The 72089-nt window shown below is 39.5% G+C and overlaps 1 protein-coding gene across 1 annotated transcript; it reads left to right on the top strand.

The window, feature by feature from the left end:
* Positions 1-2315: 2315 nt before the first annotated feature.
* Positions 2316-52810, top strand: ADGRF1 (adhesion G protein-coupled receptor F1). Its single transcript, XM_010356510.2, has 17 exons — positions 2316-2375; positions 6090-6153; positions 7640-7716; positions 23526-23631; positions 24867-24924; positions 26677-26823; positions 28554-28727; positions 30745-30845; positions 32023-32081; positions 36177-36328; positions 38090-38253; positions 40667-40855; positions 42544-43917; positions 45555-45596; positions 46974-47033; positions 50624-50690; positions 51902-52810. Exons 4-17 carry the CDS (start codon positions 23563-23565, stop codon positions 51955-51957), a joined length of 2712 nt encoding a protein of 903 aa, XP_010354812.1. The 5' UTR covers positions 2316-2375; positions 6090-6153; positions 7640-7716; positions 23526-23562; the 3' UTR covers positions 51958-52810.
* The last annotated feature ends 19279 nt before the right edge of the window (positions 52811-72089 follow it).

A 72089-nucleotide genomic window follows, 5' to 3' on the forward strand; every position in this document is an offset into this window, starting at 1 on the left:
CTTAAATGTTAGACCTAATACCATAAAAACCCTAGAAGAAAATCTAGGTAGTACCATTCAGGACATAGGCATGGGCAAGGACTTCATGTCTAAAACACCAAAAGCAACGGCAGCAAAAGCCAAAATTGACAAATGGGATCTAATTAAACTAAAGAGCTTCTGCACAGCAAAAGAAACTACCATCAGAGTGAACAGGCAACCTACGCAATGGGAGAAAATTTTTGCAATCTACTCATCTGACAAAGGGCTAATATCCAGAATCTACAAAGAACTCAAACAAATATACAAGAAAAAAACAAACAACCCCATCAAAAAGTGGGCAAAGGATATGAACAGACATTTCTCAAAAGAAGACATTCATAGAGCCAACAGACACATGAAAAAATGCTCATCATCACTCGCCATCAGAGAAATGCAAATCAAAACCACAATGAGATACCATCTCACACCAGTTAGAACAGCAATCATTAAAAAATCAGGAAACAACAGGTGTTGGAGAGGATGTGGAGAAATAGGAACACTTTTACACTGTTGGTGGGATTGTAAACTAGTTCAACCATTATGGAAAACAGTATGGTGATTCCTCAAGGATCTAGAACTAGATGTACCATATGACCCAGCCATCCCACTACTGGGTATATACCCAAAGGATTATAAATTATTCTACTACAAAGACACATGCACACGTATGTTTATTGCGGCACTATTCACAATAGCAAAGACTTGGAATCAACCCAAATGTCCATCTGTGACAGACTGGATTAAGAAAATGTGGCACATATACACCATGGAATACTATGCAGCCATAAAAAAGGATGAGCTTGCATCCTTTGTAGGGACATGGATGCAACTGGAAACCATCATTCTTAGCAAACTATCACAAGAAGAGAAAACCAAACACCGCATGTTCTCACTCATAGGTGGGAACTGAACAATGAGATCACTTGGACTCGGGACGGGGAACATCACACACTGGGGCCTATCATGGGGAGGGGGCAGGGGGGAGGGATTGCATTGGGGAGTTATACATGATATAAATGATGAATTGATGGGTGCTGACGAGTTGATGGGTGCAGCACACCAACATGGCACAAGTATACATATGTAACAAACCTGCACGTTATGCACATGTACCCTAGAACTTGAAGTATAATAAAAATAAATTAATTAATTAAAAAAAAGAATGTATCAACAACAACTGTTTTCTTCTACTATCTTTATAGTTTCATATTTTGTGTTTATATTTTTAATCCAGATAAAATTAACTTTGGTGTAAACTGTGAGAGAAGGATATGCATTTATACAATTTATAACTGGTAAAAGTGGGTGCTTTTGTAGGTGAAGATCGATTAGTTGTGGAACAAGGGTAGTTTACTGAATACGCTTTTGTAATTTTGAGTTTTCTACCCTGTTCATGTAAAATTTACCAACATCTTATTAAAAGAAGCTGTTATGCGGAAACATTATTGACTTTTATGCAAAAACATTAAGAAAGCAGCTCCAATTGAATGTGACCCTGCAGGAATACAAACCAATGTTGTCAGATCTTCTCATTTTCCAAAAGAAGCTGAAATTTGGGTTTTCATGTGAAATCCCCTGATGTTTAAATGTCAGCAACTAATTCAGAGTTACAAAAACAATGCATGGTCCAAACAAAACACATCTGCAGGCCAGATGAGGCCCTCAGGGTGCCAGTTTGAGACCTGTGTTTTAAACACTTTTTCTTATCCTCAAAGATTCATGTAAGTGCCTCTTCTATAGCCTTCCGTGGCACAATGTGTTCAGTCCCTATCGTAACATATTTTAACTGATTGTTGCTGGCCTACCTTCTCCATTATAGATGCTTGAAGAGTGTATTTACAGATTTTGGTCCTGGGGCTTAACACAGTGTCTTGCACCTAGTAGACATTTAATATAAATGCTTGTTTAATGAATAAATAGATGAATGAATGAATGAATGAATTCTGCTCCAAGAAGAATCTATGTCCTGAAAAACTGGACAAGGCAGCCCAGGTCACAGAGGTTATCTGGTTTGGACCGCTCCTTCTCCCGCCTCCTCCGTTAAGTCTCTCAGTCACCTTCACGGTAAATTAAGTGATTATACCCCATAGTGATTTTGTAAACAGGTGGCCTCTACAACATTGTGAATCTTGGCCACTAGATGTCTCTCTTTGCCTAAAGGACATTTGGAAGTATGGGAGTCAACCTGGGGTTTGTTGAAACAATACGTAAGTGAAAAAGAATGTTCTAATCTCAGGTCACATCTTCAGATGTTTGTTCTCATGAGGAAGTTGAGCACGGCCACAACACCAGAGAAAAAGTGCCCAGGGATGGAATCAGCTTAATTTTATTCTAGAAGAACTTCTCATCCACAGGTATGGACCCTTTGCACTCTGAGTCTGTTGGGTGTTAGCCTCTAATCCAGCAGACTCATGAGTGTTCTCCGGAAGCCTTGCTTGTGTTATTTCTCTCTGATGCTGTAGGCTAATGGAAAAATGCATCTTACTGTAAAGGGTCTGGAACTCTAGAATCTGCATGGTAAAAAGCAGGATTCTTGTTAGATGTAGCAGGTTCTTCACTGAGGCTGTCCTGACCCTGTAGAATTCCTGAGCATCCTGTGATTGCAGGGGATGTGTTCTGGTGCCTGCACCTGTACCTTCCAGTGGCCTCACGAGAATCTTTTGAGCTTGGAGTGGTAGACTTCTTGGTGCTGTATAACTCTTATTTTAAACACAGAGTGAGGGGGGAAAAGGATTATCATTTATTTTATAGGTTATAGCTTTCTCTTCTCAGTGTTATCTCTGTACATTCTGTACAGAGAATAATAATTGTGTACCAATACTGTACAATCTGAACTGATTAAAGGCCTCAGATGGCGTCTTGACCGACTGCCAGATTTACCCAGGACCTTGAATTTAGTGACACTTGAAGCTTGCTTCTTGAATAAAATGAAGTGTGGACTCTACAGGACTTTGATGGCTCTCCAATTTATTATGGAAGGTTCAGATGATAAGAATGCTCTGTCTCATTAATACCTGTGTTTGCCTTTGCTTTTTCTTTGGTTATTTAGCAAGAGTCAGGCACTTATATTTGTATTTCCCATCTATCTTTAGGAATCAGTAGAGAATAGGGTAACAGAACAGACTTTGAAGTCAGGTCGTGTTGACTTTCTGGCTCACCATTCACCTAACTGCTCGATGCCTTGACTCCATTATCTATAAAATAAGGTTGCAGAGAGTATAAAAACACATGAGAAATGATCACAACAGTACTTGGCACATAGGAAGTACTCAGTAAATGTTGGCTGATCCACCAAAAAAAAAAAAAAAAAAAAAAAAAAGGAATGAGATCCTGCCATTTGCAACAACGTGGATGGAACTGGAGGACATTTAGTGAAATATGCCAGGTAAAGAAAGACAAACTTCACATGTTCTTACTGATTTGTGGGAGCTAAAAATTAAAACAAACTGATGGAAGTAGAGAAAAGAATGATGGTTTCCAGAGGCTGGGAAGAGTAGTGGGCAGTGCAGGAGTGGGGATGGTTAGTGGGTACAAAAATATTAGGTAGAATAAATAAGATCTAGTATTTGATAGCACAACAGGGTGACTATAGTCAACAACAATTTATTATTTAAAAATACCTAAAAGTGTATAATTGGAATGTTTGTAACACAAGGAAATGATACTGCATAACCTCAAATGTTTGAGGTGATGATTACACATTGTATGCCTGTATCAAAATATCTCATGTACCCCATAAAAATATATACCTACTATGTGTCCATACAAATTAAAAACAAAAAATTTGAAAAAATGTTTGCTGAGCCAGGAACTATGACTCACACCTGTAATTACAACACTTCGGGAGGCTGAGGTAGGCGGATCGCTTTGAGCTCAGGAGTTCAAGACCAGCCTGGGCAACATGGCGAAACCCTGCCTCTACAAAAAATACAAAAATTAGCTGGGCATTGGTGGCTCACGCCTGTGGTCCCAGCTGCTTGGGGGGCTGAGGCTGGAGAATCATTTGAGCCCGGGAAGTGGAGGTTGCAGTGAGCTGAGATAATGCCACTGCACTCCAGCCCAGGTAACAGAATGAGACCCCATCTCAGCAACAACAACAAAATGTTGGCTGATACTAAGCACTTGATAGTTCTTCTCTTCCTCGAATTAGCTGTCCAGGTCTCAATTATAACACAATGCCACCCTACCCCACTGATAAAAGCAATTTCTCATAAGTCACCTTGTCCAACGCTTGTCCTTAGGTAGCTTTATAATTTCAAACCCACCTCTCCTTATCTTAAGCCCTAGTTCCGAGTAGTATGAAGAGCCTGTATCAGCTTTGATAAGACTTTTATCATAGTAGTCAGAAAAATCGTCTCGCTGAAATTTACAGTTTATACTCAACTCTTCTCTTTTTAACTCCTCCTTTCAGTTAAAAAAATTATACTTGCAATATATATATATACATATACATATATTTAATGCTTTCAAACATTTTGCAACTATGGAATAGAACCACCTGAAACAGTCCAGGGCCTTTTACACTCTTGCATCATCACATCACTCAAGTCTGCCATTTGTGTTTGCAGTCCCTGGGGTAAAACTTCTCTATGACCAGACTCAAAGAATGTCCAGCACTTTCGATGGATGGACATGGGCATCAGGGTCCTTCTCTAATTGGGTTCCTGTCCTTTTCTGGTTCACCTGTTGATCTGTCTCATTTAGATATTGTCTCACACCCAGTAGTCACTCAGGGACAGTTTGTTGACATATGAATTTAGATAACTAGTTCCAGAAACATGATTCTGTTTGCCGTTTTCTTTCTCCCAGGACTCAGGCTTCTTGCTGTTTATTTGTGGGACCCTGCTCCTTTGCTGGGAAACCAAGCCATCAGACTCTTCACTAAACCAACACCAACAAGTGAAGTTAGAAGGCTTGAAACTCTTCCTCAGCCCCAGGCCTTTCTTCTTCTCTCTCTCTCTCTTTTTTTTTTTTCTAGCATTTGTGGAATGTAAAGTTGACCAGATGGACCAAAATAATTTGTTTACCTGGCTTCTTATGCTCAAGTGAACACCTTGTTTATGCCTGTGAAACATTATAATCAAACTAGAGAGGCAACAAACTCCACAGCTCAGCACTCAGAAGGTTAGCTTTGTCCTGAGCTCTTAAGGTAACAAGATGTCCGAATGCTGCCACAGTGCATAAACCCATGCTGCTTCTTTTTGCACTGTGTCCTTTGCAAAGACCAGAGAGCTCTTCAAACTCACCAGGAAGTATTGAGGAATTTAGTGTTGCGTGCACTAACAGATTCTTAGCAGGAAATTAGAAGGGGTGAGTAAATTGCTTTTTGGTGAGTCATCAGTTTGAAAAACACACCTTATTTCTGAAACAATCTGAATGTTGTGCATACTTGACTTCCTTCTATTAAACACATAATTAAAAGGCTATTAAATGCATTCATCTGTTTGGATTCAGATTTTCTCCAAAACCAATTCACTCATGGAATCGTTGATATCTACTTGTTGCCTCACCTACTAGTATCTGCTAAAGTGTTTTTAGTCTAATGAGACAATGTAGTGTTTCCTTTGGTTCTGAGGGCCATACGTTGGCCCCTAGGACGTTATTGGGCTGCAATGGCACAATGAGCCAAAGGTGGGTAACAGAGCTTCCATCTCAGCTTCAACCCCTCAACACCTTGAACTCCACACTAGTTGGTCATTTTAACTGTTTGCACCAAATTCCATGGCCACTTTCTTGCCCTAGTGATTAGTAGATTATCAATTCCTTTTTATAAACACATTCCTACTAGGACTGTCAGTGAATTACTATAAACACTTGCAATTTAATATAGACAATAGGAAAGGTGTGGCCCTGAACTGAGAAGATGGCATCTCTCATCTTAAAACTTCAGACATTGAACCTACTGAGTAAGAGTATGTATTTCTGGAAGTCTTTAACCTTTTGGAATGGAAATTTGGTCTCCAGTTATAATTGATGGACTGTGAAACAGGCAAAACCCTGCAGAAAACAAGCAGAAGGAGAATGGAATTAACTCGACTAAATTATGAAATTAACTTTTTTCCACCCAGGCTGATGGGGGACAAAGGAACAATGGTTGAAGCTTGAGTCTACCTGACAATTGGAGTTTGTCAGGTAAGCCCCATTCTCTTGATAATTTTTTCAGTGGGCTAGACCTAGACCCAATCATAATGAGTATGATATGGATCAGTGGCCCAGCTGGTCTGGAAGACAAGTGGGTCATACGGGATTTAGGCCCACATGGCACTAAAGGTCTTCAGTGTGCAATTAGAAGCTCAACTGTTGATGGGAATATTGTTCACTCTAAAAAAGATGTTTCTATTAGAATTTACTTACTCTTTCATGAAAACATAGATGCTTCCTCTTTTCCAATTGTGAGAACAATGTACCTGACTAGCTTTCCCTTTTCTTTAACTGTTAGGAAGTTCTGTCCCTAGAGTTAAGTTTCAAATTTATGAAACAATAATTTCAGGGATTATTATTTGCATTACTTTTCTTAATTGACTCTTTAGTTTTATAGTTTCCTTTTTTATAGTTTATATAGAGCTTTTATAATGATTTTAAAATTGTTATACTCACACTATTTTATTTTGTGCATTAACATTGCAAGCCAGCTCAAGTCATTTGTAAAATGTGGAATGCTTAAAGGAAACAAAAGAAAATTAATAAATTAACTGAATTCAGAGATATCCTTTGCTTTCTTTTCAGTGGCATTTTTGAGAATTAACATATTATTATCCCCTTCATTATTTCATAACAGAATGACAAATTGCTAATTTAGATGTGGTTGTTAGTTGCTCATTACCTTGACCAAAAGTAATTTATGAGCCAATGTGGCTAAAGATACAGCACATAACAATCTTGACCTTTCAGTTTTCAAACTGGATGACTCCTTGGAAAGAAAACAAATCTTTACTAAAGAAATTAATCAGGTTTCACTCTACGTTTTCTAAGGACAAAGAACACACCGAAAGCATTCACCTCAGCATCCACCCTGTTGCTGTCTTTTGCCACAGCTCCTTTGGTACTATCTCACCCAGAAGTCTGAGGTTGTTTTATCTGGGAAACTAGCTAGTTGATTCTTTAGGCTTAAATGAAAAAGTTGGAAAAGGAAAAACAATATCTACTCTTATTTCTGCTCCACAGGAATTACCCACCTGTTCTCATTGGAATTATGCATGAAGGGCTGCATTCCTTCAGCTTTATAGAGTATGACCCAGTGTGTTCAGAGGCTGGACGGGAAGTTTTGATGGAGTAGCATTTTGTAGCAAACCGATCTAGGGCAAAAGTGTTTCACATTCCCCTAGAGCTTTTCTCTCCCATTTCCCTTCTGTGATTTCAGACACCCATCTATGTTTGCTGGGAGAGTCATTAAGTCTTGAGCTCTGCGCTCCTTCCTCTTACCAGACCTAATAGTGACTTTAAGGTGGAGGGGAGTTAGCAGAAAAGTATATTGTTTCCGTCTTGAAGGGGGTGTGTCCCAGGCTTGTCTACCTGCACAGACCATAATGTGTGCCAGGAACTGCTGATGGATCAGTGAGCCTGTGTTCACACCAGTGAGCTGCTGTTGCTCAGATACTAATACTTTCTTTCCAAACAGCATAAGAAGTAATTGAGTCACAAGTACACTGAAGGAAGGGCTCCCTCGAGCTGTGGCGTGAAGAGAGAAATCACCAGGTAAGCCCAATAACTGTACTTTGATTACTAAGAACGTGTATTACTATGACCAATACTACCTGTTAGTCTGAGATTATTTTTTCTCTCCTTGAAAAAAAAATTCTGATTTCAATATCTCATTTCCCAAAGATGGTTAATTAAGGGAACAGAGCTGAAAAAACAATGAGCAGAAACAACAGATTTCAATCTGCTTACTAACTATAATGAGGTGATTAGCTGAGGCTCAAGCTCCAGATTATCTGACTCGAAGCACACTCTTCCCTCTGTGATAACGCAGGACCCCCATTCTTCTGATGTGCCAGGGAGGTAGATTGACTAGAATAAAACGGCTCCACCAAAGATCAGTCATATGGTTTTCACTAATTCATAATACATTAACCATAGCAATCTCTTAAAATAAAATTGCGCTTGAGAGAATTAAGCTTATTTTTCCTTTAGGGTGAATTAGTTTAAGCTTTGCCTGAATCCATATGTACCCAGGAAGTACTTATCAATTTAACTCCTTTCCAGGACTCCAAAAAACCCTAGAATTGACTAATCATTTCTCCTGCTACTTCCCCAAGTAAATATAAAATGACACACTGTATTTTCTTAGTAGCTGCCTTGAAAATATATAATTTTTCTTTTCTCTTTTCTTTGTTTTCATGAAAAATCCATTTATGTAAATCTGATAGCCTATGTAATACGCCATGCCAGAGGCTACATAAAGGAAAGACACTGAAGGAGGAATAGAAACCAGGTCAAAGTGGGAGAGGCCTAGAGAAGTGATGAACTTGACTTTTTCGTGCTGAGATCCATTAAGCTCAACTTGATAATAACATTCATGGGCTGGAGATTACAAACAGAGGCGAGAATAACAAAAAATAAACAAAAGTACATTCTTTAATATGTTAGAATATTAACACAAGCCTTCTATTATGTTCTGTTTTCATTAAGAAAACACCACTCATTATCTAACCATAACCCAAATTGACAAGTGTTCTAATAATGGTCCCATAATACTTTATTCAACCATTGACAAGTAGTAAAACATTGAGCAAATTATTTAGTTGTCTTGTCCTGGTTATTTCACTTGTAAAATGGTGCCAATAAGCATTAAGATTGGAAACAGGAGTGTATGCCTGTGGAGTCTGACAAGCTCAACTTGCAAACTCACCTTTTGTGCATAACCGTAAGCTGACGTGAATTATTGATGGATGCCTCGTATGTCTTGCTTCTCCAAAAGGAGAGTAAATTTCTTAAAAAACAGGGACAATGTCCCCATAACAGGGTCTGTCTGTTGCTGGGCTGAGGGCAAGGAAAGCACCATACTTTCACAACAATGCGCTTTCTGATGTCTTTCATTACACAACTAAAGGAATGCAAACATCTTCTTTAAAAAAGTAAATGAACGCATTCATTCAAATTAGGATATAAGTAAATGATTTTAGTGCTTTGGCTGAGAGTAAGTAAAGTAAAAACTGGAAGAAGCAAGAGCATACTGGATATCTGAGGGCATTCGCAGTGGTAGGGGTGTGCGTCACAAGGGTGCACAACTCAGAAAGTAGGGGAGTGGCATCCCCAGGACAAGTGTCACTGAATTCACAATTTTGCTTAAGGCCACCCTTATGAAACTGTTGTGTAACCTACCTAATCTAAATGTTTATATTTGTAACTTTCAAAATATTTTGCCTAGTTTTATTTTATTTCATTTTATTTTATTGTATTTTTTGAGACAGAGTCTCGCTCTGTCGCCCAGGCTGGAGTGCAGTGGCGGGATCTCGGCTCACTGCAAGCTCCGCCTCCCGAGTTCAAGCCATTCTCCTGCCTCAGCTTCCGGAGTTGCTGGGACTACAGGCTCCCGCCACCACGCTGGGCTAATTTTTTGTATTTTTAGCAGAGACGGGGTTTCACCGTGTTAGCCAGGATGGTCTCGATCTCCTGATCTCCTGACCTCGTGATCCTCCCACCTCGGCCTCTCAAAGTGCTGGGATTACAGGCGTGAGCCACTGCAGCACCCAGCCGCCTGACTTTCTTTGTAATGTTCTTTGGCAGGGAACACCCATCGCTTGTAGAGAAGGGGAAACGCTGTTGCCAAATATGTATGTCTTGGGATTTTCCTAAATTGTGTTTGTCTTAGCAGAGTAGTGCTCACAAGATTTCATTTGCTTTGTTTTTGTTTTGCTCTTAATGTTTACATACAATGGATATCAAATACATAAAACAGTAGGTATTGATAATCACATTTAATCTCATCTTCTTTACTACACTGCATATAATAATTAAATGTTTATAAGTAAATTGAAGTTTAGAGGTATATATGCAATTGCATCCATTCAACCCAACCAGCTTGCCATCTTTTTATTACATTGAGAGAATACAACTGCCTAAATTTTAAGTGAGAATATTATTGTGTTACAGAAAAGAGAGAGCTAAGGTAGAAAAGAAGGTGAAGTTTCTGTATGGCCATCAAATTATCAGGCTAATTCTCTTTTCATATTATTTGAAAATAATTATTTTGATTTCTCGGGGATGTATCATTGTGACCAGATTTTTTTCATAGAAGTCATTGATGAAGTAAAGTAAAAACAAACAAACAAACAAAAACAAAAACAAACAAACAAAAAAACTGAGGTCTGGGAGCTTTAACTGAAACGAATACCTGGGTGTATTTTAAGTCATGTAGAAAAACATGTTGGGAGCCAAACTTTGGTTTCTTCTCAGGGACAATGATTCTGTGCCAATCAGTACTTCAATTTCAATAGGTGGTGTCAATGGGCCCAAAGTGAGCTTAACATAAATCCCCAACCAGGCTTTTTATTACACCTAAACATTGTGATGTTGGCTAAACAACAATAAATAGTATCCTGAGTCTCACAGCTTAATATCAAAAATGTCCAGGATACCATCAAAAACTACTCATCATACAAAGAACCTGGAGAACCATTTGAATAAAAAATATACTCGAAATATTCCAATACAGAGATAACTGAGACGAAATTATCTGATAAATATTTTAAGGTGAATGGAAGATATGAAAAAGAATTGAAAGGAACTTATAAAACTAAAAAATAAAATCACTGAATTAAAAAAAAACTTCAACCGACTCCACTCAAAATTAGATTAGAATTAGCTGGGCTGTGGTGGCTGGCACCTATAATCCCAGCTACTCAGGGGGCTGAGGCGGGAGAATCACTTTAACCCGGGAGGCAGAGGTTGCAGTGAGCCGAGATTGTGCCACTGCACTCCAGTCTGGGTGACAGAGGGAAACTCTGTCTCAAAAAAAAAAAGAAAAAAAAAGTTAAATTAGAGATAACAGATGAAATAATTAGTGAACTTTATGAGAAATCAATAGAAATTACTGAATTTGAACAACAAAGGAAAAACTGACAAAATCTATGAACTCAGTGATCTATAGGACAGTTAAAAATATTTAACTTGTATTGTTATATGAGTCACAGAAGGAGAGCAGAAAGAGTTCAAAAGCAAATGTAGGGCATTTATTATCTATTTTAACTGTGAAGAAATTGATGCTTAGAAAATTAGTTTGTCCTAAATCATACAATTAGTGATATACTTCAAGTGTGTTTTAATTTAAGACAATAGAAGGATTTTTCAGAACCACTTTACTTATTTTTAAGGAAGTGTTTCCTGGATCTTTTCAAGTAAATAGCAATTGGCAAAGCCATTTTGGAATATAACATATTTGAATTTTCTAAAGAAAAAAACCTAGATTAAGTATTTCTAATGAGAGAACTTTGGATTTTATTTATGCTTAAAAATAAAAATTAACAAAATATAATTCCTACTTGGAAAAATAGATAAATTTACCGAGGTAAGTTAACTTATATTCTCATTTATCTTCATATAAACATGTCCTAAGAAATTCAACCACTTGCTACACCTGTCTTCAACACTAAAAAATTAGAACCATTCATGTTCTAGAAGTAGCAATATTAAATTCTATTATTAAATTGTTGTAAATAGCTCCCTAGTTTATAAGTGCTTAATCACCAATGCGGCAGATATTTGAAGAGCTACATTGCAAAATTTACTTTATAATTTTAATTAACTGCTTTTTTTTGCCTTTCTAATTAAATTTGCTCTTGCTATTTTTGATGTTTTAGCATTGGTAGAGAACAAACTTTGCTGGCAAGACTCAGGAATATTTTCAACAGTAATGATCATTTTCAATATGAAAGAACAAGAAGAAAAGAAACAGAGTGTTCTAAATACTAAGACTGTGTTAAACAAATTTGGAGTATTTTAAAAAGTTATGTCCAGGTTATAAAAATAAATCTTGGAAAGGAAAAAAAAAAAAAAAAAAAAAAAAAAGAGATTTATCTTTTTCCCTATAAAAAGGAATTAAATTAGAAGTTCAAGTTGATAGTTGAAACTCTTTTGGGATTTGGGTATATGGAGTTTAAAGGCGCACTGTCATATCCAAATAGCTGAAATATAGACCATTTTTCCCTGTTACTAGTTTCTTATTTATGCATTTCCTTTCTTTCATTCTCTATATCTTATTGAACATCTATGATATGCCAGGCAATATTACAGATGCTTAGGATTCAGCAATAAATAATAGAATAAAACAAAATTCTTGTTTACACGAAGCTTACATTCTAGTGTTCACTCATTTAAAAATATTTATCACAGACCTTATTTTCATCAGACAATGAATGCATCAGTATTATAGTTTATCACTTATAAATATCAATTATTATATAATGTTTTAAAAACTGTAAATCCTGTGGGGAAGGGCAGGCAGGGAGAATTTTGACCTCAGAAACATTTCACACATATTGTACTTTTAAAATTCACTACACTTTACCTCTGTTCTTGTTACATCATGAAGAAGTTTAAATGCAAAATAAACCTTTATTAAACTGTTAAAAAAAAAAAAAAAAAAAAAAAAAAAAAAAAAAAGATTTCAAGGTCTTCAGAGTTCTTGACTGGATAGATACATGGTTTTATTTTATTTATTTATTTATTTATTTATTTATTTATTTATTTATTTATTTATTTATTTTTGAGACAGAGTCTCTGTTGCTCAGGCTGGAGTGCAGTGGCACAATCCCGGCTCATCTCAACCTCTGCATCCCAGGTTCTAGCAATCCTCCTGTCTCAGTCTCCTGAGTAGCTGGGATTACAGGCGCCTGCCACAACACCTGGCTAATTTTTGTATTTTTAGTAGAGACAGAGTTTCACCATGTTGGCCAGGCTCTTCTCAAAGTCTTGACCTCAAGTAATCCACCGGCCTTTGCCTCCAAAAGTGCTGGGATTATAGGCGTGAGCCACCACGCCCAGAGATACATGGTTTTAATAGATGTGAAAACAATTTGGAATCTTGGAGGGATAGTACTAAAGGCCTATGGCATCATGATCTGAAACATACCCTCTTCCATGCACAGCTGGGTTGAAGCCTTGATAAACTCACCCCGTAGTACACAAAACCACTAAGGAAGGGAAGCCTTCTTATCACATCCCCTCCCCAATAAGCCACAGATAATCTCATAGAGGCTCCTGGTCAGTGGCTGATGGAAACTGGGAGCTGGCATGTTGAGAATGAAAATTCATAGGAATTAATAATAGAAGTGGAAAATGCCCTAGCATTTCACAGAGTTAAAATAAATTTCCTATGTGTAGTCAGTTGAATAAATAAAATGCAGAGATGAACAGCAATGAGGTATGCACTCCTAAAACTGCAAACTCTAGTTAACGTTTTATTGATGAGCGTTATCAGATCCTCATGGTGTCTTCTTGGTCTCAGTGCAAATGTCAGTTTTTAATCTCCAGAGGTCCACAAATTTAAAGACTTTAAAGTCTTTAAGATAATTTTCTTATTCTTTTCTTCTTTCTCGGAAGACAAAACTTTAAAACCTGATAAGAGTTTCTTTACTGTTTTGAGATAAGCAGATATTTATTATACATTTGTGAAGTTGAGACAGCCTGTCAAAATACAACAGATTCACACCTGCAAAGTTCTGGGTAAAGAGAATTTGTGTTAAGCAGATTATATTTTCCATAAGCACCTTTTACGCTTGTGTTTGTACTGCATGCAGAATGATTCTACTTGGAGACTTCCCTATACTTAATCTCTTAACGAATCAAGCTAATTATTTCTGATAAGCCACTTAATGATATATTTCTTAAGCATATCATACTCTTTTATGTTGTTGACCAATGTATCAATTAAGCAGGCAATTGGTAAAAGATGTAGATATGGCATAATTTAAAAAATATATTTAGGTCAGAATTTTATAGGAAAAGGTGGGCCTCATTAAACAAACTTACAGCTCAATAGGGGGAATAAATTATAGTGTTCTATACCACTGCAGAATGATTATAGTTAACAATAATATATAGTTTCAAATAACTAGAAGGAGAATATTCAATGTTCCCAACACAAAGAAAGATAAATGTTTGAGATGATGGATATGCTAATTACCCTGATCTGATCACCATATATTATATATATATATCAAAACATCACTAGGTACTCTATAAATGTGTACAATTATTATTTGTCAATTAAAAATAAAATTTAAAATAAATAAATAGATAAAATTGATGAAGAATTATCAAGGTGGTCTAGATAAAAAATGGTGTCATTGGGAAATACAGTTGACAAAATTGGCTATTCACTTGGAGGAAATGAAAGGAAATCTGAAAACCTAAATAAATTCCAGAAGGATTGAAGATTTACTTATTTCATCCCAAAACCTAAATTAACTTAAGAAAGATTGAAGATTTAAGTGTATTAAAAATAATTTAAAGAACTAATGAAGTGTTAGACTAAAATGTAGAAGAATGTTTTCCAATCTTTTTACAGAAAACACATTCTTTGGCCGGACATGGTGGTTCACACCTGTAATCCCAGCACTTCTGGAGGCTGAGGTGGGCCGATCACCTGAGGTCAGGAGTTTGAGACCAACCTGGCCAACATGGTGAAACCCTGTCTCTACTAAAAATACAAAAATAAGCCGGGCATGGTGACGTACACCTGTAGTCCCAGCTACTCCGGAGACTGAGGCAGGAGAATCACTTGAACCCGGGAGGCAGAGGTTGCGGTGAGCCGAGATTGCACCACTGCACTGCAGCCTGGGTGACAGGGTGTGACTCTGTCTCAAAACATAAACAAGCAAACAAAACCACACATTCTTCACACAACCCCAAGTTTAAAATCCATAATGGGGCTGGGTGTGGTGGCTCATACCTGAAATCTCAACACTTTGAGAGGTTGAGGAAGAAGGATCGCTTGAGCCCAGGAATTCAAGACCAGTGTGAGCAGTGTGTCGAGACCTTGTCTTTGCAAAAAAATAAATTAAAAAATAATTAGCTGGGTGTGGTGGTGCGTGCCTATAGTCTCAGCCATTCAGGAGGCTGAGACGAGAGGATCATTTGAGCCGAGGATGGGGCTGCGGTGAGCTGTGATCACGGCGCTACACTCTAGCCTGGGCAGCAGAGCGAGACCCTGTCTCTAAATATAACTAAAAGTAAAAATGAATAAGGAAAATCCATAATGGAAAAGATTGACAGATGTGATTTCATGAACATTTTAATCTTTTGTGCAGAAGAAAATAATGCAAAAGGTTTAAAGATGGACTATAAACCATGAGTAAATACCTATAATAGGAGTGACAAAGACAAAAGAGCTTCTAAAACACAATTTTTAAGAAAAAGATGAACACTCCAATAGATAAACTTGGGAAAATGACTTAAGTAGTCAAGCTGGAAAAAAATACAAATGGCCAGTAAATCTCTGAAAAATGCTTAAACTTACTGGTAATCAAACACAGGAAAATTAAAACAATAAGGCAAAAATTTTGCCTATCCATTTGGCAACATTAAAAAGATATTGTGGACAGAGTGATGAAACAGGCATTTCTGCAGCTTACCAGTGAGTGTAAATGGGTACAGGTTAGGAGGGCAATTTGACCATGTCTATAAAATCTCAAAATATACAAACCTTTGGAAGCAGCACTTTCCTTTTAACTTAGAAAAGTTAAAAGTTCAATCCTGGTTTACCTGGAATTCAGATGCGTGGAAGGAAGCTTAATAGAAGGGAAGTTTGAGGGCAGACTGTGGGAGTTCAAAACTGCGATGATCTTGAGTTTGCTTTTCATTCTGTATGGTGTAGAATCTGGATGGTTTCTGAGGATGACTTGATGTGATATTTTCAGGCTAGATGGAATGCCAGTCAACTGGTTCTATTTCTAGAAGAATCATCTGGGGAATATGATTTTAAAAGTTAGTTTTACTTTTTAAGAAAATCACGATGAAAATACTATTCATATGTAAAGGGAAATGTAAAGAATTAGGGGGTTTTGGTAGGTTTGAAACAATGAAGATTTATCAGTGTAAGCATGGAATGAGAAGTAGGAGAAGTGTGTTTTACTCTTATTTAAAATAGATCACCCAAGAAGAGTTTGTAACATCTTTAATTTGACCATTCGTATATAAAGATCCCACAGAGCCTACTCTGCAGGGGTTTTCCAGCAGGCCTGATCATTTGTGTTTCCAACCTTAGACACCTGACTCTCCTTAGATACCGAGGACAATCATGTTTATCAGGAAGATAGCTTGTTTTTTCTAGTGTAATGTCAACTTTTATTTTAGCGTGGGGGGTACCTGTGCAGTTTTGTTATATGGGTAGTAGATTGTGTAATGTTGAGGTTTGGGGTGCAAATGATCCTGTCACCAGGTAGTGAGCATAGTATCCAATACATAGCTTTTGTTCATTTGTTTGTTTTGTTTTTGAGACAGGTTCTCCCTCTGTCTCCCGCGCTGGAGTACAGTGGTGCAATCTTGGCTCCCTGCAACCTCCGCCTCCAGGGCTCAGGTGACTTTCCCACCTCAGCCTCCCAAGTAGCTGGGACCACAGGTGCACACCACCATGCCCGGCTAATTTTTGTATTTTTAGTACAGACAGGGTTTCACCATGTTGCCCAGGCTGGTCTCGAACGCCTGAGCTCAAGCAATGCACCAGCCTCTGTTTCCCAAATTGCTGGGATTACGGGCCTGAGCCATCGTGCCCGGCCCAATAGGTAGCTTTTCAGCCCTTTCCCCCTCTCCCTCTCTCTCTGCTCTAGGAGTCCCCAGTGTTGATTGTTTCCATCTTTATGTTCATGTATACCCAGTGCTTAGCTGCCACTTATAAGTGAGAACATGCAAATTAACGCAGGAACAGGAAGATAGCTTTGAAATGTATGTTCTTCTTTTTTCTGAAAAAAAGAATTGTTTGTAAGGAACTCAGGTGGAGATCAAATTAACAATCATGATTTTATTAAAATTATGCCCCAAGCAACAAAAACTAACTGGCTCATAGTCGAAGGGAAATACTTGATTCTTTGGGCTGAGAAATTTAGGGAAATAGTTAACAAATTCTTTTTATTTAGAATTTAAATGTTACATTTTCATTTTCTGCAATTGTGAAATGAAAATAAATTCCACTTAACTTACACAATTGCCAAAATAATCAAATCAAAACATATTGAAAAGCACTTTGTAAATTAGAAGGAATTATTTCATTTCTTTTTTATGAGGTAGCTATCACCTCTCTGGAGTTCTGTTCAGGTACTTCTTAATTTTTAAAAGCAAACAATTCAAGAAGCTCAAATTATCTGGTCTTTCCTTTCTTTAAATGAAGTTGAGTAGAGGAGATGAGAAATAAGCCCTACCTAGGGATTCCAGGAAGACTGGGTCCTGTTACTAAGCTGAAATCTTGGCTAGAAGAAAGAGCTTGGCACCTTTTGCGGAATGCCATTAATCATCTTTTAAGGGCTTGGTGGTCACTCCTGCTATACTGAACCACAAGCGGCTGGTGAACATCTTCAGTTACAAGGGATTGGAATAGAGCCAACCCATGAGGCTTGCAGCTAAGCCTTTTACAGTGGAAATGAGCTGGACTCGTCTTCTGTGGGAAATGAACCCTACTAGAATGCCAGGAGGCATATTGAGCAATGAGCTAAAAACAACAAATCATCCTGACTGAAGCTCTTCTCAGATGCAAAGTGCAGACTAAATAGAAAAACAGAATCCTTGTTAGGAAGGAGCAGACAGCTGTGCTAGGCTGCAGGCACCAGCAGCAGGAGAAATACTCTTGAGCTGAATGAAGTTCTAATTAGTGGCAAAGGAAACACAAATTTATAAGCACATATCTCAATTCTGGGATGGGAAAGGATCAGATTTGGAGGTAGGGTCACAAACTGGACTCTGAAGGCACAACCAATCAATGAAACATAGGACAGTTAAAATAGGGACCCCGGAACAGAGATTCTCGGTAACCCAGAAGTTCGCAGAAGTGAGTCTGGATTGCGGCTTTCGGAGTTTCTCTTGAGGCATGGAGCTACCATGCATGATAGGCGGGCATGACTATATTGTTAACAGCCAGTACCTGGCACAATGCCTGGGAAATGGGAGGCTGTCAGTATACAGTATACGGTAGTTGAACAAATGCAAGTTTAGCAGATTGGTGAAGTGTCCTGGGGGAAGAGTGACTGAGCTAAGTAATTCTTTTTGTCCCCACCAGACTTATAATTCCAGAATTCTTAAAAATTATACCTCTGTTCTGAACCCAATAATTAAATTCTTAGTAGGTTCTTAGCTCATCTCAAAAGATGTTCAAGAATTTAATAACCAGTTTGAGGAGAAAACAAGAATAAAGATGAGTAGAAATCGGTGATCTTTCCAGGCTTTGGTTTGGTGACTGCCGACGTTGATAAAAGAACAATTACATAAGTAATCTACAAATAGAAGGTGGGGAATGGGTATGTAATAATGAAACCTGAATGTGAATAGATCTGAGCTCACTTTATTTTTCTCCTTACTGTATAAAAGAGGAAACCGAATCCACAGAGTTTTAACTTTCACAAATCCTCACAGAAGAGGTAGAAACCTGAGGCTAGGGTGTAATTCATTCAGACCTCTTCCTGTTGTGTTGATAAACAGGAATGTGCTAAAACATGCTAAAATATAAAATGTGTCTAAAATTTTACTGTGCACACATGTATATAGACCTCCCCTGAGATTTTAAATGACTTTAAATTACTGTCCTTCCAGAGGAAGTTTGTCTCATTCATATAACTTACCAAACCTCCAAACATTTTTCCAAAGATGGAAGTGGCTATCTTTTCTGTCCTCCCACCTATTTTCTCAGCTGTCTTCTCCTCTATCTCTGTCCAGTTACAGAAACACAAAGGAGCTTTTCTCAAAGGCAAGTGGCCCAACAGTTCCTAGAAAAGATAGATGCTAATGAATATGTTATCAAAAACTGGTAAAATGAGAGGTAAAACAAAACCAAGGCTTTACAGGTCATCTGCCTAACTCTTTTTGAGTCATGATTTCTTTTAGACCCTATGTGGAGACCTGCTCTTTCCATCAATGTGTATGTGCACATGGGCACAGGTGAGGCCAAGATGGACAGGAAGGAGACAGCTCTACTGGGAATTCTATTTATAGAGAAAAAAACATAATCCCATAAATATTGATGCCAGAGAAACAGCACAGAGTTCAACTGTGCCTAAGATTAAATTGTTGCCAAGAATGCTGGAAAGTATAGGTGTGAGCAGTTTCAACTAAGTCCGCTATTGATAAGGAGCCAGCTGTTGGCATAAATAAATGATATTTGCAGTCCATAAGTATATAACTGAAAGAATAGGGAGACAACAGCCAGCCCTCTCCAAAGACATAATAGCAAGTTCTAATGATTGTTCCCTGTCAACTGAAGGACAGGGAATGAACTCCCTGAATGAATTCAAGGAAGTGCGGGGTCGGGGGGTGTCCCACCATGGTCAAGCCTTCCCATTACTGGCCCCAGCAGCCACAGCACAAGGTGTGATGGAAACATGTCATACTCTAATGACAACAACAGCTCCTCATTGGTGGCAAGGACATAAGGATTCTGAGAATTTCTAAATAATCAGGACCATTCCAGCTTGGAAGGGAAGTGATGAAAATACCATGGGGTTTATGTTTAACAAAGGCAAAGTTCAGTGAGATTTATGAGGACCTCGCACACACACAGCAATCTCTGACATCCTTGCTGCTGTGGACCCTCCTTTGAGTCAGATAATTCAATTACTGTAAAATGTACTTTTATTGCTTCGAAATTGGGATCCCTCCATTTCCAGAGTGGCGGGAATCAGTTAACCCAACGGTCCTTTTTTTTTTTTTTTTTTTAAATAAGTTAATTTGACTCAGAATTGAAGTCAAATTCTGACAATCCAGCAAGTAACTATACACGCTGATGGTAAGGTTGAAATACTAGGCACCACTCTGGATACTTTACTTGCAAATTACTCATTCAATTCTCCTAAGAGCCTGTGAATTAAATACTATTTTCCCCATATTCTTGATGAGTAAACCAAAGTATAGAAAACTTAAGACAATTCCAAAGGGCATCCAGTTGATAAATGTCAAAGCTGAGAACGGGACCCTGGCTAGCGCAGCTACAGAGCCCATTTTGACCCATGTGCCTTGAGATTTCATTTTTTCCCACCTTTAACTAGTTGTCAAATACAGGGTGTCCAGTTAAATTTGAATTTCAGATAAGAAACAAATAATTTTAGACAACAAATAATGTTGCAAATATTGCACAGGGGCATACTTCACTACAAAAGTTCATTGTTTATTTGAAATTCAAAATTTTGAGGGTATCTTGTGTTTTTACTTCCTAAACCTTACAACTGTATCCCAGAGGGAGCTATATGCACCAAGGAAGCAAAGAAAACAATTTTGATTCACTTGACCTTTGGTTTCAAATCCCAGAGTAGAACTCCTATCACAGGACTAGACTAGGTAGAGAAATCTTTATTTTTTATTTTATTTTTATTGTTTTAAGGATGGAGGGTAGCAGAGTGGAGGCCGCAGGCACCACAACCTCTCCCTCTGCCACTTCTCTCTGGATAAATCGTTTTTCCTATACTTAAAACAGTCTAGAGTAACAGCTCTCAAACCTGCCTGGATGTGAGCATTGCTTGTCTAGCTTTAATAATACACATGGGCTGGCCTGGCATGGTGGCTCATGCCCGTAGTCCCTCTTTGGAGGCTGAGGTGGGAGAATTGCTTAAGCCCAGGAGTTTAAGACTAACTTGGACAATATAGTGAAACCTTGTCACTACAAAAAAATTAAAAGAATTAGCCTGTAGTCTCAGCTATTAGGGAGGCTGAGGTGGGAGGATCACTTTTGCCCAGGAGGTCAAGGCTGCAGTGAGCCATGACTACACCACTGCACTTCCAGCCTGGGTGACAGAGCAAGAACATGTCTCCATAATCATAATTATAATTATAATATACAGAGCTGGGCCTGAGCTGTCCAAGATTTAGTAGGTTTAGGGTGAGATGGGGGCACCCACATTTTCTAATGAGCTCCTAAATGTTTTCTCCTTTCCTTCTCTTCCCTCCCTTCCTCACTGGTCTGAAACTCTGACTCTAAGCTACAGTTTACCATCTGTAGCAAGTCCAAGGATGCCAGAATGTATCTCTAGGGTGGGAGAAGAGGGAATAAAGAGGTGGGGTCTATGAGAGAGGGCTTTTCCACAATGCCCAGAGCTGTCTTCAGGCCTTCTCAAGCTGGCTCTACAGCCTCAGGCCTGGACTACATGTATGAGAAAGATTTTTCAGAGTGGGATGAGGAGGTGAGAGAGAGAGAGAGAGAAACAGAGAGAGAGTGAGCCTGAGAGCCGTATGCAGGCCAGGTCTCCCATTTGGAAGCAGGCTCTGGCACAAAGAGGCAAAACGGATCACACCACAGGCACCAAGACTGTTATCCCATTTGAAAGCTCCAGCCCTGTAAACTGTGACCCAAATAGTTCCCGAGAATTCAAATTAAAAAATCCTTCCCTAGAAGTGAAGAAAAAGTGGCCGGGCATAATGACTCACGCCTGTAATCCCAGCATTTTGGGAGGCCGAGGCAGGCAGATCACTTGAGGTCAGGAGTTTGAGACCAGCCTGACCAACATGGTGAAACCCCATCTCAACTAAAAATACAAAAATTGGCCAGGCATTGTGATGGGTGCCTGTAATCCCAGCTCTCATGAGGCTGAGGCAGGAGAATCACTTGAACCTGGAAGGTGAAGGTTGCAGTGAGCTGAGATCATGCCACTGCACTCCAGCCTGGGCAACAGAGTGAGACTCCATCTCAAAAAAAAAAGTGAAGAAAAAGTGGAAAAGGGGCTGGAAGGGGCGCAACCCCCCTCTGCAATGTGACTGTGCTTCATGAGGGTATTGCAAAATCAATTTAGTAGAATTAACAATTTACTAATAAAAATGAAATAAATAAAATAAAAACAAGTAGAAAATATCCAAGGTACACACACACACACACACACACACACACACACACACACACACTCATGTTATAACATATCTTTCTTTCTATGGGATTCTGTCAAGAAAGTTTGTAAAACACTGCTCTAGAGACAAATATTCATCACTTTTAGAAAGCAGAAACACAGGCAGGAAGGAATAGAACTCAGAGCAGACAAGCTGTGGGGAAACAAGACCCTAAAGAGTAATCTAGAGCTCAGGCTGCTGCCAAAGAATTTTAAAGCAACAGATTTACAAGGAGTCTTTGGTAAACAGGAAGGTGGGGCATAAGAGGACCATTCATCCAAAAGGAGAAGGGAAATTCAAGAGCTGTACGTGTCACATTGCCTGTTTTTCATGCTGCCCCAGAAAGACCTAGAAAAGGTCTCAGCTGAAACATAGGCCGCCTCTGTGGTAGTTCTTCCCTGTCTCTAATGCCTTTTCTCTGCTTTTGAGATCAGAGGGCAGTGTGGGGTGGCACTGGAGAGACAGCAGCATTTGTATGAAGTTTAAGCACACCCAGGAAGCAAGGTAAGGGCTGGATGGAGAGCCCAACTTTGTGTACTCCGGACTGCTAAGCAAGGACACTTATTCCAGGGGAGGACTTTTGAGTTCGGGAGTCAAACTTTTTCACCTTCTCCTGTGAGATGTAAAAGAAACATTGAGAGGTCAGAAGAAGGTATTCCTTTAAGTTCTATCAATGCCGTGCAGTAAAACTTAGCAATGATGTAAGCGTCCTGTGTTGAGCTACCCAATATGGTAGCCCCTAGCCACATGTGGCCCCTGAGCACTGGAAATGTGGTCAACGTGATTGAGCAACTGAATTTTAAATTTAATTTAATTTAAACTGTCATTCATATTTAGATTGCCACACATGGCTAGTGGCTACTGTATTAGACAGAACAATTCTAACATTTTGTGATTTTTTTTGATGCAAAATAACCTGGGTATAAGTGATTAATCTTGTGACCAGGTCTATGTACTGAGTTTTATCTAAATTATTTGAGATAATCATAAACTCAAGGACATCTTTTAGCTGATGGTATCTACTATGAAAAAGGAAGTTTGCTGGATTGATTCATTATTATTTATGTGCTTACAACTCAAATTGTATCCTGGTATTAATGGTTTAAAGAGTCTTTGGTTATTTTAATGTTTTTCTTTCTCAAAATGAAAAGGAAACTTCCGTGAAATATAAAAGACTGGTGTTAAATGCACCTAGTTGCAATGTTAAGCAAGTCATGATTTAAAAAACAGCCTGTGTTTAGTCAGATACCATCACCTGGAAGACAGCTCTAGAGCAGTTTTCTAATCAGTCTGTAAAGGTGGAAATTTACTACGCCTGCAGTGGGAGCAGAAGTCATGATGTCACAGGTTCCGTGAAGTGGAAACACAATCAGACACCCAGGGGCTTGGATCAGCTCAGTGGGGCCCCACCACTGTGTGCATTTTTACATTTTGACTTGAATTTCTTGTTTTTATGTCTCTACCTTACCTGATACCCTGCTTGTTTAGCACAGACTATGCACCCAACTGCTGCTGCTCAGTCCAGGGAAAATGAAAGTTGGAGTGCTGTGGCTCATTTCTTTCTTCACCTTCACTGATGGCCACGGTGGCTTCCTGGGGGTAAGTTGGTGCTATATCTCATATCTCTTCTCAACTATCTCTCCTCTCTCCTTCTGGCATTTTTAGAACCCCTCACTCTTTAGGGGACTGCAACTGCATAATTTAATGTACTTGAGATCCGAAGTCCTGAGTTCTTGTTTCAACATGACCAACATTCATTGTGTGGCCTTGGATAAGTAAGTCATTTCATCTCTTCGGAGTTTAGATGATCAAACTGCAAAAGGAGGATCTTTGATTAAACTACCTTAGAGATCTTTTCCAGTTCAACACATTTTCTACTATGGCTTTTTGGATGCAGAAAAGTCACATAGATGGACATTAGCAATCCTTAGACACTCTCTTCCCTATCTACACTCGTTTTTGTGATGCTTTCATCTAGGATCGTGGTTTTAATATTCTCTACGTGCTGATGACTCCCAGCTGTATAGCTCCATCTCAGACCTCTCCCCTGTCCACACTCACATGTCCATTATCTGCGTGTTATTTCCAGCTGGGCACCCAGTGGACCTCCGAACTTCATTTGCCCGAAATCGAACCCACTCCTTCTTGCCTGTCTCAGCAGGTGGTATCACTATCTTTCCAGCTACTTAGGCAAAAAAACCTCAAGAATCATGCTTGACTCTTCTCACATTCCATATCTAAACCACTGGCATTACTTTTTAAGCTTTACCTTTAAAATATATCCAGAATTCAAAAACTTCTCACTACTTCCGTGGCTGCTACCTTGATCCACACCTTCATTGTCTTTCACCTGCATAATTTCAACAACCCCTGAAACACACTCATTGCTTCTGTGCTTATCTGTTCTTAGCAGGGCTTCAGGATTGAGCCTGCTACAAAGTAAGTTACAGCATGTCTTTCCCCTGTTCAAAGCTCCCCAGCGGTTTCTCATCTCACTCAAGGAGAAGATAAAACCCTTTCCGTGGCCTATAAAGGCCTGCACAACCTGCCTCCCCAGAGACCCTCTGACCCCACCTCCTGTGCCTCTCCTCTCTCTCTCCTCTCTCCGCGGCTCTTGTGTCCTCATTCTGCCTTCACCTGCCAGGCATACTCCTCTTACCCTTCAGGTGTTTGCTCAAAAGTTGCTCCAATGAGGCCTTCCCTGACCGCCCTCTTCACCATCCCTGGCTTGGATTTTAGATTCATGATTTTAATTCATCTGGGAAACTCAGTGAGGCCTTATGAAGCACAACTCTTCAAAGTCTCACCATAACTATTTGTTTTCTTTTTAACAGATAAATGATGGCATCCAAACAAAAAGGGAACTCATTGTGAATAAGAGAAAACAACCAGGTGAGGCTCAGTCAGACAGCATGGTGTAGTGGATTTTGGTGTCAAGGGACCAGGGTTCTAATCCCAGCATTGCCTCTGACTGGTTGTATGATCCTAGGCATATTATTAAACATCCAAATATGTACAAGGAGAATGACAGTAATTCCTATGAGCAGGACATTTGTGAAGATTAAATAATATCACGAGAGCATAGTGTCTTACATCAGACCTGGCAAGTAGCTGTTCACACACGCCCTTTTCTTCTGTGCCTTGATTCTAACAATGTAATTAATGGCCGTAGCTCCAGTCAAGAAATGAGTTGTGTTCTATTTAGTTTGTGGATCTGATGTTTCTGGTGCTGAACACATTTCCTTATAGAAACAGTGATGCACATGTGGTTGTTAGGTTCCTGGATCAGTCCACAATAGCTTTTCTACCATGCAATGGGTCTGCCATACAGCAATGTGCTAATAGTACCATAGCATCTATCATCATGCAAGGCTACACTTCTTTGGGAAAATGAAATCAAAATTTCAACTTGTAATGACGTGAATACAATTTTCCTGACAGTAAAAATAACAATAAAAATATAGCAACTATTACTGGGATGTTACTATGTGGCAGGACTATTTGAAGTGCATTAGATGAATTAAACCCTCACACTGACCCTCTGAGTTAGGTACAGCAGTCATCTTTATTTTACAGATAGTGAAACTAAGGCACAGAACTAGCGGCAGGGACCAGGATTCAAATCCAGTCAATCTGGCTCCAGAACCAGTGCCATTAACCCCTGACGATGTGAGCAGGGCCACCCTTTTCCCTGTTCCCCACTCCTCACCTGCTTGGACAGTAGGAGTGCGACTAGCCTCAGCTCCCACCACTCAGAGAGGACTTCCAATGCCTGGGGAAGAGGCTCCAGTCTGTAGGGAGATGGGAGAGTAAGAGATGGGACTGAGGTGCAATGGTGTGGGATGTCGGGTCTTTCATAGGTGAGCTTTGGGGGACCTTGAAGCCCCTGGGAATTCCATGCCAAGTTTTATGTGAATGGACTTAAGTGAATTTTGGATGGGAGAAGACTCATAGGATTCCCCTCCTTTCAAGTGAATTTTGGATGGGAGAAGACTCATAGGATTCCCCTCCTTTCCCTGTCAAAATCAGTTAATGGCTTTTCCTTGGGGAAAGAAAAGGTGCTGTCCAGAAATGATGAGCTGGAGGTGAGGGTGGATCAAGCCTCAAGGGAAAGTTTAGTTTTGTTTTGCTTTTGGATTTCATATAAATACCCAAACTCAGCTAACGAATGGAATATTTTCACAGGAGAAGAAAGGGCTCGTCGTAAGTGTGAGATTGAGGGGTCTTATATTGGAGATACTTCAAGGAGATCAGAGCTGGGGGCGGGGGAGGGAAGGTTGACTTGGATTTCCTCACCTCTTCCCCCGTCAGTCTCGATACCTGAAGCTTGACTGTGGGTGCGCCGTAAGGAACTGTATAACATTAAGAGAGTAATTCTGGGGAGGGACAGGCAGCACCGGGGCAGCTGGCCTGGCAGAAGTGAGAGGACAGACGTATATTTGGCATGTGTGGGAACCATTGGCTTGTGTTTATCCTGGGTATTCATTTCTAGTCCATGTTTGGATGAGAGGAACTCAAGAACAAGCAGCGTGGTAGAGTCCCTGACCTCCAGGCTGAATTTGATGATTGTTTCTCAGTCGCTTCCTCAGTAATAGTTTCCCCATGGACAGAAAAAAAGGTTTCTGACCCTCTTTCTCTCTTTAGGCCCAGTCCAAGAATATGAGCTGCTGCTTCAGGTGACCTATAGAGATTCCAAGGAGAAAAGAGATTTGAGGAATTTTCTGAAGCTCTTGAAGCCTCCAATATTATGCTCACACGAGCTCATGATTATCAGAGCAAAGGCTACCACATGTAAGTGTCTCTCAGTGACTGGATATGTAAATGGGGAAGGCGGGTGTATCAGTCAGGGTTATGCTATCAGGTTGGGTTATGCTGTGGAAGCAATCATCCCTACAATCTGTGATTTAAAAGAATAAATGCTTTATTTCTTCTTCATGCTACATGTCCATTGCAGACTGGCAGAGGGCTGTTTCTGTTGCCACCAGTACGCAGAGTGATGTATCAGACCCTATCTCATATATACCCATGCTAAGTCAAAAATAAGTGAAACACTGGAGAGTTTTCCATAGGCAATTAAATTCTCTGACTCAGAAGTGACCACAGTAATTCTGCCCACAACTTATTGGTTAAAACTGGCTCCATGGCTCCACTTAACTTCAGGGGACTAGGATATGCAATCCTGTGTACCTGAAAGATGGCAAGAAATATTTGGCAAACAGCACTAATAAGCACAAAGGTGGGGTTCAGAGAAGTTAAATTATTGATCTAAAGTAGTGATTCTTAAAGCGTGGTCCCCAGGCTAGCAGTAGCAGCAGCAGCAGCATTAGGGAACTTAACAGAAATGCAAATTCTTCATTCATCTTGACTTAGAGGATCAGAAACTCCAGGGTGAGATCTTCCAGGTGATTCTGTTGTGCAATAAAGCTTGAGAACCATTTGCTGCACACTGTGCATAGTTTCACAAAGGTGTCCGGTGACTTCACCCTGCTTTTTGATCTACTGAAAAAAAATGACTTCGGTGGGAATTTCAGGTGTGATAGAAGGGGGCAGGCATAGAGGATTGCTACTAGAGAAATTTTTCATCATGACTTTCCCCGAAAATGTTTCTCTGCCTTTGTCATCTTGCTTATAAGGCCTACCTGGGAGTGGTGGCAGGTGGATGGAAAGGAGTCTCCAATGAGATGGTGGTCAAATACCCTCTAGAATCCTTTAAATATCTCTCCTATTACAAATGTCCTCTTCTGCTTCTCTCTTCCATTGCAGTGGCTATGTATGGAGCATACATCCTTCTTTTGCATGCTAATCCCAGCCATTGTAGCTTTATGTTTGTTAGCTTTCTGATACCAACCTCAGAATTTATTGAGTTGGACATTTCCTTACCTTAAATATATTGCCATCCTGGCTTCATCCTTCTGGCTTTTGGTGAGAAATATTACCATTATTTTACTTTTAATGGCAAAAAATTGCTATTACTTTTGCACCAATCAAATCCTTGGTCCAGATTCCATGTCAGAACTAAGGATCAGAAATCACTACTCAGGGCTGGGTGCAGCGGCTCATGCCTGTAATCCCAGCATTTTCGGAGGCCAAGGCAGGCAGATCACTTGAGCTCAGGAGTTCAAGACCAGCATGGCCAACATGACAAAATACTATCTCTACTAAAAATACAAAAATTAACCAGGGGTGGTGGTAATTCCAGGGGTGGTGGTAATTCCAGCTAATTACTTTAGCTGGTGGTGGAATTAATGCCTGTAATTCCAGCTACTCAGGTGACTGAGGCACAAGAATCACTTGAACTCAGGAGGCAGAGTTTGCAGTGAGCTGAGATCATACCACCGTATTCTAGCCTGGGCAACAAACCAAAACATACCACTGTATTCTAGCCTGGGCAACAAACCAAAACAAAACTTATAGAAGATGTGGGAAGTTAATCTGAAAAATAAACATATAAAAAATAAAATCACTGCTCAGCAGTAGTCAGTTTATAAACCAGAATCACTGAGTTCTATTTTTTTGTGCAGACTGCAACAGCCTGAATGGGATCCTGCAGTGTACCTGTGAAGACGGCTACACCTGGTTTCCTCCCTCATGCCTCGATCCCCAGAACTGCTACCTTCACACGGCTGGAGCACTCCCAAGCTGTGAATGTCATCTCAACAATCTCAGCCAGAGTGTCAATTTCTGTGAGAGAACAAGTAAGCAACAAAGAATGCTCAGGCTGGGTCTTCTCCCACCCCAACATGCAACAGAGAAGGGACTCTGGCTCATCGTCTTGCTAGTCACTGTTTGTTTACAGGGAGATTGAGGGACAGTGATTATATATTATGTTGGGCCTGGCTGGACACAGTGAGAGTTTTCATAGTACAGAAGATCCAGAAACACATGTGACGGTCGCTTCAACCTTTAGGTCCATCCATCTCAGCTCTGCAATCATATGATTCTATTGAGACTGAGGGAGAGTTGCTAAAATTCCAAAATGAGGAACTGCTTGAATAAGCAACATTTGTCTTCCTACTCTCTTTTCACCTCTTTTGCCAACATCAATTTCAAGAAAAGGGAAGTCTAGAGATGTGAATGCAGGGAGGAACACATAGTGAATGATTCTACTAAAAAAAATGCTGTCAATTGTCAACAAATATGTGTACTGAATGCCTTGTTAAAACAAAACAAAAGCTAAAAGTCTAGCTTAGGAAACCAGCGGTAGCTGAGGGAGCTATGGCTAACTTAGGTTTCTGTTCAATGAAAGATGAGATGAGCCAAATGACACGGACTCCAGGGCATGAAGGACTTTAAAAAGCTCCTGCAATGATTACTTCAGCTAACTGGAAGCCCCAGATATTGGTGAAACTGAGCAAAGAGTGAGCCTGAAATAGCCCAGCTTAATTGGGAATACTGGCTCTCCTTTCTGGGACTACAGCAATTCAGGTTATGGCAATACATTACTTATTAAGCACCATCTTTACACCCAGATCAGAGGCAAATTCTAGGAGGACACAAAGAAGAATTTCTCTTGCTGTCTATGAATTAGGAGACTCGTTGGAGAGGCCAGGCTGTAATACAAGAAAGAAAAGAATGTCATTTCTTCAACAAATGTTGATGAAAGCCTATGTTTTGAAAGATGGGCGCAGCAGCTTACGCCTGTAATCCTAGCACTTTGGAAGATTAAGGCAGGGTGATTGCTTGAACTCAGGAAGAGTTCGAGACCAGCTTGGGCAACATGGCGAAAATGCATCTCTGCAAAAAATACAAAAATTAGCTGGGTGTAGTGGTGTGTGTCTGGAGTACCAGCTACTTGGGGGGGCTGAGGGAAGAGGATTGCTTGAACCCAGGAGGTTGAGGCTGCAGTGAGCCAAGATCGTGCCACTGCACTCTAGCCTGGGTGACAAAAGTGAGACCCTGTCTCAAAAAGAAAGAAAGAAAGAAAGGGAAGGGAAGGGAAGGGAAGGGAAGGGAAGGGAAGGGAAGGGAAGGGAAGGGAAGGGAAGAAAAGAAAAAGATGGTCCATGTCTAATCCATCTTTGAAAAATACCAAGCTGGATCAGACAGGGATAACACTTATGAGGAGCTTTCCACAGTACTGTGGAGATGTGCATAGATGAGACGTACACAAATCAATGTTTAGGAATATGTAAGAGGCTGGGAGGGAGATAGGGATAAAATACTGTAGCAATTTATAGGAGAGAAAGACTCTGCATCTGAGGATTAGAGAAGACCTTTGTGGAAGAGATGACATTTGATTAGGTCCTGAATGAAGGATAAATGGGATTTGTCCACACAGAGAATTGTCCCAGTGCAGAGAAGTACTGGCAATGGGTAGGTAAGGAAGGTGTTGGAGTTAGCAAGTAGTATTGCTGTTACTGTCATCACTTATTTTTTAATAGGGACAATGCTTAAGCTTATTGCCTAGATGAAGATACATTTCAGTGTTCAGTGAATGCTTTCGTTAGTGACACATGAGAGGCCACGCATTTACCTAGTTTTAAGATTGTCTTGATTAGCAGCACTTCCTTATTACTGTTCCAAATCTGCAATAGAAAACTCTGGTTTTTATGTATGCATCCTGTGTTATTTTAGGTGAATATTTCTTCTGAAAAAACTTGAAACATCACTGTTGAATAGATGACTCCGAATTGTGCTTCTGTAATTGTAGGCTGCTAATAAAATCAAGTTAGAAATATATTATATCTATAAACTTATTTTTATTTCCTACAGAGATTTGGGGCACTTTCAAAATTAATGAAAGATTTACAAATGACCTTTTGAATTCATCTTCTGCTATATACTCCAAATATGCAACTGGAATTGAAATTCAAGTAAGGTCTTTCTACTCATTATATAAGGAATTGTTTGCTACACTCAAGTTCAAATGTTTTCAATTCAGCATGTATATTTAATACATATTCTTAATTATTCATTTTCAGTGAGCTATTACAGAGCAGTTATTTGCTCTGCCCACAGTTGAAATTCCCTAAGCATCTTCTTTCTAGGGAAGTTTAGCAGCTGACTTCTTTGCACTTCCGTTGTGTTGAGTTTTGCTCACTTATTTGAGTAATATACTAAGGCTTTTTGATTATTTTCTCTTTTTATTTTTTATAAAAAATTTTTATGTGCTGGGTGCGGTGGCTCATGCCTGTAATCCCAGTATTTTGGGAGGCTGAGGTAGGCAGATCACTTGAAGTCAGGAGTTCGAGACCAGCCTGGCCAGCATGGTGAAACCCAATCTCTACTAAAAAATACAAAAGTTAGCAGGGCATGTGACATACACCTGTAATCCCAGATACTCAGGTGATGAGGCATGAGAATCGCTTGAACCCGGGAGGTGGAGTTTGTAGTTAGCTGAGATTGTGCCATTGCACTCCAGCCTGGGTGACAGAGTGAGACTCCACCTCAAAAAAAAAAAAAAAAGGAAAAAGAAAAAGAAAAAAAATTCATGATCTAAGCTCAATTGTCAGCATTTGGGATTTGCTCTATAAAGAAAACTCTGTTGTTAGAGGATGAAGAGAGTTAATAAGCAAAACTCTCAACTTTATGATAAAGTCACATAAAAACTAGATCAGTGTCCCTCCACCTAGGATGCTGGCTCAGGTGTAGTTCTAACTGAAGACCCGAGCAAATACTTAATAGATGGATTCAGTCTAAGTACCTGTAAAAATTAATGGCCAAGGAGAAAATGGATTTTGGGTAAATTTATTCTATGATCTGGCATCAAGTTCATCTCCTGTTCTAAGCAGTTGGTTATTCACAATATATTAGCAATCTCAAACATACATTTTATACATATATATATATGGATATGTGTGTGTGTGTATACATTCACAACTGTTATTTTAACTGTATTTGTATGACATGCAATTATTTCCCACTGTATCTCTTTTCATTACTCCTTTGCTACTATTGATTTATTTATTGTCTGTTTCAACTTTTTGCTCAAATGTCTTTCTGAAGTATGGGAAGAAGAATTAACACATTGCTCTTTGTTCTCTTTCTAAGCTTAAAAAAGCATACAAAAGAATTCAAGGTTTTGAGTCTGTTCAGGTCACCCAATTTCGGTAAGTAACACAATGGTCTTAGAAGGGCATCCCCAGAATTGGGCGCCAGTTCTGCAGAAGGCAGAGCGCTGTTTTTAGATGACCCTGATAGAAAACAGGACAGAATTCATCTTTATAGTAGGATTTTTACTAAGTGAAGAAGGATCTGTAATGCTTTAAAAAGTCTGAAGAGGAAAGCCTGGATTCTCACTTAAATGAGTTTAGGACCTTAAATTCTTTTTTTGACAGTTTCACTCTGTAAACATTAAAATTAATTTTTAATTTAAAAATTTAAAATTTAATTAAAATTTTTAAATTAAATTAATTTAATCACCCAGGCTGGAGTGCAATGGCTCAGTCTAGGCTCACTGCAACCCTGCAACCTTTGCCTATGGGGTTCAAGAGATTTTCCTGCCTCAACGTCCCAAGTAGCTGGGATTACAGGCACCTGCCACCACATCCAGCTAAATTTTTGTATTTTTAGTAGAGACAGGGTTTCACCATGTTGGCCATGCTGGTCTCGAACCCCTGACCTCAGGTGATCTGCCTGCCTCGGCCCCCAGAGTGCTGGGATTACAGGCGTGAGCCATCACATCTGGCCTAGGACCTTAAATATTGAAAAGCATTCTCAAAACTATGGGTCAGTGAGTAGAACTACAAAACAATAGTAGTAGGGCAGAAACTCAGAAGAAGGCAGGAGATCATGGTGCTCATCCATGGGAAAAAGTGATGGTTGGGGATAAGGGTTGTGGGTTGTCAAAGGGTGGATTTTCTCCTTCAGCAACCACAGGAGATATGATGCTTCATAATTCGGAGCCAGAAGTGGGGCTTTGGGTGAAATATCTTTGCACAGACATCATGTATACATCATAGTTCAAAACCCAGTAGTCATTGTTTACAGCAAATAAAGAAATATTTAGTAAATTATCTTCTTGTTTATGCCTTAATTCCAAAAGTTGTTTAATTAGTTATCTATGTGTACATTAATTGCCAACTATTAATACTCTGTCTGCTTGTTAGAGAAAGTGGCTTAGAGGTCAGAGAACTTGACTTGTTATATTTTTTTCACAGTTAACTTAAAAACACCCATAGGAAATTTTCTTTTTCTTTTCTTTTTTTTTTTTTTTTGGAGATGGAGTCTCACTCTGTCGCCCAGGCTTGAGTGCAGTGGCACGTTCTCAGCTCACTGCAACCTTCACCTCCCAGGTTCACACCATCCTCCTGCCTCAGCCTCCTGAGTAGCTGGGACTACAGGCACCCACCACCATGCCTGGCTAAGTTTTTTTGTATTTTTAGTAGAGACAGGTTTCACCATGTTAGTCAGGATGGTCTTGATCTCCTGACCTCGTGATCCGCCTGCCTTGGCTTCCCAAAGTGCTGGGATTACAGGTGTGAGCCACCACGTCCGGCCAACTCATAGAAAATTTTCAACAGCATTTGCTATAAACATATTGTCCTGGGCATTGTCCTTTTAAGTCATACATGGCATGTATAGTTTTCTTTAAAATTCAATACTAGCAAAAACACTGCTTCTTTTTTACATTGAGATTTATATAGTTAATCATACTTTCAATATTCATATTTTTCTTTTCTGTGATCCTTGTTTTCTGTCTATACTTCTACTTTATATTCTATCATGTATATCTTATAAGCTGTCTGCAACAATTTGTAGACAAAATCACAGTAAAAGTAGGCACAAGTCTATAAACTACAACTTTTGAGGTTTTACTTTTGTTTCATTTTGTTTTAATATGGGGTCTCACTCTGCTGTCCATGCTGGAGTGGAGTGGTGCGATCTCAGTTCACTGCAGCCTTGACCGCCTGGGTTCAAGCAATTCCACCTATGCCTCCCTGGTAGCTAGGACCACAGGCATGTGCCATCATGCTTGGCTAATTAGTTGAGGTCTTGCTATGTTGCTCAGGCTGGTCTTAAACTCCTGGGCTCTAGCGATCTTCCTACCTCAGCTTCCCATAATACTGGGATTACATGCATGAGACACCAAGCCCAGTCTAACGTTTTACATTTTGCATATATGATTTAAAATAAATGTCTTTTTAAAAAAATATTTTGAAAAATAAAGAAGGTTTTCACCATGTTGACCTGGCTGGTCTCAAACTTCTGGCCTCAAATGATCCACCCACCTTGGCCTCCCAAAATGCTGGAATTACAGGCATGAGTCACCATGCCCAGATTAAAATAAATCTTAATATCTCATTGTATTTACTTATCTGTCAAACACAACAGTTATACACCTGTGGAACCTGGTTTAACTTCATTAAATCAAATCAATAATAAGCAGGAAAATACTTTGTAATCAATAGAAGGGACATATAAATGCAAAGGTATTGTGACCATCATTACACAAAAGGGTGTCTGCACTTATTTATACATTGTGAGCAGAAGTTCAATGTAGTATGAATTTGAGCTGCAGAGCCTCTGATCAATTAGTAATTAATAATTTTCTGACCCAACTTCTCATTGGGCCTCAGTTCTCTTATCTATAAAATGGGAATGATACACTGCTTGTCTCATGAGTTATTATTGCAGGATTGACTTAATATATGTGATCTCATGCTTTCATGGTTTCAAACACATCTGTATGCTGATAGACTCTAAATTTATTACTTGAGCTTGGGCACTCCCCTGAACTCCAGACCCAAATATCCAACTGTCTACTTGAAAATCTCCACTTGGTTTTCTAGCTGGCATGTCAAATGTCACATGTCCAAACTGGGAATCCTCTGACTCTCCCCATCCTAACCTATAACTTATTTTTCCCACTGTCTTCCCTACTTCCATTACAGCAATGCTGTTCTTCCACTTGCAGAGACCCAATCCTTGGAGCCATCTTGTGCTATAATTTCTTTTATTGAGGTATAACTTGCACACAGTTATGTGCTCAAACTTTGTACAACTCAAGTAGCTTTGACAAAAGCTTGTGCAAGTCCCTTCCTATCAAGATGGAGCATTCTCACAACCCCAAAAGTTCCCTTGTGTTGCTTTCCAGCCTCTTTCCATGCCATCCCCTCACACCAGAAACAACCACTTGTCTGCTTTATATCACCACAGGTTAGTTTAGTCTATTCCAGAACTTCACATAAATAGAATAATCCAGTTTTTTTTTTTTTTTTTTTTTTTTTTTTTTTTTTGCGTGTTTGGTTTCTTTCACTCAGCATAATGTCATTGAGATTCATCCTCATTTTTCTATCAGTGGTTCCTTCCTTCTTGTAGCCCAGTAGTACTCCATTGTAAGAATATACAAAAACTTGCTTTTCCATTCCTTGGAATTATTGACTAATTTCTTTCTTTCACACCCCAAATCTTCTCCATTAGTAAGTTCTATGGCTCTAGCTCCAAATAAAACCTGAATTTGACCACATGCACAGCTACCCAACTAGTTCAAGCCACCACCAGCTCTTTCCTAACTGGGTTCCCTGTTCCTTGCTGGCTTCCCTTCCATCTGTTTTCTACACAGCAGCCCTTATGGTCTTAAAAGATAAATCTTATGATGCCACTACCTTTTAATAAAGAAGAAAACTTTTCAATAAAGAATGAAATCCCAACTCTAATGTCCTATGAGATCTGGCTCCTGGTACCACTCCAATAACATCTCCTGCTATTGTTCCCTTGCTGTTGAATTTCAATCACCCTAGTATTTAAGCTTGTCAAACTCACAGGCATTTTCCTGCCTTAGGACCTTTATGTGTGCTGACATTCCACACCAATGTTTTTTGCATAGCTGGCTGCAGGCCTCAGCTTCAAAGACCCTCAGCACAAAAAAGCCTTCACTAACCAGCTTTATTTAATGTGGGGTCCCATAATTATATCTGTATATATATAGATATAATTATTGGGAGTGGCAATATCCCAGTGAGCATGGCTAGGTGGAGGGTAAGTATATATACAGATAAATTTATATATATATGTATGTAATTTTGGTGGATACTTGTTTTTTATTTGCCTTGCCTTGTCCACTAGAATGTAAGCTCTATTTGCTTTATTCCTGTGGACCCAATACACATGGGTCCACAGGACGATGTACACATATCATAGGCCCTGAGTGAATGAACGAATAAGTAGTGAATCTCATTTCTCTTTCCCCATAATCACTGCAGAAATGGAAGCATCATTGCTGGCTATGAAGTTGTTGGTTCCAGCAGTGCATCTGAACTGCTGTCAGCCATTGAACAGGTTGCCAAGAAGGCTAAGACAGCCCTTCACATGCTGTTTCCATTAGAAGACAGCTCTTTCAGATTGTTCATAAAAGGTAATGCTGGATTCCCATCCTCTGCTTAGGTTAAGAGACCCCTTTAATTAGTAGTTCATTTGTGTCCTCAGGAAGTAGATTTGAGACATTTCAATAAAGAATTGTTCTCTAACTGCCTTGCAGTACAAACAGGCAGCTGTTTCCCCGCACCCAGCCATGATGAAACTTAACTTCAACCGACTATTTCAAATTCTTGCTAGGTGGAAATCTGACCTGTACCTCTTAGTGTAAACAGTGTGGAGAACTGACTTCCCTGCAGGCTGTGAGGCAAAGGGCTCAGCAACAGTTGACTGGTATACGTGTTGAAAGAGTCCTAAGGCTGACAATAACCCTAAGTCGCAATCCAAGAAATCATGTCTTTAACACATGTAAAGACAGACAGACAGACAGACACACACACACAGTTTTTCTTCAGATATTTATCTTTTCCTTTTACATTCAATCTTACGCCTTTCCTACCAAAATTTGTACCAATCTCTTTTAACAACAATTATTCAATAAATATTTACTGAGAGTCCAAAGTGTCTACATAGTGAAAATGCAGCAATGGTGAAAACAAACAAAAATCTTAACCCTGACTGGGTGCGGTGGCTCACATCCGTAATCCTAGCACTTTGGGAGGCCAGGGTGGGCAGATCATTTGAGGTCAGGAGTTCACAATCAGCTTGGCCAACATGGTGAAACCCTGTCTCTACTAAAAACATAAAAGTTAGCCAGGCCCAGCGCAGTGACTCACACCTGTAATCCCAGAACTTGGGAGGCCAAGGTGGGCAGATTGCCTGAGATCAGAAGTTTGAGACCAGCCTGGCCAACATGGTGAAATCCCACCTCTACTAAAAAAAAAAAAAAAAAAAAAAAAAAATTAGCCAGGCGTGGTGGCACACACCTGTAATCCCAGCTACTTGGGCCAGGCATGGTGGCACACACCTGTAATCCCAGCTACTTGGGAGGCCAAAGCAGGATTCCCCTGGGAGTCGAGATCACTCCACTTAACTCCAGCCTGGGCGACAGAGCAAGATTCAGTCACAATAAATAAATAAATAAATAAATAAATAAATAAATAAATAGCCAGGCATGGTGGTGTGCACCTGTAATCCCAGATACTAGGGAGGCTGAGGCAGAATCACTTGAGCCTGGGAGATAGAGGTTGCAGTGAGCAGAGATCGCACCACTGCCCTCCAGCCTGGACAACAAGAGTGAAACTCCATCTCAAAAAAAAAAAAAAAAAAAAAAAAAAAACATAGCCCTTGTGGATCTTTTAGTTAATGTCTCTATCTCCTAGTTCCAATCATGGTAAGAATGCATTACTAAGAGCCATCAGCAAGAGTACCAATTGGTTGCAATGTGAGAAATGCTTAAAGGAGTATAGGTAGGAAGTGCTACTCACATATAACAACCGCCCATCTTTTAACCATATCATTACTGCTTTATTCTATAGTGTCTGGAAAATTGTCTGGCTTTCTGATGTTCCTTTAAAGAGTAAAAATATTTCCTGAGAGTGATCACATCATTCCTTATTATCACCTAATACTTACTAGTTGATAGCCCATTAAAGGTGATATTGTTGGCACAAATCAGACACCTGGAAGGAGGGGTCAGGAAGCTGGGCATCAAAGACAAACTTCTCCTACTTCTGAATTTTGCCTGGATTTCGTCTCCAAAAATATGACTTCCAAAACAGTTAAACATGACTACATGGTGTATATAGAGTGCCAAGATATTCTAGGATCATTTTTCTTCGTTGTTTTCTTTCGTTTCCAGCCCAGTGTAATGACATTGTCTTTGGATTTGGGTCCAAGGATGATGAATATACCCTGCCCTGCAGCAGTGGCTACAGGGGAAGCATCACAGCCAGGTGCCAATCATCTGGGTGGCAGGTCATAAGGGAGACTTGCATGCTCCCTCAGCTTGAAGAACTAAAGAAGGTGAGGCATTTTCACTTTGTAGACTTGCCCTGGTTTTGAGTTTCAGAGTGGCAATCTCCCAGTTAGCATGGCTAGGTGGAGGGTAAGTATACCTACGTGCATAACTGGCCAGTATGCAAAGAGCAAGGATGACATCAGACCCTGGTGAACCCATGGAGTCGTGCATGGGTGATAGAGTCTGGGCAGCAGAGTCTAGGTTGCAGCTCAAAAGACAGAGCTGATAGTTTTCTCAGGCAGAGGTGTTGTGGAGGAGTGTATCAATGCTGAGGAGGTCTGTGATGGATGGTAGAGCAGTGACTAAACTGGTCTCAGAAGTTCAGAAGACCTGGGAATTAAAGAGGAGTGAAGGTGTGAGTCATAAGCTAGCAGGCTTCGTACAAGTAAGGATATATCTATATCAGAAATTAGGGCAAGGAGTGGGTCAGACAAAGGTGAACCTTATAAAATGACTGAACTGCAATGGACCTTAAGGGGCATCTGGTTTACCAACCTCATTTTACAGATCAGAAAACAAAAGACCAAGGAGTCAATAGTTCCTTTGGTAGCAATAGTTTTGAATTAGAAGCATGGTCACCTGACTCCCAGTCCAGTGCTGTATTAGTCTGTTCTCACATTGTTATAAAGAACTACCAGAGACTGGGTAGTTTATAAAGAAAAAGAGGTTTGACTCACCGTTGTGCAGGATGTACAGAAGGTGTATCTGGGGAGGCCTCAGGCGAAAGGGAAGTAAGCACATCCTCATATGGTGACAGGACAGAGAGAGAGAGAGAGAGAGAGAGAGAGAGAGAGAGAGAGAGAGAGAGAGAGAATGGGGGAGGTGCTACACACTTTTAAACAACCAGTTCTTGTGAGAACTGTATCATGAAACAGCATGTGGGGGATGGTGCTAAACGGTTAGAAACCACCTCCATGATCCAATCATCTCCCACCAGGACCCACCTCCAACACTGGGAATTATAACTTGACATAAGATTTGGGTGGGGACACACAGCAAAACCATATCAGGTGCTATGCCCTCCACATGATGCTCTCTTAGGAAGCTTCAAGTAAGACAAGGAAGATAGAAGGAAATAAATATCTAGGAATCAGAAGAACTCAAGTCACAGAAAAGAAGGACCCCAAGACCAGTTCACAGATACTGTTCAGCAAGTAGATTTCCATATTGAGCAGAACTTCTATTCCAACCAGAGACCTTGCTGCTGCTGATGCAATAAAACACCCCAGAATGGTATTCATCGGAGGATTGTGGAATGTTTACTTCTTCCTTTCTGGATCTCAGTTTCCTCATCTGTAAACTGGGAAAGGGGATTAGATTAGCTAGCTTCTGGGGTGTCTTCTTGCTTTTGCCTTCATTGCCTCAATTCTGGACATGAGCAATAGTTGAGACTAGTTCGCTCCAGGCAGATCCCAGGTGCCTTAAACAGAAAATGGCATTGTCAGTTGACAAGAACAGGAAGGAAAACGGGGGGCACTTGGGCTCCTGAGTGGACTTATGTAGAGTGGAAGGGGACAACCCTTCTTTGTTGCTTTCCAAATTAGCCTAGTGTAGTAGAAGCGGGAGCTTCAAGAAAGAAGTAAAACTCCAAATCTAGGGCTGGGCGTGGTGGCTCACGCCTGTAATCCTAGCACTTTGGGAGTCTGAGGTGGGCAGATCACAAGGTCAAGAGTTCAAGACCAGCTTGGCCAACATGGTGAAATCCCATCTCTACTAAGAATACAAAAACAATTATCTGGGCGTGCATGCCTGTAATCCCAGCTACTCGGGAGGCTGAGGCAGGAGAATCTCTTGAACCCAGGAGGCAGAGGTTGCAGTGAGCTGAGATCGCACCACTGTACTCCAGCCTGGGTGACAGAGCAAGACTCCGTCACAAAAAACAAAAAGAAAAAACTCCAAATCTTGTGACAAAACGGGGGCTGGCACAAGCCCAGTAGTCAAATCTCCATGTATGTTTCTGTCTTTTCCCATCTTACAAAGCATTCTCAGTGTAGTGTGGTGAACATAACACAGGATTAGTACCTACTCTAACATTTCCAGCTGAGTGCTCTTTGGAAGGTCATTAAATCTCATTGAGCATGAGTTTCTGTATAATTAGGATAATAATTTATATTAAAATGATTTTTAGTAAATATTTTCAAGTTTCAGTTTCCTTAGCTATAAAATGAAAATAATAATGGTGCCTCCCTCAAAGGATGTTGAAAGAATTCAATCAATGAATCCCTGGTAAAGCATCTAGTGCAATGTCTAAAATATAGAAATCACTGAATAACAGCCTTTGTTACTATTGTTATGTAATTATCCTACATTAGAACACACCATACAAATGTTAATTCTATATGGCCAAGATATTTGATTTAAATTTGATAAAACACAGCATGTCATTGTTTTCTAGAATGTAATCATTTTTGCTTCTAGAATTTCAGTATGATTGCAGGCAATGCCACTGAGGCAGCTGTGTCATCCTTGGTGCAAAATCTTTCCATCATCATTCGGCAAAGCCCATCAACCACAGCGGGGAATCTGGCTTCGGTGGTGTCGATTCTGAGCGATATTTCATCTCTGTCACTGGCCAGCCATTTCAGGGTGTCCAATTCAACAATGGAGGTATGGTCTGCCTATGCTTAGGGGTCACTTTAAATGCTTGATCCTGTAGGAGGAATGACAAAGCCTTAAAGATGAGGAACTATTGGAAAAGAGAGAAAGCCATGTAAGAGTCCTTATGTGAACTTTACTGTGTCCTCTGAGGTATACAAGGAACTCAGGATCAATTGTATGGGTTCAAAGGAAGACGGAGCTGCTCTTATGCAGGTTACCTGGGCAGCACCTGGCTTAGAGGAGAGGGTGAGTTTTGCACTATGTGCCACAGACACCGACTTTTCAACATGTTTGCAGTCTTTAATTTTTCTTTCCTGTGGCCACAAGCTCAGACTTGAACAGTGTATATTTTAAGAACTCCCTTCATAACAACTTCTCTTAACTGAAGAATTTATGGTTTAGTTGGATATTTAAAGATTAACTTGCAAATTACATAAATGATACTTGGTCACTATAGGAAGTGCAAATAAGCAAAAAGAAAAATAAATTATCTGTAGCCTGGTCACTTTAAAATAGACACTGCTTACATTTTAGCTATCACCTCGGTACCTAGAAGAATGACAAGTGATATATAGCATATGATCAATAAATATTTGTTCAATAAATATACTTCCAAACATTTTGGATGTATACATTTTATATGTTAAAGGATATAATGTTTTTCAAAATTGGATTATATAATGTATGTTAAATAATCACACAATAATACTTAACTATATATGATTAAAATTGTTTCAGAAGTGACACTAAATATCAGTAAGTTAAACTCCCTGAGTTAAAGAAAAGATACTCTAATTTTTTTTTTTTTAAAACCTGACCACATGTTGTTACAAGAGATCAACTGAAACAAAATGTCACAAAAATGTTAAAAATAAAATGAAGAGTGAAAACAAAGCAGACAAACACAAAGCAAAAGAAAACAGTTTTCTAGGGGCAGTAGAAGTAGAAAAATCATGGGATTCTGGGCTAGAAGGCAGAGAGGGCTGGGTCAGGGTAAGACTCACTTGGAGTGACAGATGCTTGCGACAGAATGTCTGGGAGCCAGCCCCATAAACAAGAGAAGAGGTTCTTTGGGAAAAAGTAACAACTTCCAAGGATTTGCTTGGAAAATAAATCTCTCAAGCTAAGACTGTCCCTTAAAACCCATGACAGTTCAATGCGTGGGTCCAGACTTTAAAAATTGTTTTGCTTTATGCGGTAGGAGACAAGAAACATAACAACTGTAGAAAACAAGAAACCTAAAAATGTGAGCATCTCTTATGTGAGTTTTGAACTTCTAGTGTTAGCAGAACAAACATAATATGGGAAAGCAGTACAAGGTAGTGTCTGCATCTTTGAGCCTCAGCCTGAATAGCAGTGCAGTCATTTTTGCCATCTCAGGGAGGAGGAAATGCACATTATGTGTGCAGCTGAAATTGCAGGATGCTTTCTCATTCGTCCTGAAGCCCTAGTGCATTTACACATGCTCTGGGATGATCACCCTGGAACTTACATGATTCTGCTGACCCAAGATTTTGCCCAAAGCTTCTACTGTACAGAAGAACTGAGCTAAATTTGATTGATGAGTTTTAATGTGGTTTGTGACTGAGCCAATTCTCTGGGTATTTTTCCTGTAATTAATGCTAATTACTATCCACTGCTAGTCCTCTTATCTGTTTATTCAAAAACACAAACCGACTTTCATCCTTGTGTTTCAGGATGTCATCAATATAGCTGACAATATCCTTAATTCAGCCTTAGTAACCAACTGGACAGTCTTACTACAGGAAGAAAAGCATGCCAGCTCACGGTTACTACAGACATTGGAAAACATCAGCACTCTGGTGCCTCCGACAGCTCTTCCTCTGAATTTTCCTCGGAAATTCATTAACTGGAAAGGGATTCCAGTGACCAAAAGCCAACCCAAAATGGATTACAGCTATCAGATTGAAATATTTCCCCAAAATTCAAGTATTCCCATCAGAGGCCGTGTGTTAATTTGGAAAGACCAATTCCAGAGATCCCTTCCAGAAACTATTATCAGCATGGCCTCGTTGACTTTGGGGAACATTCTACCCATTTCCAAAAATGGAAATGCTCAGGTCAATGGACCTGTGATATCCACAGTTATTCAAAACTATTCCGTAAATGAAGTTTTCCTATTTTTTTCCAAGATAGAGTCAAACCTGAGCCAGCCTCATTGTGTGTTTTGGGATTTCAGTCATTTGCAGTGGAACAATGCAGGCTGCCACCTAGTGAATGAAACTCCAGACACCGTGGTGTGCCGATGTACTCACTTGACCTCCTTCTCCATGTTGATGTCACCTTTTGTCCCCCCTACGATCCTCCCCATGGTAAAATGGATCACCTATGTGGGACTGGGTATCTCCATTGGAAGTCTCATCTTATGCCTGATCATCGAGGCTCTGTTTTGGAAGCAGATTAAGAAAAGCCAAACCTCTCACACACGTCATATTTGCATGGTGAACATAGCCCTGTCCCTCTTGATTGCTGATATCTGGTTTATTGTTGGTGCCACAGTGGATGCCATGGTGAACTCTTCTGGAGTCTGTACAACTGCTGTGTTCTTTACACACGTCTTCTACCTCTCTTTGTTCTTCTGGATGCTCATGCTTGGCATCCTGCTGGCTTACCGAATCATCCTCGTGTTCCACCACATGGCCCGGCATTTGATGGTGGCTGTCGGATTTTGCCTGGGTTATGGGTGCCCTGTCATTATATCTGTCATTACCATTGCTGTCACACAACCTAGCAATACCTACACAAGGAAAGATGTGTGTTGGCTTAACTGGTCCAATGAAAGCAAACCACTCCTGGCTTTTGTTGTCCCTGCACTGGCTATTGTGGCTGTGAACTTCATGGTGGTGCTGCTAGTTCTCACAAAGCTCTGGAGGCCGGCTGTTGGAGAAAGACTGAGTCGGGATGACAAGGCCACCATCGTCCGCATGGGGAAGAGCCTCCTCATTCTGACCCCTCTTCTAGGGCTCACCTGGGGCTTTGGAATAGGAACACTAGTGGACAACCAGAATCCGGCTTGGCATGTTATTTTTGCTTTACTCAATGCATTACAGGTGAGAACAATAACAACAACCTATTGTAATTGGAATAAGTAGAGAACTCAGATAGATAAAACCACTCTGGAGATTATCTCATCTCCCTGCCTCCAGCAAGACCATCAGAAAAACTGCATGGAAACAATAAATAGAAAAACATTCTGTTTCTTACTTAGTTGCTATCATACTGAAGCAGAATATTGGATTTCTTCAGTAACCCATTACAGGGCTTTAAATCTATTGGAGTTCTTATGACAAACAATCTCTCTTGCTGCTGACTCAGTTCTCTTTCTCTTATGCAGAACTCTGGGAAAAAAATAAACAGAGAAAAGGAAATATATTATAAGTACTTATTGACTCTGAATGGTGCAAAGGAATTTCCTAGGGTGCGATTGAGAAGGGGCTAGCAAAATGCAACCAGTAGCCTGTTTTTGTAAATAAAGTTTTATTGGAATACAGCCATACTTATTTATGTACATATGGTCTATGGCTGCTTTCACTGCAATGGCAGAGTAGTTGCAAAAGAAACTGTATAGCCCACAAAGCCTAAAGTACTTACCATCTGACTCATCACAGAAAAAGTTTGCTAATCTCTGCTACAAAGAATGGGTTTTTACTTGGCACAGTCAGAGAGTGTTCAGAGAGGAGGTAGAAAAAGTAATCATTAGGTTTTGATGAATCTGGATGACAGCCTTCGATCCCAGTTCAGTGAAGGTTTTGTTGGACCACGTCAGACAATGACTCAGGGAAGTGGTAGTTAAATGTTTGAGCTCTAGAGTTAAATAGGTCTGGGCTCAAATACATCACTTTGCAAACTGTTTGACTTCTAGCACATTGCTTAATCTTTCTGTCTCTCAATTCTCTAGTCTTTTAAATAGAGATAATAATACTTACATCATCAAATAAATATGAGGGTTAAATGAGATAATTTAGCGCTTGTCGCATTGTCTGGCACATAACAAATACTCAATAGGTGTTTCTTAAAACTAGTTGGTTCTCCGTCTATTCAGCAGCCGGTGAACAGTCAGGTACTAGTATGGAGGGCAATCATAGAGCATGCCCCTAGCAGTGACAAGTTTAGGGAGCGTCTGTTGGGGAGCAGGAGTACAGTCTCATGGTGATATACTGTCTGAACAAGCACCAACTGAAGGAGCTATGCCTGAGAGAAGGAATTCAAGGTCCACCAAAACATTTACCAAGGGTTCCCCAAGACCTGTACTGGAAGGAAAGGGTGCTGATATAGGTCAAATCCCTCCACTTGGCCATAGGATTGGATCTCTGTGCCTACTGCCATCATAGATGCTTAGACATTAAATGCCTGGTCTAAAGAAAGACTAAGATACAGACACAGAAGGATGCTATTTGTTTTGGGTTGGGATGGTACAATAGGGGAGAATGAAGCTCCACATGCAAAACTTCATTCACCAGGTCATTTGCTTATTTAGACATCAAAAAAATTTTTTGAGTACTTTGCATAGTGCCATGCACTTATGGAGGCCACATGGTGTTCTTGCTTTCAAGTAGACTACAGTCTCTTAGGGAGACAGTCTCTTAAGAAAACAGTTTCAATGTGGGGTGAATAGTGTTACATATAAATGCTTTCTTTTTTGGAAAAGAAAAATACAATACATGTGATTTATTCCTTTTTTTTTAAGGGATTTTTTATCTTATGCTTTGGAATACTCTTGGACAGTAAGGTATGTGCATTTATTTTTCTCATCAACCCCTAACCCAGACATCTTAGGTCCCTCCCCTTTGTTCTGAGGCCTTTATTCATGTAATAAGAGGTTGGACTATGGGTACTTTTGTAATAAAATTCTGTGCTTTTAGAAAGGTCAGGCTCAGTTAGAAAACAAAGGAACTAAACAGTCACTGCTGATAAAGCTGTACAGAACTAATCAAACATGTAATGTAAACGTTGTCGGTAAAAAGGGGAATTCTTTTTGTCTTTGACTTTTCTAATTTAAATTATGGTATGGCAGTAATTCCATAGCAAAATTGCTTTGCTAAGAGGTGAATTCTCTTTTGTTCTTTCAATTAGTCTACCCATTTATTTAGAATATGCTGAAAGATGTATCTACTACTATAATTGTAGAGTTTTAAACAGTAAATGTTAGTAGCCTCTCACAGATTATTATTTTAAGTGAAGTAACTCAGGAATGGAAAACCAAATATCGTATATTTTCACTCATATGTGGGAGATAAGCTTTGAGGATGCAAAGACATAAAAATGACACAATGGACTTTGCAGACTCAGGGGAAAAGAGTGGCAAGGGGGTGAGGGATAAAAGACTACAAATTGGGTGCAGTATATACTGCTCAGTTGATGGGGGCATCAGAATCTCACAAATCACCACTAAAGAACTTACTTATGTAACCAAAACCACTTGTTCCCCGATAACCTATGGAAATAAAAATATTTTAAAAAGTAAAGTATACTGTTAAAGAAAAATAAACAAATAAATAGCCTCTCACATTAAATAAAATTCCCAGTGAAGAACAGTGAGTTTAAGTGAAAGATAATAGAAAAAAAATTTTAAATATACTTGTTTCATAAACCCAAGCATTAAACAATTCTGTTGGGAGAGGTGAAGGCAGTAAACTAATAGATGTACAGTCTTTGGTTTAATAAGAAAATAAAAATATTTTATAATTAGCAAAATTGTTGCTAATTATAGGAACAATTTTGCACATGTACAAACCCCTATCTACAAAGAAGCAATTTGCTGTTCTTAATTGTACTAAATAATTGCCTTGTCTTACCATTCATGTGGTTAGGAAACCGTTCACTTCACTTCAAAGATACACTTCAATTTAGTAATTATTGCCAACTACTAATGTCTAAAATCTGAATGAGTATGGCATTTGGTACTGTTGTTCTTTGTTGAATTCTGGTTTTGTTTATAGGTAAAGAGATGAAGAAAATATCTTTCTGCCAGATATCCATTCATGGCCTACTAAGTGCTTCTAGGAGATAATACTATTAAATAATCATTTCAACCTGCAGTTATTCTTGATTTGTCTGCATATGATTGTATGTGTATCTCCTCAATATTTCTTTGTTTCCCTTATAGCTGCGACAACTTCTGTTCAACAAGTTGTCTCGCTTAAGTTCTTGGAAGCAAACAGAAAAGGTAATCATCTCCTACTGCCGTGAATCCAGTACATGAAGTTCCAGTTTTGCATTCTTCTCTTTATACAGTCTTGCTGCAAGTCAACTTCTGTGTAAACCCCTTGAATTTCTTTCACCATGATATTCCTAGTATCTGACCTGGAGCCTGGCACATGAGCCACAGTAGAGTTGTTGAGTGAATGAGTGTTTAAATGAGTGACTGTGAAGTCATGGAAACTTACAAGGATGCTTAAGTATGGAGGTCTGTGGGTGTTTGTGAGTGAACGCTTTTGAACAATGGCATTTACTTTAGTCTGACTTGCTTGTCAATATTTAGAACCAGCAAGGCCCTTTTCTTCATCCGATTTTCCGAACCTTCTGTAAACCATTTTTCCTTCTCTAGAAAGATAAAGGGGGAGATCTTGGTTACATTCTTGTCTTTAAATTTTGTTAACTTCTAGTATATAAAATTATTATGTATTAATAATTTTCTTTTTTTAGGCTGGTATCACTGATTCTGTTATTTGCAATCTTAGCTCTTAAGTCTACAAACTGACAAGTTTTTAAGGAAATAGAGGATTTCTGTTTCATTGTTTGCCATAAAAGTATAATCCATATGCGGATAGTATATTTAGAAACAAAAATACTTGAACACATATTTTGTGTTTTCAACGTTATTTAGACTTTTGTTTTTCAGCAAGGCACTGAGGGCCTTTCAGAAAGAGTTCTAAAGCAGAGAATTTCTGTATTTTATAAAAGTCAACTGACTTAACTGCATCCAAACCTATATGGGTATTTAGAGATTTTTATAAGTGACAATATAACTTTTTGAAATAAAAATCAATAAGGAAATTTTCCTCTGGCATTAAAAAATCTTCCTTGGTCTGCGTTTTTCAGTAGACAGCACTGCTGTGAATTAGGGATCACTAGCCCATGAGCAGGTGGACCAGTCCTGCCCTTGTATTTCTGACTCTGTAACCAATTGACTGTGTGATCTTAGGAAAGTCACTTCGTCTCTTGAGTTTCAATTTTCTAAATGTAGAAAACAAATGTTGGACTAGTTATTCAAAGCAGAAGTTCTCACATTCTAGGATTTAGATTTTATGTCTGGAAGAACTAAAAATCACTCGAACCAGAAGTTGTGAAACTAATGAGTCATTATCTACACTTACGAAAAGGAGAAAATTACAGCACATGTGACTACATCAAAGAAAAAGCCTTTAGTGAATATAATGAGACAGGACACTCCCCACTCTGCAAAGCAGAAAGTCAAAATTTTTCTCTTTTGAAAACCAAAGGAAAAATATTCCCAAGTAAAATAAAACAAAAGCAAAAGTAAGAATGCCTGACGGTTTCTCTCTGTTTCTAATATCAAGCACTAACACTTCTCAGAAGGCAGCAGTGGTCAGTGAGGGCTTTTGCTGTGTCTGTATTAGTACCTTCTCCTCAATTTTACTTCCAAATTAGATGATAAAAATGAGATTTTTGTTTCTGGTTAGGTGGCTCACTTGTTTTAAAACAAATATACATTTTTTTCAAGAAGAAAATATGTGCATTCATAATTTTCTTAGAGAGTTTGAATGAAAAAGCAGGACCCCAAGGACCCCAGATGATAGATGATGAGAAAGAGATAACACTTTATGAATATTCCTGCCAAGAAACTCGCTGGTGAGCAAAATCAGCAAGAGTGGTAACCAGACGTAGACCCAGGACAGTAGTGACAGGCTACAGTTGAAGTTGCCAGGATGTGACAAGTTCGCATGTTGGGAGGGGTGAGCCAGTGAAGACAGACTCTGAAAATGAGAGAGAGAGAGAGGATAATGGGCAGAGGAGGATAATGGGCAGAAGAGGACTTCTGGGAAGACAGAGGGAATGGCTGGATTGAAGATGGAGGGATTAGCTGCTTGGCTTGGCACAGGAAGTACCATACTGATGCAGGAGGAGCAACATGAATAGATTGAGATTCTAACTGAAAAAGTATCTGAGACAGGTCTCAATCAATTTAGAAGTTTATTTGCCAAGGTTCAGGATCATGAGCCATGACACAGCCTCAGGAGGTTCTGAGAATGTATGCCCAAGATGGTCGGATTACAGCTTGATTTTATACATTTTAGGGAGACATAAACATCAGTCAGTACATGTGAGGTATATGAGGTATATATTGGTTCAGTCTGGAAAGATGGGACAACTTGAAGTAGGGGCAGGAGGGCTTCCACATCATAGGTGGATTCAAAGATTTTCTCATTGGCAATTGGTTGAAAGAGTTAGGTGAGACTATGATAGTTGACTGAAGGGAATGAAAGAGGAGCCAGCAATAGTCTCAGCAAAGACCATCCTTCAAGCCACAGCACATTGTATGGACTCCAAATCCTCTCCATGCTCAGGCACCTGTCTTGACCCTCCATTGTCCCTAGGTATGTTCTCTGTAACTCTTCTCCAAGACACAGACTCTGGTGGCCTTGACAGAACCCCCTCCACAAAGAATAGATTTACAGACCTATATCTGACTTCCAGTAACTCAGAGCCTGTTATTTGGCCAACTGCTTTGACCCATATAACTTCACAAACCTGAAGAGGCTGCTTCTTCCCAGACCACAGGGAAGCATGTTGAGTATGTTGCAACCTAAGATTCCTATCTCCAAATGGTACAGGATGCAATTTTAAGTGCCATGATCCCTGACCTTAGGATTTTTTTTTAAGGGTTATAGCATTAGATGTTTGCTGAGTCCTGAATTCCAGAAAATTAATTATTTTGCTTTGAAAGTTTCAAATCTTTTCAATTCTTATTTTTGTGGCTTATTTTTTTCAGAGCTCAGTGTGACTTAATACCAGTGAAAATTGAAAAACTATCACTGGTCTATCTACTGAATATGATAAGAACATGTTTTTCCCACCTTGGTTTGGTTTCCTCATGTCATAGACTGTAGCAGGGAATGAAACTTTTTCCTTCCAATATTCCCAGTGCCTAGAACAGCATCTGGCACACAAAGGCATTCAATATGAGATGGTAAATTAATGGACAAATGAATGATGAACTAATGAGTGGAAAAATATATAATGTATATAAACACTTATATCTTTCCCAATAAGTACATGCTTTTTGTTTCAAATATTTTACTTAATTTGATAATTCAGCTTTTAAATTATTGAACTCTATATAGCCTCTGAAATAATGACCAAAATGTCATTCACAAGTAGATTTGAGAGCTAAGATGAGCAAGAGCAAACCAAAGCTTTATTGGGAACCATTTTTAGTAGGAGCCCTGTTTTTCCTCCATGAATTTCTCTTCTAGTAACAAATGTGATCCAAAGAAATGTAAGCATAGACATGAAAAGGGATAATGCCACCTTTAAAACTGTTTTTTAGTTTGTTGTTAGAAGTTGCAAAAATATACAGGAACACAATATTCACTTGGAAATAAATTTTTAGGCATTTTAAATAGATTAAAGCAGAAGAAAGGGAGAAAGTAACCATTCTAAATTCTTGAAAAGAGAATAACACCCATGAAAATGGAATAAAGAATCATTAATGACATCAGGAAGTCAGGAAATACAGACCAACAGTAAAAGAATGCTGTTAACATCCAAATAACTCATTTTTCTTTTGTGCAGCAAAACTCATCAGATTTATCTGCCAAATCCAAATTCTCAAATCCTTTCAACCCACTGAAAAACAAAGGTGAGTTACTGTTAAACAAAAGGTTATAAAAGGTGTGAAAAGAGAATATGAGTATATCATATGAAGAAACTTCAATGGCAACATCTAAGAAACTCATGCGAGAAGTGTGGGATTATCAGCCAGCCATGTTTTCAGAGTTCATCTGGGCTGTGCTCAGGGCTGACGGAACAATGTAGGCGACTTGATGCTCATGGAGAACCAGAGAGTATATTTATGTAATGTAATCACAAATTATCTCTATTTCCCCAGTTTGACATTATATAAATCTGTGGCATTGATCATTGAGGCCTTGAGGGGAAGGAGTATGGTTAGACTAACACCATTTATGTCCTTACTGGAGAATCGCCCCTTTGTGCCAGCTGCCAAGCAGTGGGCATGCGGCCAGGTGCTTGTGCCCTGATGTTGCACATGTCCTCCTCCCTAAAATGCCCCTGGGCAGGAAGGGGCCACACCTGCTAAGAGTGAAAGAGCACTGTCTCCTCCACCTGTGACATGCATTGGCCCTATGTTCATTGACTGGCGGTTACTAAAGTCTGTGCTATTCAGCAACTGCAAGACCAGTGTTTAAACATTGCAAGTAGTCACAGCATTCTTGGAGGAGAGAGAAGGTTGGAACATGGAAGTGGAGGAGGAGACACTGCCTTACAAGTTAAGTTGAAATCATACTTAAGAGTTCAAGTCCCATTTCACATTCAGTTATATTAATGTCATCATTAATGTAGGAAAATGGGAAACTCACTTTATATTCTCATTTAAATTATTCAAATTCCAGATAAAATTCAAGTGTCTGGAGGATGTGCTTGTCCCAGACCCTTGGGTTCTGTTGTCATTACCACCAGTTAGCTTGAGTGCTTTTTATAAGTCTCTACCTTTTGGGGGCATTTGCTCCTCACCTATAAAATAAAAAGCTAAGAGATTACTAAGATTCTTCCAGCAATAACATATTGTGATCTCAATCTACTTTATATCATTTCCCAGCAATATTTGAAAAACATGGTATTTCTCAAATAAGAGACACTTGACAAATGCAAGCTTCTGGGGTGTCGGTGAAATGCTATTTCTCTCCACCAAACACATTTTTTTGTCTTTCCCTAGAATCTTTTTGAAACTGTTCCTAGTTGTAAAATAATCTACAGGCTAATTTTCATTTTGGTCTCATGCTTGATTTCAACAGAGTAGCAATAATTATTATCCTCTTTTTTCTCCTTCAGGCCATTATGCATTTTCTCATACTGGAGATTCCTCCAATGTCATCATACTAACTTAGTTCTTCTCAACTGAATAAGGCAAGGAACCATAAAATCAATAAAAAATTTTCAAAACAACTTGACATTTAGAGATAAATGTCAATGAAGAAATTATGCTCAGTATTCAATCGGGTTTTCTGATTTAAGGGTCTGGGAATAAAACAAGAATGTCTCAGTGGTTTCATTACTGCTCCCTTTTGTCTTCAATTAAATGAAAAGAAGATTTATTTCCATGTGATTTGATTCAAAGAAAGTGCTCTATAAGTGCAGAAAAGCAGGTTTTGTTGGAAATTGTATCAGTTGTACCTTGACCATAAAATATGGTTTCTATTTTCATAAAGCAGCACTATTCACATGGCATTTCCAATAATCTGGATTGAAGTCAGAAAATTGTATGAAATAGCTTTAGATAAATTAATAGGCCATGTTTATTTTCTTGTTAAAAAGTTACTGGTTGCTTGGGGGTGGGAAAAAGTTATTAGTGCAAATTTCCTAGAGAAAAAACCATTTCTCTTTCAAATCTTCTAGTTGAATTTTATGTTTGCTTTTGCTTTTTAAGTTCTATCACTTAACATTGAAAGTTATTCAGAAATAAAATGAAAACTTCCATTTCAGATAGCTTTGTAACCATTTGTCAGAAAGTATAATAATGTGACTTGATATGTAATGTGGCATTTTTCAGTTTACAAGGCACTTTCGTCTGGTCCCACACCCTGCAAACCGAAGTGTCAAGGCAGACCTAGTGCAGAGATGAGGGCATGGGGGCTCAGAGGGGTAAAGCGACTTGCCAAAGATTGTGAAGTCAGTTAAGGGGAATCTGGGGAATTTTCTCTCCCAGACCATTTCTACAGCCAATAAAAGCCTTGAAAATTACCTACGGCTCTAGTAAATCTTTATGAGGTCAGTTACACAGTTCACCACTCCCAGAATTCTATGTAAGAGAGAAATTAAGGGAGAATTTGGTCGTCAGCTTCCAGGGAGGTACCTTAAAACATCCTTATTTTCTTTCATAGTACACCATAGGCACTTTGTGGAAGTTATTTTCTTGTATGGCCAGTGCCACTTTTGGATGACATACAGAGCAGCAGGAGTTGATGCTACGTGAAGCAACATTTCTTTTCCATACTTCCATCATATTTGGCTTACCTACCTGAGTTTCAGCCCTGACCATAGTGCCCAGAGGAATCCAAACCTTTGATTCATCCTTGTTGTTTTGAGAGGCTTAAGGAGTGTCTCTTAGCCTCCTGATACGGAAAGCCTTCACGCGATGCAAATAAAGACAGCTGGGGGAACTTCTAGTTAGCGGTGGTCAATTAAATAAGCATACCTAAGAGAAATTCAACGTTAGATTTCCACAAGGCACCAAGGTGCAGCACGCATGAAATATGAAAGTGAGATGTTCGAAGCAAATGACTGAGGACCAGTCAGATGGTTCTATACACCACAAATAAATACGAGAGGCAACAGAGAATTTTAAGAGACAGATTTCCTTGCAGAAAACTACTCTATGAGCCTTCTTGCTCTACCTACCCCCAAAAGTGAGAGAAGGAGGAATGTCTGCTCCTTGACCTCAAATTTAGTGAGAGAAGATTTCTCAGATAGCTTTCTATGGAACCACAACAATTAGGGTGCATGACTGACGAAACTCTGATCCTTGCCTAGAATTGTGGCCACAGCTCTGGTAGTAGAGCCCAGAATGGGTTCTGTGTTGAGACTAGCCTTCAGGTCTAGTGTTTCTCAGGGCAATGGATGTGTGTTTCCCACGAACCATGGTGAGACATGCAAGAGTGAAGGTCAGCATGGGGCTCTTTTAAGTCTTCTCTGATGAGGTTGCCCAAAGAGATGGAGGGAACACAGCATCAAGAAGTGGAAGGTGAAGCCAGATTGTGGGATGAGGAAGGAGACACAAATGACCATCTGGAATACAAAAGAATCTGCATAGGCTAAAGATGAGAAGTCAAGGCTATGAGAATTTCTATGGGAGTTCTTGAATGCTCTCTCTCTTATTATACACAATTACTATCCAGAGAGCCCTGAAACCATGTGAAGGTGGCCCTATCTCATAAGACATATTTCTTTTTTTCTGGGACCTTGGGGAAGGGGAGACCAGAAACCTCAGTGCCCAAGGTGGGGTGGAAGGAAAGGGAGAAAAGCTTAGCAAAAATGTCAACCAGCAAGGGAAGATGTGCTAGTGCAAGTAGGCAACTCAACACAAGATTTAGTTGGGGAGGGAGGAAAAATTTAGTACTAAATTATTGTAGTTTCTTCTTATTATAGGAGACTGGGAGTCATAATTACCAAACTATTTAAAATGACCAAAATGTTGCTCTTACCTGAGTATGTTGGTGTATAACTGGAATGCATCTGATGGAAGAAAAAGCTTTTCCCACTGAATAAATTTTATGATGATGAGAGACAAAAAAGTTTGATCAGATATCATGTATGTGCATGCTTGTCTAATTCACTGATTATGCATACATTCACCTCAAAATGCTACTAAAACAACAATAAAATAATAAAAAAGTGAATGGCATTGTATTAATTTTCTATTACTGTGTTTTCTATTATAATAGTTTATTCCATTTCTATTATGATAGTTTTCTATTGCTGCATATAAAATTACGGCAAACTCAGCAGCTTAAAGCAACACACATTTATTATCTCAAAGTGGTCATGGATGGATTCCATGCACAGCTAAGCTTGTGCTTTGCTCAGGGTTACACAAGGCTGTCATCAAGGTACTGGATGGACTGTTATGTCATCTGGAGGCTCAGGTGGGGAATAATTCACTTCCAACTCATTTAGGTTGTTGGCAGAATTTGTTCCCTTGTGGTTGTGGGAATGAGAATGGTGGCTTTTTGCTGACTATTGGCTAGAGTCCATCCTCAGACCCTAGAGGCCACCCATATTTTTTTTGCCACATGGGCTTTTCCAACTTGGCCACTTACAGCATTAAGCCTGCAAGGAGAGTCTCTAACTCCCGTCTGCTTTTAAGACAGCGTCTTGTATAATGTAAGATAATTAGGAGAGTGACAACCCATAACTTTTGCCATATTTCACAGGTTAGAACCAAGTCACAGGTCCTGGCCACAATCAAGGGGAGGGCATTTCAAAAGGTGTGAACACCAGGAGGGAGGGATCACTGGAGGTCACAGACATGAAATTCCACAGATAGGGAACGAAAGAAGAGATAACAGCAACACAACTTTGGAAAGCAGGTGGGGTGGGATGAACTGACTTAGAAGACCTAAAAAAGTTAAATATGAAGCAAGCAGTGGGAAAACAAAAACAAAAACAAAAACAAAAACAAGAAGCTACTTACTTTACACTGCAGAATCCCCCAAGAGACTCAACACTTCACAGCATCAGGTACCATAAGAAGTTGGGTGAATATGGGACTGAATAGTAGAGTTGGTTCAAGTTCAATTTAGGAAGCAGCTGGTCCCCCAGGTACCTCTCTAATTCCAAGTAGCCAAGCAAATGTCCTTTCCTTCATCCTACTAGTAGATTATATGGAGATATGGGAAAAGATGGGATATTGGGACTGAGAGACACCAGAATCAGTTGGTAGAGGTTTCCCATCCTGAAAACAAAAGGTTTAGTGAAAGTTAACATATAACAATGGCAGCAAGTCTTACATTTTTAAGGCAAGAGTCTTGTATTAGTCCATTCTCATGCTGCTGATAAACACATACCTAAGACTGGGTAATTTAATTTTAAAAAAAAGGTTTAATGGACCCACAGTTCCACATAGCTATGGAGGCCTCACAATCATGGTGGAAGACAAACGAGGAGCAAAGGGACTTCTTACATGGCAGCAGGCAAGAGAGGGAGTGAAAAACGATATGAAAGGGGTTTCCGCTTGTAAAACCACCAAATCTTGTGAGACTTACTTACTACCATGAGAATAGTATGGGGGAAACTGCTTTCATAATTCAATTATCTCCCACTGGGTTCCTCCCACAACACATGAGAATTATGGGAGCTACAATGTAAGATGAGATTTGGGTGCGGACACAGCCAACCCACGTGAAGTTTGAACAGGCATCTCTGGAGGATCTGATTATAACAGGAGGAAACATTGAAGATACTGACTTTGAATTTTGCTAAGGAATTATTTTTCCAGGTAATCATTCTACAGGAAGGCCAAGAGTCCTCATACCTCACCTAATACACAGACAATCCAACCATCAAATCAGCTTTTTAGTGTCTCAGTCTGAAATAAAAGCAAACAGTCTAGGATCGTTAAAGTACTTTACAAAAGCTTCCAGTATTAAACGCAGAGGCCACAAAGAAAAAAGTAAAATGCAGAGAGAGGCAATGTGGTCTCATCTTGAGTCCTGTGGTACAAGCTCACCTAGAACAATGAAGAAACAAACAGAGAAATACAAATTAGGAGAGAAAATCATACTAGAAGGCAGGAGACTTAAGAGACAATCAGTTTTATCCTCAAGCAGGATATTGCCTCTATAAAGTGAGTGCTATAACAAGGAACACACAGACAACCAAAAGATACCTTTGAAATTTAAAACATCTTAATAAAATGCTTCAATAGAAGGATTGGAAGATAAAGTTGAGGAAATGATCTAGAAAGTAGAATTAAAGAAAAATGGATGTAAATTAGAAAAGAGAGGATTAGAGAACTAGACCAGGAGTTTCAAAACTTGAGTACATTTTGCAGAAAAAAAAAGAGGAAAGAAGCAGAAGGAAGGGCATTAAATAAATAAATGGAGAAAAAAATATTGTCACTAAGAAACGTCATATTCTCTATTGAAATTGCCCATCAAATTCTCAGTAAGATGGATGAAAGTAAAACCATAGTTAGACACATCATTGCAAAATTTCAGATCACAGGAGACAAAAAGAAGACCTGAACACTTTCAGAGAGGGGAAAAAAAAACAGGTTTTATACAAAAGCTCAAAAACCAGAATATTATCAGAACTCTCCACAGTAATATTATAAGCTAGAAAACAATGAAGAATACCATCAAAATGTTGAGGAGAAATGATTGCAACCTAGAAGCAACAAATGTGAAGAAGAATAAAGATATTTTTATGTATGGAAGTTTTCAGTAAATTTCCTTCCAGTGCTCCCTTTCCTCAAAACTGTCAAAGAATGTGCCACGCCACATGTGGGAGTAAACCCAGAAGGATGAAGACATGGCCCCACCAAAACAAAGGATGTAATAGAAGAGGCAGCAGAGGGAACAGAATCTTTCTAATGGGGATAAAGGGAACTTCCCAGACAGGAGCTACAGGGGAGATTCAGGCTGGATCTTCAGAGGATATTGCTCAGAAAAAGAAAAACAATGCATCTGAGTGTTATTTAGAGGAGGTTTACTTACTAGGGAAGGAGAGTTTGGGGATGAATTTTGATTAGAACACGTATATTCCAGCAAGTAAAAAGAAAATAATATGACATCTAACAGAAAGAAAAAGCTGTACAGAAAAGAAAAAAAAACAAGCTTACTACCTAGCTCAGCTATTAATAGAATATAAACAATCTCAATAATGTGAAATGATTTTGATAGAACCAAACTAATAACAATGTAACTATATTGAGAAGGTGGAGACTAGGGAGTGTTTTGGTGGGGGAGAAGATGGCAAAAGAGATCTAAATCAAGCTTGTTCAACCTTCTGCCCACAGGCCGCATGTGGCTGAGGACAGCTTTGAATGTAGCCCAACATAAATTCATAAACTTTCTTAAAACATTGTGACTTTTTTGCAATTTTTTTAAGCTCATCAGCTATCGTTAGTGTTAGCGTATTTTATGTATGGCCCAAGACAATTCTTCTTATTCCAGTGTGGCCCAGAGAAGGCAAAAGATTGGACACCCCGATAAATCTTCATTCTTTATTTATTTGTTTGTTTATTTGTTTTACTTTAAGTTCTAGGGTATGTGTGCACGATGTGCAGGTTTGATACATAGGTATACATGTGCCATGTTGGTTTGCTGCACCCATCAACTCATTATTTACATTAGGTATTTCTCCTAATGCTATCCCTCCCCCAGTCCCTCAGCCCCCGACAGGCCCCGATATGTGATGTTCCCTGTCCTGTGTCCAAATGTTCTCATTGTTCAGTTCCCACCTATGAGTGAGAACGTGGGATGTTTGGTGTTCTGTCCTTGTGATAGTTTACTGAGAATGATGGTTTCCAGCTTCATCTACGTCCCTGCAAAGGACACGAACTCATCCTTTTCTATGGCTGCATAGTGTTCCATGATGTATATGTGCCATATTTTCTTTCTTTTCTTTTCTTTTCTTTTTTTTTTTCTTTGAGATGGAGTTTTGCTTTTGTTGCCCAGGCTGGAGTGCAATGGCATGATCTTGGCTCACTGCAACCTCCGCCTCTTGGGTTCAAGCGATTTTCCTGCCTCAGCCTCCCGAGTAGCTGACATACAGGCATGGGCAACATGGCCGGCTAATTTTGTATTTTTAGTAGAGACGGGGTTTCTCCATGTTGGTCAGGCTGGTCTCAAACTTCCGACCTCAAATGATCCGCCTGCCTTGGCCTCCCAAAGTGCTGGGATTACAAGTGTAAGCCACCACGCCTGGCCAATGTGCCACATTTTCTTAATCCAGTCTATCATTGATGGACATTTGGGTTGGTTCCAAGTCTTTGCTATTGTGGATAGTGCTACAATAAACATACATGTGCATATGTCTGTATAGTAGCATGATTTATAATCCTTTGGGTTTATAATGGGATTGCTGAGTCAAAAGGTATTTCTAGTTCTAGATCCTTGAGGAATCGCTATCTTCCACAATGGTTGAACTAATTTACACTCCCACTAACAGTGTAAAAGCATTCCTATTTCTCCATGTCCTCTCCAGCATCTATTGTTTCCTGACCTTTTAATGATCACCAAATCATTAAGTAGATTCCATTTGTCTATTTTGGCTTTTGTTTCCATTGCTTTTGGTGTTTTAGTCGTGAAGTCCTTGCCCATGCCTATGTCCTGAATGGTATTGCCTAGGTTTTCTTCTAGGATTTTTATGGTTTTAGGTCTAACATTTAAGTCTTTAATCCATCTTGAATTAATTTTTGTATAAGGTGTAAGGAAGGGATCGAGTTTCAGCTTTCTACATATGGCTAGCCAGTTTTCCCAGCATCATTTATTAAATAGGGATTCCTTTTCCCATTTCTTGTTTTTGTCAGGTTTGTCAAAGATCAGATGGTTGTAGATGTGTGGTGTTACTTCTGAGGCCTCTGTTCTGTTCCATTGGTCTATATATCTGTTTTGGTACCAGTACCACGCTGTTTTGGTTACTGTCATCTTGTAACATAGTTTGAAGTCAGGTAGCGTGATGCCTCCAGTTCTGTTCTTTTTGCTTAGGATTGTCTTGGCAATGCAAGCTCTTTTATGATTCCATATGAACTTTGAAGTATTTTTTTTTTCCCCAATTCTGTGAAGAAAGTCATTGATAGCTTGATGGGGATGGCATTGAATCTATAAATTACCTTGGGCAGTATGGCCATTTTCACTATATTGATTCTTCCTACCCATGAGCATGGAATGTTCTTCCATTTGTTTGTGTCCTCTTTTATTTTGTTGAGCAGTGGCATGTATTTCTCCTTGAAGAGGTCCTTCACATCTCTTTAAGTTGGATTCCTAGGTATTTTGTTCTCTTTGTAGCAATTGTGAATGGGAGTTCACTCATGATTTGGCTCTCTGTTTGTTATTGGTGTTATTGGTGTATAGGAATGCTTATGATTTTTGCACATTGATTTTTATCCTGAGTTTTTGCTGAAGTTGCTTATCAGCTTAAGGAGGGTTTGGGCTGAGATGATGGGGGTTTTCTAAATATACAGTCACGTCAACTGCAAACAGGGACAATTTGACTTTCCTTTTCCCCTAACTGAATACCCTTTCTTTCTTTCTCTTGCCTGATTGCCCTGGCCAGAACTTCCAACACTATGCTGAATAGGAATGTTGAGAGAGGGCACCTTGTCTTGTGCCAGTTTTCAAAGGGAATGCTTCCAGTTTTTGCCCATTCAGTATGATATTGGCTGTGGGTTTGTCATAAATAGCTGTTATTATTTTGATATACATTACATCAATACCTAGCCATTTTGCGACAACCTCAAGCGGTTCTTCTGTGGAAAGACAATTTGCATTTTGTAAGAAGGCAGTAGGCCTATACTGTAATTACCCTTATCAAACTTCAGGGGGCAGGCTTAGACCTAACAATAAATCGTGGACACCTTCCTTAAAACTTAAATACACCTGAAATTCACTCTCAAATTTGAGGGTGCAAAAGGTGTTTTAATCTCACCACTCTAATTAGGGGCAATCTGCATTGTTACTGCTTTGGTTTGTATAATAAAAGAGATTAGGAATCTGTGGCTATAATAGCTCTGTTTCCTGATGGCAAACAATGCCTCTTTCCTGGGTTTATGCTCAAGTGTGCTGGTAAACACAGAAGACCGCTTTAAGCAAAGCGGGAATTAGCCATGGGTGGAATGGGATTTTCATCTTCTAGAAAAACAGTGTTTTTAGTGGTTTTTTTGTTTTGTTTTGTTTGTTTTGTTTTTAATATTTGAGTCATATCAAAAGGTTATACCTTGGATACCTTGGGCAAAACAGAGTTAATTCAAATATGTGGTTTGAAAAATAGATTAGAAATATTCTGTGCTTTTTTGGATTCATTTCTTACTTTGGGAAGAAATAGTCTGGAAAATTTTACATAGTCTTGTCAGCCTAGAGCTCCACTTCCATGGATGAATTACATAAAACTGTTTACAGATTCCACTTTGTACCCAAGGTCTTAGGGTGGAGGGAACAAAATAAAGCAAACAAACATAAAACAGTGACTTGAATGCAGAACAGAGATTTGCAAGGTCCCCAGGGGTTGGCCTGGAACGCTCAGGGCTGCTTTGCAGTTAACTCCTCAGCCTTCACCGCTGTGGCCCAGGCAAGCTCCCCTCCCTTGTTTGGAAAGTCTCCCCACTGTCCTCACCTTGTGAAGCAGCAACAGATCACATTTTATTCATAGATATGTATCCCTTCTGGAGAGAAATTGTACACTGGGGCTGTCTTTTAACAGCATAACATTCTTAACACCATGCCATGAAGTAATTTTTCCATACCCTTTATCTGAGAGTCTCTTGCTAACCTGGGCAAAGTGGAGGAGGGGTGAAACTGGAGCAAAGAACTAAAAGAAGTGATAGGGGAAGAGCTCCCTAGTTCACTGATTACCATGAATTCTCCCATAGGGGGTCCACATTTAACCTGGCTTGATCTTAACCAAATGTGCCTGGTTGTATTTCCTTGATTGGCTCCTGTGGGGGAATGGGGAGATTTTTCTGTGGGACAGGGAGTCCTTGGGAGGCTTGGGGTCTAGCTTCTTCCTGTTGTCTCTCTGCATTTCAGTTTCCCATCTGTAAAACCACAGATCCACATTCATTAGATAAGCTTAAAGGTCTCTTCTATCTCTGACTTTCTATAATTCTGGGTCTCTTCATGAGTATCACGCTGGGAGAAGAGAAATTTATCACTGAACAATACCAGCCCATATGGGTTTGGCAAGACCTTATCTTGCTGGATAGAAATTGTAGATAAAGCATTGCCAACAGCTACATTATGCCAACCAAATGGGAGGCAACATCCCTTTGGAATTCTGACCCAATGCTCGAAACCAGAGCAAAGGAGTTCCTCAGTGTGATGTTCTGCCAAGGGACACACTGGATTTGTGGATAAGGTTTTCTGGTTCTTAGATCTCAGCCATATCCCTGAACAGGGCATGGGCAAGGCAGCTGTGAATTCCATGACAACATGCTGCTGGGCACTGCCAAGGATAATTCTTCGTAGCATGAAAGCTTTGCCTGGTGCTGGTGATAATGTGACTCTCTCTTCCTGAGGTAGGCTGGGCAGGAGAACCAGCCCCATCTGTCTTCTATTTCACCACATTGTGGGAAATGTTATGCAGCCACCCTTTCCCCAATAACTAATTTAAAAAGGGTGAATTAAAAAGTCACATTCGTGAAATCACTTCCATCATTTCTGCTGACAATTGTTTACATATGAAAGTCTGCGGCACATGAATTGCTCATAGCCTGCTTTCTCTTAGATCAGAGAATGGTTCTCAGGGAGTATTCCCCAGCCAGCAGCATCAGCATCACCTAGAACTTATTACAAATGCCAGTTCTTGGACTTCTCCCCAGACCTTCTGAATTAGAAACTCCAGAGCAGGGCCCAGGGACCTGTTATTTTAGCAAGCTCTTTGGTGACTCTGGTGCACACTTAAATTTGGGAACCACTGAGATAGGGACTGTTAGAGACCAAGGGCTGGAGATTAGGATCAGCAGGGCTGGGAAGCCTCCCTTATGCTGGAGAGTAGGGGGTGGGGGTGAGGACTTGTTTCCATTTTGTTTTCTATTGACAACACTTCTGTAAACATCAGTAAGCAAAAAAGTCTTGGTAATGATGTAAGCAGAGAAGTGATTAATGCTGGGTGGTAGCATTCTAGAAAATGTAATAGAACTGTTAAGAAAGATATGGGTTTGGGTTTGAGGCCTGCTTCCAACACTTACTAGCCATATTAACTTGGTTACATTACAAAAGTTTGGTTACTTCATCTGTAAAGTTATTGTTCAAAGTACAGGAGAGAAGCCTGAAAATTCTTAGGATACTGCTATTTACTAAGCATTCAACAAATGGTGGCTGTTATTTACATTAATGACACTAATGTTAATAATAAAGCATGAATTCTATAGAACATCATTACTACTGAAAAGCAATGTGCATAGAGGAAAACACAGGCTTTGGGGACAATAGACAGAGTTCAAACTTCCGTCCTGCTATTGACCACTTTGGACAGGCCATCTTATTCCTTTTTATTTGTGAAATGAGAAAGATGACATTTACCTTGCAGGGTTCTTTGGAAACCTAAATGGAGGTAAAGGTAAAGCAGCTTGTTTGGTGTCTGTAATATGATAGGCGATCGGTGATTTTCTTTTTACTTCCTCTTTTTCAGAAGAAAAAATAAGCCGAAATTTGTAAAAGTATGGTCCGTGGGACATGGATTTTTCAGGCAAAACATTCCTATAAGGGTGTTCTATCCAGATGGCTTAGGAAATGCCTGTTCAGTTTTACAGAAAAAGACATACAAATGGCCAACAGGCATATGAAAAACTGCTAATTATCAGCAATCATTAGGAAAATGCAAATCAATACCACAATGAGATATCATCGGACTGTAGTTAAAAATGGCTATTATTAAAAAGACAACAAGTAACAAACACTGGTAAGGATGCTGAAAAAGGGGAATGTTAGTGCACTGCTCGTAGAAATGCAAATTAGTAGAGCCACTCTGGAAAACACTGTGGAAGTTCCTCAAAAAATTTCAAATAAATCTACTATGTGATCCAGAAGAATGAAATTCTGCCATTTGCAGGGATATGGATGGAACTATAGAACATTATATCAAGCAAAACGTGCCAGGCACAGAAAGAAAAAGATTGCATGTTCTCACTCATACATAAAAAAGTTGATCTCATCGAGGTGGAGAGGGATGATGGCTACCAGAGACTGGGAAGGGGGAAGAGGGATGAAGAAAGGTTAATGTGTACGAAAATATAGTTGGATAGAAGGAATGGGAAGTTCTAGTGTTTGATAACACAATAAGGTGATTGTTAACAATAATTTACTGTGTATTTCAAAACAGCTAGAAAAGAAGATTTGAAATGTTCCCAATAAATAGAAATTAAAATGCCCGAGGTGATGAATATCCCAATTACCCTGATGGAATCATTACACATTATATGAATGTATCAAAATATCAGACATACACCATAAATATGTATAACTATTATGTATCCATAAAAAAAGAAAATACCATTTAAAGGTAAGGGGAAGGACTACAGGAGTTCAAGAAGAAGAAAGTGACCTTTGACAAGTAGAAAGAAAAATAGTTCAGGGAAAATAAGGGTTTTAACAGAATGATACTGAAGAACTATAAACCCAAACGCACTTCTATTATTTTTTCCTTGTTAATATAAAATAGGCTTTTAAAATATATCCAAAAACCATTAGTATTAGTTTTACTTAGGACATTTCCAAGTCTACAGAACTTTCAGTTTCCTAAATTGCAATCTCATACTAGCCCATCTGTCCTTCCTCCTTTTATTTTTTTACTTTAGGGAAGACAGATCACCAGCCTCAGATATCTTTTTGTGGCCTCTTCTTTTCTCCACTCTGCCTCCCCCAAATGTATATTCACTTTCCTTATCCTGGTGTTGCAGGTACTGAGAGGGGTTGTGTGTTACACAAATGTACATTGGATTGTTTAAATGAACCAAAGTTTACATCTGAGTGTAAGCATAAGATGTATAGGAGGTGTGAGTATGAGGTAGTGAGATTGACTCCTTGCTTTCCAAAGAGGAATTTTTACTTCTATTTGGTTATTTATTTACTTATTTACTTACTTACTTGAGGAGATTCAGTGGAGTGGCCCGAATGACAGAATTGGGGTGCCACATTTACATTATAGCTCTCACACTTAGCCGTGCATCCTCTGGTGAGTAACTTAGCCTCTCCAAAACATCAGTTCCCAAACTGTAAAATTAAAACAGTAATGGTACCTGCCTACAGGGTTTTTATGAGAATTAAATGAAATCGTATATTTAGCAAAATTCCTGGAACATAGTATGTGCCTACTATATGTTAGCTTGTATTATTAGCTTTTATTTTACCTGAAATGTAAAAATTTTTATAAGACAGAAAGTATACATTTCTTTTCTCATTATACTTGACTTTCCAGTTCCCTATGCACCCATTTGCCACCCACCAAGAAATAATCGCTGTTAAAAGTTTGGAATATGTTGTTCAAGACTTCCTCCTTCCACGTAAGTAGGATCCTACTTTCCACATGTATGTATTCTGCCTTCTAGACATATTTAATGCTTATTTCAAAAGCTCACAAAAGAAAGTTGGCAATTTCCTGTGAGAACTGAGCCAGGTTTGAAATGCAGAAGAAAATAGATCTCATAACTTAATTTTTATATTTTATAATTATCCAGTCCAAAATGTCATTTTGTTTTTGTTTTGAGACAGGTTCTCCCTCTGTCACCAGGCTGTAGTGCATTGGCACAATCATGGTTCACTGAAGCCTCTACCTCCCAGACTCAAGCAGTCCTTCCTCCTCAGCCTCCTGAGTAGCTGGGATTACAAGCATGAGTCACCATGCCTGGCTAAATTAATTTTTTTTTGTTTTTTGTGTTTTTATGTAAAGACAGGGTCTCACTATATTTCCTAGGCTGGTCTCAAACTCCTGGGCTCAAGTTATCCTCCTGCATTGGCCCCCGAAAGTGTTGGGATTACAGGCATGAGCCACCACACTCGGCTGACTTTAGGTCTATCTCTAGAGTTCTGTATTCAGAGCTTTCAATTTACACCCAATTTTTCAAAATAGAAACTACCTTGCTGTACATGGTTATTTATGCCCATGGGTTTGGATAAATTTTATTTTCTCAAAAAATTTACATTCCTCTCAAAGATGCAGATGTTGTTACCATAATAGATATTTAGAAGATTGTGATGCAAGTCCTGAGTGTACCTCCAGGAGGAGGACCGACTATGCCCCCACTGCACCCTTCCAGTTCTGGCCACTCCATCCATCTCCACACTCCCTGCCAGCCCAGGAGTGCACTGTCAAGCCCCAAATCAAAGTGTAACTCTGGGCCTCTCCCTGCAGGGCAGCTAATAAACCCCAGCTTCATGTGCAACAATGTACAGTAGGCACAGATATGGGCAAGGAGGAACTTTGTTCAATATCAGACATGGCCAGCAACTTCTACGACCAAGAGTTGAGACTTTGTGACCAAATTCTAGCTTTTCCCTTCTGAATGCTTCTTCTTGCTACATAAAAGTTCATTACAGCATCTGGGTCCTACATATGCTCCATAACCTTACAACATTCCCAGGAGGAGGAGTCCGGGAGTTGGGGTCCATGTGTGTCATTTTTAGACACAACTCTGGCTCCTAGTTGAATATTTGCCTGGGTACAGCTACACTTTGCATGTGCCACCAGTGGTGTAGGGACTTGTCCTTTGTACTTCTCCATGGGTGGGAGAAGGAATAGCCTGGAAGCCTGGCTTCCTGAGGATGGGTCCTTGGTCTCTCAGGAAGTTATTCATCCTTCTTGGCATGTTTGTCTATCCACAGATTGTGGAAATGAGGCTGGGGAAGCAAGGGTTGGAGCTTCTGATCCCTCAAAAGAATGCACAACCCGAGAAAATATTGGCCATGGAGTTCATGGCTGAGGGTTCAATTGCTGGGCCTCCTACATTTTTCACAGGCTGTGCAGACTTTTGAGGGGTCAGAAGCTCCAACCTTAACTCCCATAAGCCTGCCACAGGCAAGCCTGCCAAGATGGATGAATAACTTCCCCAGAGCACAAGGTCACACCCTCAGGAAGCCAGGCTTCCAGGTTGCATTTTTCGATGGGAAGAAAATGTGTGCCTTCTCTCTGCAGTAGAAGTATACAAAGGGCGGATCACTTGAGAAGCCCCCAGGAAATTCTCCACTTTCACTCTCAGCTCATCTCTGGGAGAGATGTGGGGCAGGGAGGCCTTTCCAATAGACAAAAAGAAAAAACCCTTTGTTGGGGCGGGCGTGGTGGCTTATGCCAGCACTTTGGGAGGCCGAGGCGGACGGATCACTTGAGGTCAGGAGTTGGAGATCAGCCTGGCCAACATGGTGAAACCCCGTCTCTACCGGACATGGTGGTGCGCACCTGTAATCTCAGCTGCTCGGGAGACTGAGACAGGAGAATCACTTGAACCTGGAAGGCGGAGTGTGCAGTGAGCTGAGATCACATTCCAGCCTGGGCAACAGAGCAAGACTCGGTAACAACAACAAAAACAGCAACAACAAAAACCCTTTGTTGAATGTTGGAAACTGGAGGAGGGCAACTGGAGGAGACACAACACGAAGAGAAACAGATATCATTTCTATTCCTGCTGCCACTGTGAGTAGGCTGTAGGGAAGTTACAAAGGTTTTATATCCCTTGTAGGGAAACAAAGTACAGACACTAAGGATTGCCGTCTATAAGACACTGGCACTCATCTTTCCCTGAAGGCTTATGAGATCACATAGAAAAAAGAGGTGTGTATTGGGAAGAATCTCTTTAATTTCTTCTATTTGTCAAAAGCAAAGCCTCAAGGTGGAACAGGTGAAAAGCATGAGAGAAAAATGCCATTTTCAGAAAAAAATGGAAATATCACAGTTTACATATAACCATGAATTTCATGGCCAGCGTTTTAGTGGCTGAGCACTGACATTTCTTGGTAGCGTGAAACTAACAGCGTGATAGAAAACATTAACCAAGGTAGAATGTGATCAATACCAGAAGGCACCCTTTAGTTCTAGGATAAGAAACAAAACATGATCTTTTTATTTTTATCTTATAAAATTCCACCTCAATTCCTTATTTTTCTAGTTGGGTATCTCCTCCTTTCAAATATAATCTATTAATCTTGGGACAGATCCATTCTCTGCATTTAGTTGAAACTAAATCAGGGGATTTGACTAGATTTGAAGCCATTTTTCACAACAAGCTCTACCACACATACTCAATTATCAGAGTGCACAGATGAGACAGGCAAAATAAATAATGGATTTGTTTGTAAAGGGCTAAGCACTTTTATGAGCTTTATTAACATTGGTAGTCATGCCTACTTTGGAATGAGTAATCAGATTTCATGCTTCTAGGCGTGGGCAGGAAGCAGACTAGCTTACAAAAAGACATTTACCTTCACACACTTCTGAAGGGAAGAGCGCATTCCTTGAGTTCTTTCACCTTTACTCTAATGGGGAAATGGACTTGTATTTTCAGCAAACACCACTGGAGGCCAACCCATCCAGGAAAACAAACACAGCACTCACTCTCTTGGTCTCTGAAATGGTTCTGCTTCGGTTTGTATAAACTGGGCCTCAAACTCAGTCTCAAAAACAGTATTTCAAGATTCATTCTTGCGTTTCACAAAAATCATTTAAGTGCCTACCAAGGGCCAGGCACCGTTCTAAGCATTGGAGATATTGTGGTGAACAAAATGAACAAGGCCTACCAGGTTCCTGCTTTAGGGAACCTGGGTGTCTATCACCCACTATGTATTCTCACGTGGCTGCAAACCCATTACAGGCTTTAAGCTTGTCTGGCCAGTCTCCTAGTTTTCTCCTAATCTCAGCTATCTTGCAAGGTGTTATTTTTTATTGATTTGGGGTACACAGGCTCCAAGAACAAATGAGTTGATACTCATCTGCTTTTTATGTTCTAGTCCCAAAAGGAAAAGTTGTCACTCACCGTGTTATTTCACTCACCTAGCAAAACTACCCAGTGTCTCTTTCACCTTTGCAAACGTCACTGCCCTTCCAGTTTCAGATGGCACCCAATATTCTGCATGAAGACAGCCCTGTCTGCTCCTGCCTCCATCAACTCCCCTCTCCTCTGAACTTTGTAGTACTCAGATAGTCATCAAGATGTTACAGAGGGGTGTTTACTGCACACTTTTGGTATCTTTTGCCGTTTTTCACCTCTATTAATCTTGTTTCACTAGATAGATTACGCACTCCTTGCAACTGAAGACTACTTTATTCTTGATGGTAATTAACTAATTGACATGAGACTCTAATATGAATTGCCTGCATTTGACTTTTTTTTAAGTTAACATTTTATTTTAGGTTCAGGGTTACATGGGAAGGTTTGTTACACAGGTAAACTCATATCATGAGGGTCTGTTGTAAAGATTATTTCATCACCCAGGAATGAAGTCCAGTAACCAATAGTTATCTTTTCAGAAATTTTCTAATTAAAAACTTTCAATCATTGAGTTGTGTTCCGAGTCATTCATATACATAGTCATTTAACATTTTCTGAGCTCCTATGATGTCCAAAATGGTGTGGTGCCATGGGGGATAGAAAGGAAGCTGGAAACACAACATATGCTCCTGAGGGACTCGAATTTCCTGAATGAGCTGAGAGAGGCCAAGAAACAATTCAAGAAATTTGAAATAAAAAATAGCTCTGTGTTGTAATTCTTGATTTCCGTTACCAGAAATTGCTTGTGTGTGTATATATATGCATATGTTTACATTCACGACTGTGTGTGTGATGTGTATTATATTTGTTTGTAAGAGAACAGGTCAACCTTAGCCTATTTTAGAGAACTTTTATATTATGCTAAAATTGTCTACAGGAAAACTAGGTGATTGGACAAAAGCTAAGAGTCAGTTAAGTCATCCAGATGTTCAAAATGTGAAGAAGAACCCACTGGATGATGGACCCGTGTTTTTCTCAGCACTAACCAACTAACCCATGAACTAGACCCAGTGAATAAGTTGTTCACAGATTTTCCCTCTTCATGCAACCTGAAACACAGGAATCACCTTGGTCAAAACAATTTTGCCTTTGATATTATTCATTTTTAAATCTGGTGTAAGAAAAAAGTAGCTCTGGATGTAATAGGGAAAATATAGTCAGAGGAAATGAGGAAAGTAAGGCTCATTCATTTAACATGACTCTATATCCACCTCAACACACCCTAATTGAGAGCCACTCACATCTCCCTGTTATTTTTTAAGCACATAAACAAGGGCTTTCAGGTAGTTTTTTTGGTATTTTTTCCACCTCAATCCTCTCCATTGTTTACCAAGCCCTCTGGACAGGCCAAAATGAGATGCATTTCCTTTTTGGTGGTTGGTTTGTGAACATGTGCATATGTGTGTGTTCTTGTGTGTTCCCTGCCTGGCTTGCAGTCAAGCAGATTTCTCCCACACCCCCAGGTTTTGAATGGAGCAGAAAAGATGGAGCTTATTTTTTAAGTTGGTAATAACAATACTGACTTAAGAAGATATTTAACATTGGGTCAAAAACAGCTGATTTAGATACACAGCATGAGGCTATCATTAGAAATGGAACCAAAGACAATCTTAGGGGTACTAGGACCAACTAATATTGGGGATTGAGGCAGATTCTGTGCATGAGAAGACGGGGGAGTGACATCTTATTTCTCTAGGTAGAATATGGTGATTTTGTTTCTACACTTTAAAAATCTTTGTTCTGAGTTATCACGGTACTTTTCACTTTGTATGCATGTGTGTATACTTGTTATTAAACAATATGAATAACTTATACTTGTATTCAATTAATCATTTATTTTTATGAAAAATAAACTGGTGATTCATATTTTGCTATTGTTTTCTTTCTTTGTTTTGCTCTACAACAATTGGTAAAATCAGAAATGGTGCCAGGTAGATTACTGTGAAATCATTAAAGTGTCGAAAACTTGGAGTCATTTAGGGTACTTCATTCTGACACCTGGTCTGCCATTTTAATGTCTTGAATAGAAACGTGGTGTGTCTTTTAGTTTGAGGATTAAAAGGAAAGCAAACAGTCAAATTCCAAAATAAAGAGAAGAAAATAGAAATGATCAGAATGCTGGATCCGTAAGGTAGGAGATGTCTAAGCCTCCATCCTAACACCACATTCTAAGATCTGTCTGTAGGATGGACGGTACAGAACCTATAGAGGAAGGAAGGTGTACTACAAATGCCTCCACCCTCTATGGCTTCAGCTAGGGTGACCTCATTGAATTTCTCAGTTTCCAAATTGGAATATGCTGGACCACTTTGGGTTTCTATGGAGGAAGAGGACACTTTTGTCATATATGGTAGTTTATCCTTTACGTGTTCCTTTCTGTTACCAGGTTCCAAGTCCATTAAGTGGAAGACCCTATGGCTCTACTCATCTGTATAGCCAGCCCCAGTCTTAGCATAAATACTGTAAATACTGTAAGATTTGTTCAATAAATGAAGGAATGAATGAATAAATTTAATAGGCAGAGAAACAGAGAATTCTTGCTGAGAAACTGTCTTGTCTCTACAACTGACTTTCCAAGGAGGACTTTCTAAGGAAGCCTTTGCCTTTCCTTGACTTTAAATGTTTCCAAAGCCTGGCAATATTTAGTGGGACTAAAGGTAATAGGAAGAAAGGAAAAGTCTCTGTTATTCTGTATAAAAAGATACAGAACCTGAATGGGGAGGAGAAAAAAACACACACAGACATTACATGGAGACTAAATGTGGGCAATTGAAAAAATCACTAAAGCAGAAGAATGTAAATATATTATTGGTTATCTTAAAGACAACACACATACGCACACACACACAAAATTCAAATTAAATATACACAAGACTATGCTCTATAAATTTCCCCATGTCATAAGTACATTTCAAAACATAATTTTAATAAGCTGCATGTTATCCCATAATATTATGGTACTATATTTAATTTAACCAATCCCTCATTTGGAGATGATGTAGTGAATAATTAATCTTACCCAAAGAGAGATCTGGTCATTGCCCTTGGCTACTGGGAGATGATTTCTAGACCCTTGGAATGTCCTTCCTGACAAAATTATCTTTGCTTTCCTGGGGTTTTGGGCCATGTTGAACAGCCCAACAATGTGATTTATGGAGGGGGCCATGGACCATGTGGTATCCATTCTACCCCCAGAGGGGCTGGAGACAAAAGTTATCAGTTCAGTCTCTGGAAGGGCTGAAGACTAAAGGTCAGTCTCATAGACATTCAATTATGTCTACATGATAAAAACCCAATAAAATACCCGGACTCCCAAAAATGAAGTAACCTTCTCTGGTTGACAATAATCTGTGCATATTGGCATGCATCATTGCCAGAGGAGTCACATTCCTCACTCTACTGGGTGAGCACCAATGGAAATTCTATGCTGGGACCGTTCTTGTATTCTGCCCTGTGTGCATCTTACCTTAGCTGATTTTATCCTCTATTCATTCCATTAGTATAACAGCTTTCATTGAGTTCTGTGATTCCTTCCAGAGAATTATTGAAACAGAGAGTGGTCTTGAGAATCCTGCCACCCTGTAATTGTCATAAAAAATGCGGGTGGTTTTGTGGACCATACTTCCTCACTTTGTAGGGGCATTAGTGATATTTCCCTTTATTCTAAGTCATCAATGATTTTTAAGTGAAACATGGTTTTAAAAATAGCATTTTTTAGAATGAAGAAAAAGATTACATTAGTTATACATCACTTGTAATATGCATTAGAAAGATGAATTAAAGTGTGACTCTTAAGATTAAGAAATCAAGACAAATTGCTTTGATTTT

Source organism: Rhinopithecus roxellana, chromosome 4 (genome assembly GCF_007565055.1).
Source record: "Rhinopithecus roxellana isolate Shanxi Qingling chromosome 4, ASM756505v1, whole genome shotgun sequence".
NCBI classification, from domain to species: Eukaryota; Metazoa; Chordata; class Mammalia; order Primates; family Cercopithecidae; genus Rhinopithecus; species Rhinopithecus roxellana.

Coding starts and splice junctions, on each gene's coding strand:
- ADGRF1 (XM_010356510.2), top strand. CDS start 23,563: ATGAAAGTTGGAGTGCTGTGGCTCATTTCTTTCTTCACCTTCACTGAT. Junction 30,846..32,022: donor CAACTGGAATTGAAATTCAA/GTAAGGTCTTTC, acceptor TCTCTTTCTAAG/CTTAAAAAAGCATACAAAAG. Junction 36,329..38,089: donor TTTCAGATTGTTCATAAAAG/GTAATGCTGGAT, acceptor TTTCGTTTCCAG/CCCAGTGTAATGACATTGTC.